Consider the following 72,089-nt stretch of genomic DNA (forward strand, 5'->3'; position numbering starts at 1 on the left):
CCTTAGGCCTTAGACTTCACTTCTTACTTGCTTTAGGTCTCAACCATAACCTTTTGGCCCAGGAAGCTTCAGATTTTTCCTTAGCCTTACATTCTTTTCAAGATATCAGTAGCTTTTCTGCCATAAGTGAGATCCAAGTTAAGTGAAACAGAGAAGAGTACCTTGGCTCAGACCATCAAGTGACACCAGACAGGTTAGAACAGGCAAACATAATAATTTGAGAATAAGTTCTGCTCTGCTCTCTCTTGGATTAAGGACCAGGGACCCACAATAGGAACAGCATCAAGATCACTGCTAAACCAGGAATGGAGTGGGGCAAGAGTTCCTAAAATTGTCACAAAAGTTTCCAACCATTTCAGAATTGCCCTTTTCTTGATTCAGTATTTTCTTGGTTGCTATAAAACTTTAACCACTTTCCAGTGTTCTGACAAAGTTGGTTCTAAGGGTTTCTATTTGTTTTGTGATGTTTCTTTAGAGGGATGGGCATCTGGAGCTCTTTACTCTGTCATTTTGCTGTCATCACTCCAACAAAATGACTTTGATTCCTAATGTCACAGAGTTGGACTTTTGGTGTAATCTTCCTTCTTATTCTCAGATATTAGTATGTGTCACATGGTTTAATTGCAATAATGTAGAATATTAAATAGTTTTCACGCACACATATGCTTAAGCTAAGTATTAGCAACACACTCTGGATGATTATTTTGTGCTTTAATATAACATTTTTATCCTTCATCCAGAGAAACTATGTGAGCCAAAATTCAACTAAATATAGTTACTTTTCTAACAGAACATGACATGGATTTCCCTAAGGCTTACAACATAATTTGGGGTTAAAAATATTGGTATCTTGGGAGTGCATGGGTAGTTCAGTGGTAGAATTCTTTCTTCCCATGTGGGAGACCCAGGTTTGATTCAGGTCCATGAACTCCCCACCCACCCCCGCTCCAAAAAAAAAAAAAAAAGCAAGCAAAACAAACAAACAAAAATTCAACAAAATGGCGCTGCAATAATGGGATACTCACATGGAAAAATAATGAAATGTGACCCCACCATACAGCATTATATCTTAATATCTTCAAGTTGTAAGAGCCTCAGTTTATAAATTCATTAGGTGATGACAGCTCTGACAATATTGGCCTATCAGCTCATCACTGAATAGGAAACTTAAGTTTGTTGATTATTGGGTCAGATTGACTAAGTGGGCTGATGTTGTATTCTGGCTCTCCAAAGCCTCTCAGTACTTATAGAAGTTTTTCATTGAAATTTTCCACCAAAGCACCAAATCAGTCCATAAGATCACAGAAAATACAGGACAATGAAGTCTACAATTCTAGTATTAAGTAAATATTTTCTGATACAAACACACATTTTTCTGTTTTAAAACAAGTTCATTTCAGTGAGGTATGCTTGAAAAGTTTAGTATGACAATAAATGAAATATGATATTTTCAAATGATCAGAGCCAAAAGAATAAATAATTAATGAAGACATCCTTTCAATATCTCTTCTGCAACTTTAACAATGCAATGTAAACATCAATGGATAATGAAAAAAATTTTATATTTGCCAAACATGAAATAGTTACATTCTAATTTTGCCCATCTTGATGTTCTCATATTTAAAAGGCATGTTGCTGTTAAATCTTATAAAATTTGATGGGAATAAAATATGAGAATCTGAAATAAATTCATCAGGGCACATTTTGAGCACATGCTAAAATCTGTGTCTTATGTCTATGGCAACCCCATCTACACTTCATCACCATTCTTATTTCTTCTCACATATGACTATTTTTCTTTTGCAGGCATTTGACTACCAAATGAGGCCCTACAGCCCCCTAAATGGGTCTTTCTTTCACTATGACACATTCTCAAACAAGTACCAGACTTGTATTGTTCCTTTCCCATTCATTCATATGCTGTTCTTCCTTCCATTTTGCCAACTCTTTTCTTAACAGTAGATTAACAGCTAATCTGATCAACATATCTGTTGATATGTATTGAGGAATTAGCATGTTACCTCTTAAAGTTGACTGACATTACATATAGAAATCCTGTGTGCAATATCAGAAAATAATGTTTCTGAATTTAGGCATTATTGCAGGCCAGTGAAGGAGATGACCAAGGGGAAAATGGGACCATTGTAACCCTTAATATACACCATATAGTTACCATAAATGCAGAAAATAATATGCTCCACACTTCATTTGTTAGTAATTCTACTTTAGTCCTGTTTTTTTTCTATATTGCAGGAGATTGAACTAGTGCTGGTTTTCCTTCTTTCTAAAGCCACCACTTTGCCTATGAAAACAAAAGACGCTTTAGTTTTTTCCATGAAATTGCCACAAAATAAGTATGAAATATTCTCTTTCTACAGATACAAAAATGAGATATGTCTGCATATTAAATCTTTCCTTGTGTTTCAGTTTGCTAGCTGCCAGAATGCAACACACCAGAGACGGACTGGCTTTTAATAAAAGGGGATTTATTTTGTTGGTTCTTCCGAGGAAAGGCAGCTAACTTTCCACTGAGGTTCTTTCTTACGTGGAAGGCACACGATGGTCTCTGCTGGTCTTCTCTCCAGGCCCCTGGGTTCCAACAACTTTCCCCATGGTAACTTCTTTCTGCATCTCCAAAGGCCTGGGCTGAGCTGCGAGTGCTGAGATGAGGAATGCCAAGCTGCTTAGCAGTGCTATGTTGCAATCTCTCATTTAAGCACCAGCCAATTAAGTCAAACGTCACTCATTGCAGCAGACACGCCTCCTAGCCGACTGCAGATGTAATTAGCAACAGATGAGGTTCACGTACAGTTGGCTTATGTCCGCAGCAACAAGATTAGGTATGCTCACCTGGCCAAGTTGACAACTGAATGTAAATACACCTTGTCAAGACCCTGATATTAGTGATGTTTGCTCTTGCCTGTAAAAGTACCCTTGAATCTTTAAAAAGTCTGTAATTTTGATCAGATATCTTAAGAACTGCAGCCTTGGTAATTCTGTTTGAATTGGCATCTCTGAAGTCTAAGAGCTATACCCTTGTTTTCTTTGCTAGGTCAGAAGAACATCATTCATATTTCATTTTTCTCTCACATTCATGGGTGTCTCTGTGGGTTTATTATTTTAAAAGAGTTTTTTTCCATTTAAATTAATAACAGTTATAGTTACATATTAATGCAGCTCACTGATATTTTCCTTCCAGGCATACTGAAGTATTAAATGTCCCCATACCCCTTGGAGGTGGCAGAGGCCATGTAACATACTTTGGCTAATAAAAAGTCAGTGAAAGTGGTATGCACCACTTCTGGATGAAAATAATTGACTCTCCAATCTATTTTACTCTCCAATCCACTTTTTTGCTTTTTCACAACATTCATGGAGGTGCCATAAAATTCATAGTTTCTGAAAAACTGAGCCAACACATGGAGGACAGCTGATAATAGACTGTCATCCGGACACGCCACAAATTTTGCCTGAGTGACACTTTTATTGGATGAAGCCACTAAAATTCTGAGGCTGCCTGTTAAAACAGCAAAACCTATCCTATGCTATCTATGTCTTCTACACTTATGGAATGTTTATGGTGATCTTTAGAATATGTTTGTAAGACATAATTTAATATACTGCATGTAGCTATAAAATACTATTATTCATAAAATACCATATATTATAATTAAGTGAAATAGGGAAATGTCTGAATAGTGTGAATTTTCAAATCAGCACAACTAACTGAAATGTTTAGAATAGTATATGAACATGGAAATGACATGAAACATAATTTAGGAAGCCTCCAAAAGTGTTTAAGTGCACCTATATAGTCTATTAGCCGGGAAGGCTCAGATCAATGAATACAATAACATTAGAAGAAAGAAAACAAGGTAATTGGATAAAATGCAGTTATTTATTTATCTCCTACTCATGTATTCATCACAAAGTTAGTTTCTTTCTGTGTTCTATTATTCCTAAATAGACAATTGGTAATAAAAAGGCATTAATTAATTAGGAATTAGGAATTAAATTCAAGTGATAAAATTCTGATCCACAATGAAGTTTAATTATAAATAATGATGAGACCGTTTTCTCTACCGAAGGACAGTTCTTTTGAGTTTCTAAATCCAAATGGTGTATCTTGATATTCACTCTTTGTAGAATTTTCATAAGTAAATGAAGGTAAAATAGTCAGCACACTGTAAGAAGGTATTGTGGGTTGTTTGAAATATTGGCTCCAATTATTCCTTTCCCTTTACCTATGCCCTTTTGAAAAGTGAATTTTTGGCTCATCCTTTCAAGAGAAAAGTCTATTTTCCATTATGTGGATGTAGGGTGGTCTCATAATATTCTTGACAAATAGAATGCAGCAAGAGTGACACCGCCAGTTTTGAGCTTAGGCTTCAAGAGGTCTTACAAGCTTCCACTCACTCTCTTGGCAATCTGCCATTATCAAGTGATCAAACATCCATTTAATGATGTGAGACATGTAGCCCACCTAGCCTTTTTGCTCCTGCCAACACTCATTCATCCAATTACTAGATATGTGAGACCATCCTGTAACAATTAACCTATGGCCAAGTCACCTGCTGAATACAGATACATGAGCACCCATTCCATATCAGTCAAACCTAGCCCAGATTAACAGAACTGCCCACTCAACAACAGACTCATAAGCAATGCTAGGTTGTATTATTTTAAGTCACTAAGTTTTGTTTTGTTTTAATGCAGAAATAGATTACTGATATAGAAGGTTAATTTTATTTAGTTATATTACTTTGTACTGTTTTGTTTTGTTGTTTTCAGATTTGGACCATTGGAATGATATGCAACAGTGTGTGAAAATTATGGAAACAACAAAAACTAAAATATGTGTACTGCTTGGGTATAAAATCATTAGCATAACAACTTGCTGACTGATGGCCAGCAAATGCATGGTAATTAAAACTGAACTGATACAGTATATAATATTAACAAAGATGTTCATGTTTAGAAATAGGGTCAAGAGTCATATCTTAATCCTTTAAAATGGCAAAATTTTAAACATATTCTTAGAAAAGAATATTTTGTATGAGCCCTGCTTTTTTTTCTCTCAGCAGAGGCTTACTGCCCAAACATTGACCCCAAAATACAAGGAATTCTATGATAAAACAACAATTTATTCTTTCTTTCTCTCATTATATGTAACTTTCCAGAAGAGATGAATCCAAAATAATAAGAATGCAGTAGCAGACTTAGCGCTTCAAGGAAATCTGTGGGCAGGAGTCACTATAGAAGATTTAAAACAAAATCCAAAGCTATGGACTTTCACAATAGTGATTTACTAAATAATCTACCTGTTACCTGAAAGAAAATATAGCGAAAAGGAATATTAACTACATCTTTGAAAGGTAACATAGTAAAAACCTCATTTAACAGTTTCAATTTAGTGATTTTTCCATGTAGTTGAAGCTTATGTCTTAAGTGAAAAGGTACATTTGATGTTTGCCACTCTTCATCGAACAAATTTTAATGTGTTAAATACATGCCAACCTTTTTGTTGTCATTTTTTCTAATTTTTTTTTTTTTTTTTCGCATGGGCAGGCACCGGGAATCGAACCCGGGTCTCTGGCATGGCAGGCGAGAACTCTGCCTGCTAAGCCACCATGGCCCACCCTAAAATAGTTTAATTTAGTTTATTTTAAACCAGCAGGAAAAAATGTTTTAACTTTTTTGTCAAATCCAATTAATTGGGAAATAATAACACTAAATAAGACTGACATTTTCATAGCTCTTGCTATCTCAACTCATTTAAGGGTCAAAAAAACCCTTTAATTTGGTACTATCATTATTTCCATTTCACAGAGTAGAATACTGAGTCACAGACATGTTAAGTGACAGTGCAACTAAGGGCTCAAACCAGAGACTGTAGTTCTAGACTCTGTGCTCTTAACATCAATATCCTAAAGCAGATGCATGGAACAGCATGTGGGAGAATGATTCTATGCCCTCATCTAGGCAAAATGTGGAATGTTGCCATATCAACCAGCTATGCATTTCATGGATGAAAAAGGGGGGAGTGGCAGTGCATGTACCTCATATTTTCCATCCCTTTATATAAAATAGTTTTGCCCTTATGAACATCTGTTCAATTCTCATGTGAATATGTGAGTCATAGTGCAGTTTTCCACTTGGTTTTGAGGGTTTTGTTATATTTTGGTCTTTCTTTTCCCTGGTTCTTATGTTATCAGTAGAAGAACATGTTGTCGGCTGTCCATGAAGCAGTCTTTAAAGATTTCTTCAATTTTTGCTGCACATAATCTAACCTTTAGCTGTCAGGCAAGTAATGATAATGGGAGCTTTTTGTGAATTACTTAAATATATTGTTAATAAAAGTGTGAGTTAATGCATGGGCATACTTTGAAATCAAGCTATTATTTGTTGCAATGCTTAATAGAAAGCATGTCAATTGAGAGTTAAATACAATGACTAAAAATATGTTCCTGCTACTTTGAGTGAATAACATCTATTTATTGTAAATAATTTGTCTTGGGTCACAACAATAATGCAAGGGAAGATGGTGATGCATGGTAAATAGAATTGAAATTGTTGAGGAACTTAAAACTTGCAAGGAAGTTTAATTTATTTAATTTGGCATGAAAATTGATTTAGCTACTTTACCATAGAGTTTGAAACTGCATAGGCCAGGATTTCAATACAGGTAGCCCAGCTCTTGATAAACGCATTATACTACCCTTCAAGGGACCTACAGTTTTCTTGTTAGAATATTACACAAATATTTTTGGTGACCAGAGACATTTTCTTCTCAATTCTTGGTGTGGGCACTCCATTTCAGTGTTTGTAGGTGCAGAAATCAGATTTCTGAAGAAATGGATTGTTGCTTTAATAACACTAGAGACAAAATAATGCATGAAGAAACCCCCCTTGCTCTGTTCCACTTTGCACTTTTTAGAAGAAAAATGGTGTTAAATAAAAATATTTGGACTCTATTTGTCAAGTATTTATAACCATGAAGGAAATACAACTTTGTATCTACCTCGTCCCTAAATACAATGCTTCACACATAATAGGAGCTCGATTTTGGTTGTATTCCAAATATGTAGAACGTACACACATATTAACTTATACCATTTGTTTCTTGTTGTATTTTGAATCTCTGGTATAAACAATAGGTTTTATGTGAAAATAAAAATACTCAAATTCATGATTTCTGGGTAAGGAGAAAGCGTATACAATGTTGAAGGAATTAAGAAATGCTTTGATTTCTGCTAAAAGAGCTACCATAGTCAGACTTACAGATAAGGTACATAACCTAATTCAACAGACTGCCTTATGTCATAGATTGCAAAAATAAATGGAATGACTTTTTAAAGACTTGAAGTAATCGGAGATGATAAAATTGCATGGGGAGTGTCACAATTGAAAACAAACTTTTTTTGTTAAAATGAACAAAGAAAATGTAATGAAATTAGATTACTGCTAGATTTTGGATCGTAATAAGCACTCTTTTCAGTGGAATCAATTGAGAAAACAATTATTGGAAACCTACTGTGTGTGTGAGATAATGGGCCAGTGCCAGGGAAAATTCATTATCCTTAGTTTTATTTTATAAAAAAATGAAATCTGGGTGGGCCACGGTGGCTCAGCAGGCAAGAATGCTCGCCTGCCATGCCAGAGGACCCGGGTTCGATTCCTGGTGCCTGCCCATGTTAAAAAAGAAAATGAAATTTTACTCTTCATATATGGCTGTAGATATGGAAAATTCTTATAAAATTAGAAGTTTGGGTTGATCCACACTCTCTAGGGAATGAGAATGCCCATGGATTCAGTCATATAGTTTAAATCTGGAGATGCATCTAATTGTAATCTGCAAAAATCTTTGCAGCCTTTGTCTGCATTGGCATCCAGCAGCGACTTATTCACACATCTAGTTAATCCTTTTGGCATTTACAGCTTTAAAATTGTACTAAAATGAGGATAATAATTTTCATGTTTAATCTAGTGTAGTATCTAATGAGTGTCATTTCTAATATTTGTAAAATACTTAGAATCCAATAAAATCTTAGATTTATGACAGAGTTCTCTGATAACATCAGTGCAACTTTTGTATATACACTAATGAAGTGTCAGATGTTAACGAATCCTTCTTTTTATACTGGATACATTGAAATGAAACCTGACCAGCTAAATTATACCGATTGGGGCAAACCCTTTTTTTTTTTCCCTACATGCCATTTATTTATGTACTTCTGTAGGCCTTAAACATGTTAGCTATGGATTTTCTAAGTACAAAAAAGAGATTAGAGTTTTATGATTTTGGTTTCTTAAACTAAATATCTGAAGACAAAAATCTCAAAACGAGTAGCTAAATTATTTTTCTATATAGCCAAACTGAAGTTCTTCCTTGCAAGTTTAATGTTTCTCAACCATTTCAATTCCATTTAGCAGGCACCCACACCTTTCCTGCATTTTAGCTACTGGTCTTCATTCAGTCATATCTAAAGTTATTCAACTGATACTTCTTCATGGAGCAAATTTATGAGAGAGATTCTGTCTGAGCCCTGTGAGTATCCTACTGTGGAGTGTGTTGCTATATAGTGCATTGTGGGAACTCAGGCACAGACACAGTAAAGACTTTCAGCAAATGACTATTTTATTACTTATGCAGCTCAAAGGGTCCACAAAAGCAGGGGAAGAGATCCCATCATGGCTGGTCCCCAAGGAAGCCAACTGCTCAGGTCAGGGATGGCAATTCCCCACACCCCGCTTCACATCAAAGATGAGGAACACTTGTGCTACTAAGGTGTTTGGGTTTTTATACACCACACGGGGAGCGAGTCCTGCTAATGAACAAAAAGCATTCAGCAAGCAATCCCTTTGCCCTGGCAAGCAGCTGGAGCTGGTTAAGATTTAACAACCTCCCCAGGCTGCCTGTGTTCTCTCGCAAAATAGAAAATACTGAACACCTGCATGCAAACAAGCAAGAGGGAGAAAGGAGAGAGTTAGGATTGGAAGATGGAGGCTGAGTGTGTTCTTGACTTCCCAGCAAACTGCCTAAGAATTTCTTTGTATGCCTAAGGCCTTGGGCCATGTCAAATAGTTTATGATAGTAATGTGATTTAAGGTGAAAACCTGTTTTTGTGTTCCTAAGGCTTTGAGTCAAGCTGCATCAGTTTGACTTCTGGGTTTGACAGTCTGAGTTGCTCAGATTAGTCATGCGAGCATTGCATGCCTATATAATTAACCCCCAATAATAGCCCTGGACACGAAGGCTTGTATAAGCTCCCCCGGCTGGGAACACTTTGCACGTGTTGTTAGACATTGTTGCTGGGAGAATTAAACACTATATATGCAAGTCCACTAAGACGGTATAATTGGATGTCCAATCATGGTTTTTCTTGGGCTCTACTTTATGTACCTTTTCTCTTTGCTGATTTTCATCTGAATAATTTTGCTGTTATAAACCATGACTATAACACGCCTTCTGAGTCCTGTGAGTCATTCTGGAGATTTGGTGAGCCTGGGTGTAGTCTTGGGGACCCCTGCGACAGTAAGTAAATAGTACACTATGTTTAAAATGAAAAACAAAACGTAGCATCATCTTGAAGGAACAAGAAGAGTCAAGGGACCCAATATCTACTGATTGTTTATTATATGTAAGGAGCTTTGTAATTCTATCTTTTTAATCTTCAGAGTAGCTATGGGAGATAAGTATCATTATCTCTATTTCAAAAGTAAGAAAAAGCACGCTAGGAAAAGTTAATACAAGTTAGCAATGGAGAACAAAGTTAAGCCTATTTCTTTTTCTGATTTCAAATTTAATCTTCTTTTCAATATTGCTTTAACTTTCCTTCTGTGGTTGACTGCTTGTTTTTCTATTTCAAATACATTGAAGGCAACCTAGTGTGGAATTCTGAAAGAAAATATTTTACCCCCAAAACCGAAATTAGGGTGCTTGTAAAATATTTTCATCAGATTATCTTGGGTCTTCTTACAATACATTTGCTATTTTGTATCTTGTACGTATGTAGGAAAGAGGTTTAGATAAGTAGAGAGAGAGATCATAAAATTAATTGACCATAGCAGCACGGTTTTGACCTCAAAAGGAAGTCTTAAAATACTGCAAATTATGCAAATTTATAAATAGTCATGATTACTTTTTGTGTATGGGTGCTTCAAAAATATTTCTTGTTGGGGATTGAATCATGTGCCACACAAAAGACACATTCACGTCTTAATCGGTCTTCTCTGGGTGTGAATGTGAATAGGACCTTTTGAAGAGGATACTATTAGTTAAGGTGTGGCCAAATTGAATCAGGATGGGTCTTGGTTCATATTGCTAGAGATCTTATAACCAGAGGAAATTTAGACACAGTCAATCAGAGATGTAGAAGCCAGAAATCAGGAGAAGACGCAGATGAGAAAGAGCTCACCATGTGGACGGGCATCACCAGAATGCCACCGACCCACGGAAAAAGCATGGCCTTGCCACATTTTGATTTTGGACTTCTAGCCTTTCAAGCTGTGAGACATTAAATTCTTGTTGGTTAAGCCAACTTATTGTGCGGTATTTGTACAGCAGCTCTGTCAAGCTCAGACAGTTCTATTCAAAAAGTATTTCCAAAAATAATTTTAAAATGAAATCACGGATATAAGCATAATCGAAGCATTTTATATTTGCTTTCTGTATCTTCATAATCTACGTGGAATAATTATTATTGGTCAAACTTGGACATTTTAATCAATCTCTTAGCTCCATTTATCTCTATTATCATTGCATTACTTTGTTCAATATAATGAGATCTAGATGTAAAAATTTAACAATAGTGGTACTAAAAGTAAACATGGTTCAATTCCTCTTTAACCTCAGCACAGGAAAAGGCTTTCTAACTATGACTCAAAATCCAGAGGCAATAAAAGAAATGATTGATACATTTGACTACAAAAAATTTTTGCATGGCACAAAGCACTATGAAAATACAATTGACACACCTAGGGAAAATAATTGTAATATATACTGCAAACAAGCATCTAATGTCCCCAATATATAAAGAACTTTTAAAAATTAAGGAAGAAAGGCTCAAAACCTGATAAAAATGGGAGAAAGGACAAGACTAGATACCATTTTTCAGTATCAAATTGGCAAGAACTAAAAGGTATGAAAACACATCTTGTTGCCGAGGCTGTAGGGAACAGGCACTCTCTTACATTGCTCCTGAGAATCAAAATTCGTTTAACTCTTCTGGAGCGGAATTTGTGAACATTTAACCAGATGACAGATGCACTAACTTTTGAACCAGCAATCTCAATTCTAGTTGTCTACCTTGAAGATAAACTTACAAAAACAGAAAACACATATGCCAAAGTTTATTCATTGCACATTTTTGTAACTGCAAAATACTGGAAACAATGCCCATGAGAACTGATTGAATAAATATAGTACACATGCATAAATTAGTATTACGAAACTGTAAAAATGAATTGTGTGGATCTCTATGAACTGATATGTATTAATTTCCAATGTACATTAGGAAGTGTGAAAATCAAAATGCATATATAGTTTGCTATCACACATAATAAAGGGGATTAAAAAACAAATATATATATGTTTGTTGTATTCATGCCCAAAATGCATAAATTTCAATCTAATAAAAATTTAAGAATATTGTACAATATAACTGAGTAGTTATCCTCAAAGCGTCAAAAGTTTGAAAGATTTAGGAACTGTCACAGATTAGAGAAGATTAATCATGCAGGATCCTGAATTAGAATCTAGACTAGAAAAGGGACACAAATGGAAAAATTGGTAAAATATTGAATATACTCCCTAGATTAATTAATACCATTGTATAAATGTTAACTTCCTGATACTGTAGTAATATAAGATTTGGGATTGCGGGGTGAGGGGCATTCAGATATTCTCTGTGCCAATTTTGCAACTTTTCTGTAAAACATAATATATTTAAAAAAAACATTAAAAATTGTACTTCGTTAAAAATGGAAACTTGATTTAAATGCTAAACTAGAGGAGCCTCAAGGACAAGAAACAGACATAAAAATTTTCTGGTTAAACTGAGGCATATCCTCTCTCTACATGATAAACTCTTAAAAATTTTAAATTACAAACATGAGAAATATTTCACAAAAATAAAAATTAGTAGAATAAAATTGTATATACAGTAAAATATTCATAACAACTTATTTGTATTCGGCAAAGGTGCAGTTCTATGAACTACTTTTATAATCTAATCCTTCAATATAATAAATATATATATAATAATCATATATAAACATAGCTGTAAATTACACTGTAATTGCAAGTCCACAAGAATATCAATTTAACATAAATGGAATAGATATGTTCTATTTAGAGAGAAAATACGAATTTTTACTTTTCAATAGAGAGATTTCAAATTTCACACTATGTACATTATCCTATAGAAGAGAGGAAATGTTTATATTTTATTTTCACAACTATAAAATATTTTATTTTCACAACTATAAAACTTGCAGACTGAGTATTTAATAACTTTTATTCTGGGATTTTGGATTTTGTTTTCTCTAAGTAGCTTATTCATTGAGAGTTTGACAGGAAATGCTAATTCTAAGTTCTATTCAGAAAAGCTCCCTCCTTCAAAAATAAATTTTTTCAAGTAATATTCTGCTTCATAACAAGAAATAAAATAAACTTATATAAGACGTTTCCTCCAGAGAGCTTAAAAAGTCTCCACAATTATTACACATTTCTCAAAGACTTACACATAAAAATAACCTGTTTGAATGTTTTCTCCTCATATATATCCTAACTTAAAAGTGCCTTCTCATTGGACTTATTTATCATCACTTTGACTACTATGCCTTTTTTTCTGTCATCTTTCAATATGTCAAACATATATCTCCTTCTTTTTTTCAGCCATACTCTGAACCATTCTCTTGGGTAGCAATGTTTGTTAGAAATAACTTATTATTTTACAAATCAAAAATCTACTTTCTTTGGATAGGACACATTTATTTTGGAACTGCTATTGAAAATTGGAAAAAGGCAACAATACATTTAATCACTGGACCCTTTCAGGACAATGTATTCATTCTATTTATAGTTTTCTTGTTTTTCTGTATGACACATTATGTGTAAGTTTATAAATCCATGCAATTTTGGAAACTGATGTTTCTGTTTAATCAAACAGTTGACTTTTTTTAATTCAGTGCTTTATACAAACTAAACTGTCAGAGGTCAAATCCTAGCTCTACACTGAATAGCTGTGTGGATGTGAGAAACTTATCTAAACATTGTATGCTTATTTTACTCATTGGTTGTTCTGGTTTAAATCTGTTGTGTACTCCAGAAAAGCCATGTCCTTTAATCCTCCTTCAGTATTGCTGGGTGGAATCTTTTTTGATTGTTTCCATGGAGATATGACCCACCCAATTGTGGGTGGCAACTTTTGATTAGATGGTTTCCATGGAGATGTGTCTCTACCCATTCAAGGTGGGGTTGCTTACTGGAGCCCTTCAAGAGAGAAACATTTTGGAAAAAGCTTAAGACCAACCAGAACCAACAGAATCCACACAGCAAGAGACCTTTGGAGATGCAGAAGGAAAACACCCCTGGGGGAGCTTCACAAAACAAGAAGCTGAGAGAGAAATCTAGCAGATGCCGCCATGTGACCTCCCAACTGAAAGGGAAACCCTGAACATCATCAGCCTTTCTTAAGTGAAGATAACCTCTTGTTGGTGTCTTAGTTTGGACATTTTCATAGCTTTAGAACTATAAACTTGCAAATTAATAAATTCCCCTTTTTAAAAGCTATTCCAGCTCTGGTATATCACATTCTGGCAGCTTTCAAACTAAAACATTGGTTAAAGAAGAAAATGGCAGTACCTACCTTGTGCATTATTAGGAATATTTATAAAAAAATAATTTAATATAGATTTAATATTTATATTTAATAATATTTAATATTTATAAAACAAAATACACAATTTCTTGAAAGTAAAGCAAAAAGAGTATCTGGCACATAATAAATGGTATGTGGGCAGGCCATCGTGGCTCAGCAAGCAAGAATGCTTGCCTGCCATGCCAGAGGACCTGGGTTCGATTCCTGGTGCCTGCCCATGTAAAAATAAAAATAATAATAGTAATAATAATAATAAATGATATGTAAATATTTGTTTAAAAATGAATGAAGACTTTAGGACAGAGAATTCCAGGGAAGATGGCAGAATAGAGAACTACAAGACTCAATCCTCCAAAAACATATAGTGGGCAGGCAGAGACTGTCTGAAACAACTGTTCTGGGGCACTCATTAATTGTAAAAAAGGTACCATACCAATGTTAAGTGTCAATAATAGGACGGTTTAAGGGGTATGTGGTTTTTCTTTTTGAGGTAATGAAATGTTCTAGAATTGACTGTGGTGATGAATGCACAACTCTGTGATTATACTGGGAACCACTGATTATATACCTTAGATGGATTGTATGGTGTGTGATTATATCACAATAACACTATTTAAAAATTATTAAGACCCATTTTTATCAATGGTGGAGTAACTTGTTTCATATTAATCCTGCCACAGATAACAACTATACACTCTGGGCAAAATAGTAGAGCAAACGAATAAATAAAAACAAAATAAAACAAACAAATGAAAAAACTAGTCAAAGGTACTAGAAAGCAATCAAAGTCAAGCGGAAATTCAGAAACTCAAGAGACATTCACACCTGAAAGAAGGGATTTATGCTGAGTAGGATTTGCCTTTACAGAGCTTTACACAAAAGGGACATTGCAGAACATGGACACCAGAGCGTCAGTAGAACTCAAAAAGAAAGCTGCAATCTTATTGTCATGAAGAGTCAGAGAATGGAGGTCAGGGCTGCCAGAGCATCTAGGAAGTGATGGGGACAAACACCAAAATGTGTATAGGATTCTCGAGGAAAACAAGAAATAGAAGGCTCAAAAATTGAATGGACATTTCAACTTCTGCCCACCACAGAGAAGAAATAGTCAATAGCCTGTTAAAAGAAATGTCAAAATCAACACTCTTCAGCAGAAGATAAGAGAATTAGAGACTTTACAATGAAACACCCAGAAGTCAAGTAAAGACATGGGAAAATGTGGCCCATACTGAAGAGTAAAAGCAGTTAAGAGACAGATTCTAAGATGACTCAGATGTTTGAATAAGTAGACTAGGACTTTAATACAAATATTATAAATATGCTTAGGTATTATAAGGAAAAATAGTTAAGATGAGTGAATGGGTGGAGAGTCTCTCAAGAGAAATTAAAACTACAAAAGTAAATAGCAATTCTAGAACTAAATTTTTTATTTTTAAAATCACTGGATGGGAAAATTGCAGTCCAGATTGTAAGCTCTTATAGCAGCCACACTTAGTCTGAATTTCTAAGTGTATTTCTAGATGCTGAGACACTGAGCTATATGTGTTTCAGCTTGTATTTTCCTGGAACTTTGAGTAACACTGTGACACCTAAGACCCAGAAATGGAGTGCTGCAGCCCTGAAAGTTAGCATAGCTACATACAATAGCAGTTAAAGTAACCAAAAAAGAGATCAGCCTTCAATGAGAGATAAAAATGAAGCCAATCTGGCTGGGCCCAAGATTTTAGAAGACAGGGTAAAAGATAATAGTGTCTGTACTCTAGAGCTTCACCTACTGTATGAGACCAAAGGCAGAGAGGTTTATTCCATCTAAAACTTAAATTTTCTGTAACACACAATCTAAATCAATCAGTCTGGATACCCATTTAAACAACCCAAGCTGCTGGAGTCCAGAATGGGAACAAGGTCTTGTACTTCTGTATAGCTTAATATAAAACCCGGATACCTCTCAGACTATCGTGGGCTGATAATAAATATTGGTAGAGTCCCTTGAGGATCTGAAGGGAAAAAAATGGAACTATTAAACTTTCCCATCAGGGAAACTCCTGGTACCCTCTTAACCACTGTGGACTCAAAAGGAATTAGGTCAAGCCCTTGGGAAACTTTTTTCTGTAATGGAAAATCTAAGAATACCTAAAACGAGGCCTAAGAGTTCCTTCCAAGAAACCTCTTTTCTGGCTCAGATGTGGCTCATCTTTCTCCAAACCCAACTCTGCAAGGAAAATCGTTACCACCACCACCCCCCCATGAGGGACATGACATTCAGGGATGAGTGTCTCTCTGACAACCTGAGACATGACTTGTGTGGATGAGTCTGGCCCTGGCACCATGGTATCAACAAACACCTTCCTGACCAAAAGGGGGGAAAGAAGTGTAATAAAATAAGGCGTCAATGGCTAACAGAGAACCAACAGAATCAAGAGGCTATTATGAAAGCTACTCTTTTGCAAGTTTCAATCAGTACTACTATATAAAACTGCCATGGCTTGCTAAACCCTAACCAACATCACTCTTGTTAACTCTTAAGAACACTTAGGGCTCAAATTGAGACTTAATAAGTTTTATAAACTAAGTTTGCTTTCCTGGAATCTATAATTTCCACAAGATTCTTAGGCCAGATAAATCCTGAAACCCAGAGGGACCAGCCTCTCCAGGATTATCAACTGATTACATCCACCTATCCTTTAGTGTCAACACCTTCTCAAAATGAAAATGTCAGAATGGGCATTGTCTAAGGATCCCTATAGATAGGGAGAAGGATCACAGGAGAAGGAGGAGGTATAACACAGAAAATAGGATTTAACAAATGAGTACAACTACTGGGACACTATACTGATATTTCTTCTGGCCTCCAGTGTTTTGGAGGAGCTAGAAGGAAAAATTTGAAATAGTGGAATGGTATCACATAACAAACTTTGAAGTCCATTCTGTATCTACTTGTTGAAGTGTACTTTGAAAATTATTGCTTTTTCTTTGTATATATGTTATATTTCACAATGAATAATGCTTTAAAAATCACTTGATGTGATTAACAGGAAAAAAAAGACAGAAAAAAAGGTCAGTGAATGTGAAGATTGATTGATTTAAAGGATAAAATATGATGTGGAGGAAAGATAAAAGATTGAAAAAATATGTACACTCCCTCAGTGATGTATAGGTATATCAAACATTTTAACATACATGTAATTGCAGTCGCCAAAGAAGAGAAGAAAGAAACCGGCAGATAAGTAATTAGAATTAATGGGTAAAATTTAACAAATTTTTTTAAAAACATACTTATAAATCCAAAAGTCTCATCAAACCTAAGAGTGATATAAGAAAAGAAAACCAGAACTAGGTACAGCATAGCCAAATGCTGATACTAAATAACAATGATAAAATCTTGAATAAAACCAGAGAAAGTAAATATATTGCACACAAAGGAAAAAAGAATCATGGTATTTCTGACTTCTCAACCAAAATAACAGAGACCCGAAAATGAAGGAATGACATATTATTTAACATATGAAAGAAAAAAAAGTCATTCTATAATTCTACACTTAGTGAAAATATCCACCAATAAACACATTTTCAGATAAATGAAACTGAGAAAATTGATTGTTAGGAGCTGCAATATGAGAGTTTCAAAGGAAGTTCTTTAGGTTACCAGATGCAAATATAATATACAAGAAGGATAAAGAGCACAAGAAATAGGTAAATATATGGAGCACTGTACAATTACATTTAGTTTATCCTCTTTTCAATTTCATTGAAAGTTCTGTGACTGCTTCCAGGTGGAAAAACACAATATTGTGGAGTTTTAAATATATGTAGATGTAATATATACTATAATAATAACATAACAAATAAGGGGTAAATGGTCTTGAATTTTATGTGAAGTGATAGACTTTTGGCTTTGAGAGAATGGTTATAACTTAAGGATGAATATTTCAATCCATAGAGAAAAAACAATAAAAATACTAATGCAAATGTATTTTTGCTAAAATTGCTAAAAGGCCAATAAATGAATTTTAATGGCATGTGGACAAATAATCAAATAATCAAAAAAGAGGGCAGTTAAGTGGGAAAAGAAAAACAGAACTGATAAGGTAAATAGGAAACAAATAACATAATGATAGACAATTCCAAATACATTAATAATTACATAAAATGGAAATGGACTAAATGCTCTAATTAAAAGGCAAGAATTGGTAGCATAAATAAAAAGGCCAGGATCAATTAAAGGTGATTAATTTAAACATAAACAAATGGATTAAGACAGAAATTATGGAAAAATATATGTGGCATATAAGCCATAAATTTAAGAAAGCATCAGCAGCTAAATACATATCAGACAAAATATAGTTTGACAGGAGTCATACTAGAAATAGAGCAAGTTATTTCATAATGTTCAAAGTCAATTCATGAGGAAAATATAAAAACGAAAAAATTTTACATATTTGCACATGCATACTCCTAATGAAAGTGCTTCAAAATACATGGAGTAAATGAGTGGCAGAATCAAAAGGACCAGTTGACACACACACCATCAAATTTAGAGTTTAGCTTGCCTTGATCAGCAACTGATAAAACAACCAGACAAAAAAAAGTCAGTAAGGATATAAATGAGCTAAACAATACTGTCAGCCAACTTGACCATTTGACATTAATACTCCATCACTCTCAGTAATTTCAGAATACACATTCTTTTAAGGTTTCCATGGAAAATTCAATAACTTGCATAATTTTGAAAGATTATAGAGTACGATCCCTGGACACAAAGAAATTAAATTCAGAGAAATAAGAAAAAGATAAATGTAAAAGCTCCAAATATTTTGAAATTGATCAAGACATTTTTAAATTACCCATGGGAAAAAGAAGAAATCAGAAAAGAAATAAAATATTGCAAGCTGAGTGACAATAAAAAATATAACATATTTGCTTTTTTTAAAAAAAAACTTTTCATTGCAGTAGCATGAGATACAGTTAAAGTTGAGAGTACAGAAAAATTTGAAGCTTTAAATGCTTACAAAATATTAAAACCAGTAATTTATTACCAATTTATGAAGCTAGAAAAAGGACAGCAAATTAAACTTAAAAGAAATAAAATGGAAGAAATTATTAAGGAGTGAAAATGAATGAAATGCAACACTGACAAAAATAGAAGGAATACAATAAAATCAAATGTTGGTACTTCTAAAAGATTAATCAACTTATTAAATTGCTAGCAAGAATGATCGAGAGAAAAAAAAAGACAACACAATCTGCCAATAGCAGAAATACAAGAGGTGGTATTACTACAGAGGCATTAAAAGGATAATAAGGAAATCTTATGAAAAACTTTATGATAATAAATTTGATAGCTTAGATTAAAAAGACAAGTTTCTCAAAGTCAGAATTGATTAAAAGTAATATAATAATTAGGAGAAAATATGCATAACTATATTTGTTAAATAAATTTAACTGCTTTTCAAACATAAGAAAAATAAATAAGAAATGTGAATATTTGTATATTTATTAAATAAATAGAACTTATTATGAAAAACAAAATATTCTAGGTCCAGATATTTTGATGGAGAATTCTACCAATCATTTTTAAAAGAAATAATAGTAATCATATATAACTATTTTTTTAGAAATAGAAAAAGCAGGAACACAACTCATTTTATGAGACCAGCATAACTATTTAGAAAACCGGACAAAGATGCTACAAGAAAAAATAATATAGGATTATCCCTCACTAGCCTAAGGCAAAAATCCTTTAAAAATAAGGAAATCAATCTAGTATTGTATGCTAAGGACTATATTTCATAACCAAGTGAGATTTATCCCAGGATAGCAATATTTGTTTAACATTTGAAAATCAAGAAATAATATTTCACAATACAATTAGGAAAACATCTTGATCATTTCATAGACATAGAAAACAATTTTAAAAAACACTCATAATAAAACTTAGAGAAAACTAAGAACAGATGAGAACTTCCTCACTCTGATATAAGATATCTATGAAAATTCTTCATCTAAAATTATATTGGGTCATGAAATATTGACAAACATTCCTCCTAAGGTCTGAAATAAAGCAGGGGTATTCAATTTACCCTCTTCTTTTTTTGGGGGGGGGTCAGGGTGCATGGTTAAGGAATTGAACCTGGGTCTCCCCCATGGAAAGCAAGCATTCTACCACTTCAATCTACCCACTTCTATTTAACACTCTTCTGGAGGTTTATGCCAGCACATAAAGGCAAGGACAAACAAGTAAACATCTGAGACCTCAACTGGACGATGTAAAACTGACTATTAACAATGTGATTATCTACATTTAAAAAAAAAAAAAGGAACGACTAGAACAAAGTGAACTTAGCAATGATAGCTACAAATAGATGGCTATACCAAAAACTAAAAAGAAACTGACTTTGCTGAAAACTGTTGAAGTTTTAAATATATGGAGTACTGGATCATGTTAAAAATTTGGAAAACATTATTTTTAAGGTGTCAATTTCTATGAAATTGATGCATGGGATATAATTCAATGTCAATAACAATACTATGTGGAAAGCCTCATAGTAAATGAAGAAATTGACACATTTATGTTGTAATTTAAATGGAAATTCTAGTATTAGAATTGCCAAAACAAGTTTGAAATAAAGAAAAATTTAGATGCCTGAAACTACTTGATTCTAAGTTTTAATGTAAAGCCACAGTAAAAAAGAAAGTGTGGTATTGGCATGATGGAATAGAATTAAGAATCTAGGAAATGGTCATTAATTTGCAACAAAATTTCCAAAGCAATTCAATTCAATGAGGGAAAGGAATATCTTTTCAACCAATAGTATTGGAATAGATGACAATATGAAAAAACATAGACCCCACCCCATATCACACCATACATAAAAATGAATTTCAAACAGATCCTAAGCGTAAACATAAAGGATACACTATAATGTTTTTAGAAGAAGACACAAGAGAATATTTCCATTACCCAGGTGTCAGGCAAAGACGTCTTAGAAAGGATAAAGAAAACAATAGCCAAAAAATGAAAAACAAGTTAAATTAGATTTCATCACAATTAAAAACTTCTACTCAAAAGATGTCTTTAGATATATAGAATGAAAAAAAAAAACATTTGCAAATATATATCTGGTAAGAGGCTTGAATTCTATCAAGGACCACTATATCTCAATAAAAAAATAAAACACTCACATATGAGTAAAATCTTTGAACAAACACTTCACAAAGAAGAAACCAAACTGCCAATAAGCACACGAAAAAGAACGAAAAATCATTCACCTTCAGGGAAATAAAAATTAAATAACACTGAGATCTCAATACAATATAAATAAAATCACTAAAATTGAAAAGACTGACAACAAATGTTGGCAAGTATGAAACAACCAGAATTTTTATATGTTAAAAATGTGAGTGTAGAATAGCACAACTACTTTGGTAAACTGTTTAAGAGTTTCTTATAAAACTGAACATATGCCTATCCTATGCACCAGCAATTTCAATTTACGTATTTACCCAAGAGTGTAGAGAATACATATCCACCAAAGAATTGTACATGAAAGTGCATCACACTTTTATTCCTAATTACCAAAATCTTTAAAACAATCCAATTGTCCATCAACATGAGAATGGATAAATTAATTGTAGTATATTGATACAAAGAAATAAGATTCAGCAATAAAAAGGAACAAATTACTGTTTCCTATAGCCATAGGTACAGACATCATGCTGCAAAAGAGAAGACAGTTTTAAAATAGTACATACTGTATTATTCCATTTATATGAAGTTCTAGTATCTAATCCACATTGAAAGTAATCATTAAGTGAGTCCTTTCTGGGGAGGGGCAGCTGTTGAAGGGGAATGAAGTGATGGGGTGATAGGAATTCTGGGGTGATAAATATTCTCTTATCTTAATAGATTTCTAGGTATATAATTGTATGCATTTGCCAAAACTAGTTACTTTACACAGTGAAGATTTATGCATTTCACTGCATTTACATTTAACTAAAAATAAGTCAAACAAATATTGAACTATAATTAACAGGTTACTTTTTACAGTGGCATGAGTTTAACAATTCTGAAACTACTTTTGTGTATTCCAGACTTGAGTAAATACATTGAAGATAAAAGAGCACAGGTTTTTTGCTATAGAGAATGGGGTTACAGGTATGAAAAGGTTAAGACTAGAATGGACCTTGCAGAACGGAGCTGAAATTGGAAGTATAGATTTAAACTTAAACTGTCTGCTGAGAAGACCAATAATCAACGACATACCAGTAGCAAGGAGCATATCTAGCAAATAGACCTTATTTTCCAAATAACATTCTTCACCAAAAGAACCAGAGCTCCTTGTAGAAATTTGCTGATTCTTCAGGCTGGGGTAGAAAATACAGCCCTGTACTTCCTGGAACATCTTTCTGCACCAGAAACTAGAAAATACTCAAGGAAGCATGGGTATATCCAAAAGACATCGAGTCCAAGTCTGGGAATGAGTAAATATCAAAATAAATAAGAATAGTTATGGGTTATAATTTACAGAAAGAGTCCATCAGTCCTCACTGCTGAATAAATAAACTAATTAGGACTAATAATGATCAGTTATTGAACATAAATGCCCAGAATCATAGGCATTATTTCATCTTCTCTTTTAAATCATGTTGGAAGTTTGGCTTAATTATTCTCATTTTAGATATGAAAAATGGACACAGATATTCTGGGTAAATTGTTTAATAATACATATCTAATACTGGGTAATCCAGGTTTTACATCTTGCCCTGATTTCTTCAGGACCATGAGACTTGCTGAGTTACGAGGTGGGCATATGGGGTATTTAAGCCCATACACCCCTCCTCCCACAACTCCCAATTACTAAGTGATGGGAATAAGTGAATAAATGCCTGAGCTACCCTCATTGCCCTAGCTTCCAGTGAAACAATCCCAAGACAAATTGTACATGATATCTCTTCTTCAGTTAAGTCGCCGTGACTCACAGCAGAGAGACACACATTACCATGCCATTTTCCAATTCTTTGCTATGGGTTCATCCCTGATTTTGCTTCCTTAGATTACCTCCCAAATAAATTACTTATATTCAAGTCTTTGTCTCAGAATTTGCTTCTGGAAGTACCCAAACTAACAAAATTTTTACACAATTTAATTAAGAGAGACAAGTTAATTGTATCGAAAATGATTCCTTGGTAAAAAATTAAGTAAGAAAATTTTAAAAGGTTTCACGATTTTATCTGTAATGAAACATAAATCAACACTACCAACTTTTAGCTCCCATAGATGACATTTCCTTTTAGACTTGCTGTGCAAAATAGATCCATTGCTTATCTGTGATGTTTGATCCAAATCTTCAAAACTGCTATGATATACTCTTCTATAGTAATGCTGAATGTGTGTTGAAAATATTAAACATTCCCATCAACTAAAGAGAAATCTTTGTAGCAAGTTTTCTCAAAGATTAATAGTTTAGAGCCTTGAGAAATTTGTTTAAGTGATACTAAACTAGCTTGCATCATGAAATAATAGAACAGTAAAGACCTAATAAAGGATGCACATTAGAAGGCTGTAAGTGGTATTTGTAACTACACAACTGAGCTTGGATTTATGTGCATCATCAAATTTCTTCATGACTTGACATTTAGCCATTTATAAAAAGCCAATCACTTAACAGGGGAATAAATCTTAATAAAGGGGAAGTTAAATTTATCTAAAATCTCTTCAGTCTTTTGACTACACAGAAGCCTTCCAAAAAAGAATCAAATTATTTGTCAGTGGTCACTTCCCATGGAATACAAACCTCCATCTCCTCCACAAGTGACTGGATTATTTCATTTAGTGATAAAATTTATAATGTAACTTTCACTGCCTGCTTGACTTTTGAGAAATGCTGATTTGATAACCCTCTTCCAATAGAGCAAGGGAATCTCCAGCCACTGTCACGTTTTCTGAATTCTTCCTGTTTATCTCCATTTGCTAGCCATTAATATTGTATTTCTGGCAGCAGACTGTGGAGCCTGCCCCAGGACTTCCTTTCGAGCATCACAATATTCTGCTCTCCACAGCAAGAGTTTTAAGATCTTACTCAAGAGATAGCTGATTCCATTCTCCATGTCACCCTTATCCAGGCTAACATATTGAAAGAAAGCCTCATCTTTCAGACCTCGCCTATCAGGTATTTCAAAACTTGAACGTTTTGCTGCTCCAGCAGACATTTAAGACTGTCATTTTAAGACCGAAGTCATGTTTTATGAACACTGATACATCAAGTATCTTTTATATTGAATATTATTTTCCGTATTTCCTACATGCCAGTCAATCATGTCTGGTCCTTTGACCATTCTAAACTCCTTGCCAATCAGTCATGCCAAGAAGGTTTTACCAAAACCTGAGGGTCTGTGCGACAGTATGTTTCTAACATGTTTGGCAGTAAACAGTTGGCTCTACATCTCTGAAGGAAATAGAGGCACAGTCTGCAGAATTGCCCCCCAGCCCCCGCCACACACACACACGCAATAACATGGTGTTAAAACTGTTCTTTCTTTTTAATAATCCAAATTGATAGAATCGTATTTTTCAAATACGTCAGCTGATGCTTATATAAGAAGCTGTCCCCTTTACAACTAAAAGCGTTTGAAGAAAAATGAGAAATTCTTGAATTACAGTCCCATTTCAGTTGGTATAGCATAAGAATCATGGGGAAACATTTTGAAATGCATACCAACTATCAACAAGAGTAAGGGCCTGTCTTGTTCACTATAACTGGATCGCCAGGCTCAGATTAAGGAAGGTATCTAGAAATGCTTTCAAATTAATTAATTTTAAATTGCCTATTCATCTGAAAACCATTAATGTCCTATTCAGCCTGAAAAAGTCAATTATTTCAATATTGCTTATGATTTAGATTGATCATTTCATTTCTACTTAGATCCTCCCTTCCTCCTAAGGTGGCATGGCTGACATGACTGCTGCAGTACAGCTCTGAACCTAATCTGCAGGTCACCTGGCTAGTACATGCATGATGAAATGGCCATTCATGGCGTTAGATCATTCAAGAGAAAATCTTAAATGAAGGGAGAGTCCAGAAAAGAGAACTGAATATTTTAAATAATACTGAACATTTAACTTACCAATTCTGAAAGTGTAATACGTTTCATTTTATGTGGAATTCAAAAAGGATCTTTTGCATTTCATCATCAGAAAATATGACTGGGAAACTTTTGTACAAAGATATTTTATCTAATCAACAAGGATAACAGATGCACTCATAGTTTATTGGCAGATTTACAGTATCTGAAATTCTTTGAGATATTAAAAGGACAGGACATTGAGTCAGAGAGTATTTATTCATAATCATCCTTTATGATATTTGTCCCTACTCCAAATCACAATAGAAAAATCATGCATTAAAGCTGAAATGGTCCAATTACCATGGTCGCTCTTTAGTGAAAAATGTAGCTCTTGAATTTTAATATCCTGAAGTGGGATAGTGGACTCTCAAGCACTATCTAAGCAGCTGGCAATAGTGCATCATTAGCATTTTAGTTTAAAGGAGTCTATAACATGATGCCCTTCAGGACAGGTCTATCCTCTTTCTCATTTATCTTAATACTACAGAACCTTGCCCCTCCAATTGTCAAATGAATGAATAAATCCTTTTAAAATGACCTAATTTTCATATCTATGAGCTTGTGCTTATTTTTATTAGCAACCATTTATTATTCTCTCATTTTGGCAACCTTGCTTGGTTTCTTTACATTATTTTTTGTCCTCATCAGTTTTCCACACAGTTTCTCAATTGCCTATCACCACAAAGTCTGATTAAATTAATTAAATGTTGTTATTCCCTATTCCAGACTGTTAATGAAAATATTACATAATATCAGGTGGAAGAACATTTCATCAGGACCCCTAAATGCAAACCCTCCTGAGTGAGCTGCTGCTAGTTGACAGGGGACATGTTGATTTAGATCATTTTGTAACTTTTCCTTTCAACTAACCATCAATGTATTCAGTGTAAATTTTTCATTTCAGACCAAGTTGTTGATCCAATTATCATGCTAACATATTACTCTAAGCATTTATTTCACATCATAATTTGGCAGTATTTAAGTGCCATAATTAAGGACTATAAAATTACCATGACAATATTTGTCATGCTAGTTATCATCAATAATGGCAGAATTTGGAGTTGGAAATAGATCCTGTACAGGATGATAAGGAGAAAGTAGAGTAAAATACATAAGGTAGGCAAAAGATACACAGTATATAACAGATCATTTATGAAGAATAATTCATTGCCACAGTAATGGTAAAAGAACAGAATGGAAAGAACCTAAAGCTGTAGAAATTCAGCTTAAAATGTTTGCCTTTGAAAGCATTACTAATGAGAGTGAAATGGTTTAGTTAGGGGGGTGATCAGGAGGGAGGGAAACAGGGATTGTGGAGACAAATATGTTGAGTAATAGAAGTGTGGATGCAGACAGGGGCCATAAAATAAACTCCATGGAAGGAAGAAACATTTTGCAGAAAACCCATTGGGAATAAGAAAGAAGAAACAATTCGAGACTTAAGTATGCTCTAGGGATATCAGGATTGGTGCGCTGCTTAAAAAAATCTACACCAAAGTAGATGTGCCTGCGGCAAGAAAAAAAGGAAGACAGGAAATAATCTGGAGGCTATTTACTCAGCAATACTAAATTGTGCTTTTGTGTTTGCTGATGTGTGTGTGTGTTTGTTGTCTATGTGTCAACAACAGATGCTTGTATATTTAGGTACTGAACCAGAAAGAAATTTGAGTTAGGACATTGGTGTTGTATTCTTTGCTTAAGAAATGGAATGGAATGAAAGATAGATACCATGCTAGTTATTTAAGTTTTAATTAGATAACATAAAATAGGGAAAATTAATGTTACAACTAATGAGGAACAATATACAGGGAAGAATGTACCTCATAAATAAATTCATATTAACCTGGTCAAAAATGATCTTTTCTATAAGGCTAGGGATGGGAATTCAGAAATCAACTGGATGCACAGTAGCACATGTATTAGTAGCCCATAAAGAAAGATCTTTATGAAAATGGAAGAAAGATTATAAAAACAAAACTAAAGGAAAATATAGCATGAATTATTTCAGGATCCCCTAAAACACCTAATGAACTGAAGTTTGTGATAAATACTATGAAAACAGAAGAGTTATTTCAGTTATGTTTATAGACTTAGGTTTAGTTATGTTTATAGAAAAAAAAAGCACTATTTGAAGACGAATTAGGTTTATTGTCTGAGGGAATAAAAAAGAGATTAAAATACAGAGTTCTTATTTGTTCCAATCTTATCTTTAAAAGAATACCTAGGATACCAGTAAGAGGGCATTGATTTCCAAGATAATCAATGTGATTGTAAATATATGTGACTGCATTAAATGAATCTCTCCTGTGCCACTAAAGATCAGAAGTGTAGAGATGGCCAAAAGCTATTCAAGCTTTTTAACTGCAAAATAATATAATAGCTGACAAGCTAGATATCAACCTAAGGTGTAAATTTGCAGATAATTAAACAGATTGTCAATATTTAAAGAATAATTACAATGAGCATAAAAACATTTTGCTTATTTTTAAATGTTTTGTATATCAAGGGAAATCAACTAGACAAGTGTGCTGGGTTGAAACTGTCAGGTACCCCAGAAAAGCCTTGTTCTTGCAATCCTGATTCAATATTATAGGGTAGGACTTTTTGATTAGGTTGCTTCCGTGGAGACATGACACACCCAAATGTGGGTGCAAACTTTTAATTAATGGAGATGTGACTCTGCCCAATCAAGGTGAGTTTTGATCAGTTTACTAGAGTCTTTCAAAGAACAGACATAGGGAAACAGGTAGAAGAAAGATTAGACACTGACATTTGGAGATGCTTGGAGAAGCTCAGACAAGAGATCACTATAACTAGGAGCTGAAAGCAGTGAAACCTGGGAGCAAAGGGCCAGCAGACACTGCATGTGTCTTCCCATGAGATACTAAGCAAGCCAGAACCCAGAGTTTTGCCCTGGAGAAGCTAAGTAAGGACCTCAGATGCCAGCCACATACCTTCCCAGGTGACAGAGAAACCCTGGATTCCATTCAGCCTTTCTTCAGAGTCAAGGTATCTATTTCTGGATGCTTCAGTTTGGACATTTTTAAGGCCTTAGAGTATAAACTCGTGTCTTAATAAATCCCTTTTATAAAAACCATTCCATTTCTGGTATATTGCATTCCAGCAGCGTTAACAATCTAAACAAATGCCACTGAAATTCAAAGATGCTTTTAATACATTTTTAAATGAACTTATATTAGTTGTAGATAAACTAGATACATTCAAAATTAAATGTAATATATTATTGGTACATGACAGTAGAATTATGATACCTCAGAATCTGAATAGAGGATTTCTCACTTACTCTTATGGGTTGAATCATGTCTCCCACCAAGACATGTTAAAGTTCTAACTCCAGATCTAGTGGAGGTGAACCCATCTGTAAACAGAATCTTTGAAGATGTAATTGATTAGGGTGTGGCCAGCCTGAGTCAGGATGACACTTAATCCAAGATGACTGGAGCCCTTATAAGCAGAGGAAAATTGGAAATAGAGTAGAAGTGAGTAGGAGACAAAGGACACATATGACCATGGGAGGTAGAGATTGAGTTTTAGATGGCTGACAAGCCACCACAAGAATTTTACAGACTTCAGTGAAAGCATGCTGACACCTCGATTTGGGACTTCTATCTTACAAAACCGAGACAATAAATTCTTTTTGTTTAAGCCAAATAGTATCTGTTAAGTTGTTAGAGCAGCTCCAGCAAATTAAGACACTTACCATAAAAAAATATGGGTAATATAAATATAAAAGCAACGTGTAATGGGTAAGATTTTCCATTCGTAGAAGCACTTCAAAGTTTGAAAATAATCTTCAAACTAATTATTTTAGTGTAGCAGTGTATTAGTGATCTAGAATTGTGTAACTCCACAATTTAGGGGCTCTAAACAACTAACATTTATTATCTCAGTTTGTTTGTTTTTTTGGTCAGGAATCTGGGCATGGTTTAGCTCGATACATCTGCCTCAAGATCTTTCATAAAGTTACAGTAAAGATATTGGCCAGGAATTAAGTTACATCTGAACACATTACTAGGAGATGATCGTTCACTCACATGGCTTTTGGCAGGTCTCAGGTCCTGTATGACAGCTGGTTAGAGAAAGTTAGAAAATGAGAGACCTCTCAGTCTTCTAACTAATCTGCTATCCAAGAGAGAGGAGGAATTGCCATGTCACTGATCAGAATCCAGGACATTGATTACACTCTGTTTACTAAGGAATAGAGTCACTGTGTCCAAAAGCATTCCACATTCAAGTTCTATGATGAAATTAAAATAAGTAGTATGGCAAAGAGTGACTGGGATGCTATACTGGGCTGAACAGTAGCCCACAAAAAGATACATCCATGTCCTAAGTCCCAGAATCTGTGAATGTTACCTTATTTAGAAATAGGGTCTGTGCTGCTTTGAAATGATGCATGTACCCTAGAAAAGCCATGTGTTAATCCTAATACCATGTTGTAAAGGCAGCCACTTCTTCTAATCCCTGTTCAGCACTGTGTTTTGGAAACTGCAATTAGATCATCTTCCTGGAGATGAGATTTAATCAGGAGTGATTGTTAAGCTGGATAAGCGGAGGCGTGTCTCCATCTATTTGGGTGGGTCTTGATTAGTTTCTGAAGCCTTATAAAAGAGGAAACATTTTGGAGAATGAGAGCAATTCTGAGAGAGCAGAGAATGACATAACCACGAGAGGCAGAGAGTCCACAAGCCTCTCGGTCGTTGGAGATGAAGAAGGAAAATGCCTCCCGGGGAGCTTCATGAAACAAGAAGCCAGGAGAAGAAGCTAGCAGATGACACTATTCACCATGTGCCCTTCCAGATGAGAAAGGAACCCTGACTGTGTTCACCATGTGCCTTTCCAGATGAGAGAGAAACTGACTGTGTTCACCATGTGCCCTTCCACTTGAGAGAGAAATCCTGAACTTCATCGGCCTTCTTGAACCAAGGTATTTTTCCCTGGATGCCTTAGATTGGACATTTCTATAGATTTGTTTTAACTGGGACATTTTCTCAGCCTTAGAGCTGCAAACTAGCAACTTATTAAATTCCCCTTTTTAAAAGCCTTTTTATTTGTGGTATATTGAATTCTGGCAGCTAGCAAACTAGAATAGGGTCTTTGCAGATTAATTCAGTATCTTGATCCTAACTGGATTCATACTGGATTATCAGGGTGGGCCCTTAATCCAGTGACAAGTGTCCTTATAAGAGACACAAGAGAAGATATACACACAGAGGAGAAGATGATATGAAGATGGAAGCAGATATTGGAGTGATGCAGCCACAAGCCCAGAAATGCCAAGGCAACCACCTGAGCCTGGAGAAGGCAAGGAATGGATTCTCTCATAGAGCCCCAGGAAGGGCTGCATCCCAGGTTAGATTTAGGACTTTTAGACTCCAGAACTGCACAAGAATACATTTCTCTTTTAAGCCAAAGTTTGTGGTAATTCACTGTAATAGCTTAAGCAAATGAAAGCAGAGGTGAATGGTACCTAATAGTAATCTATCAAATTTCACCAATATCTCTACTGGTGGTACTTAGTCTTTTCTTATCCAATATTCTTCTCAAAGGTATATAGAGGATAAGATTTAAGTTTTTAAATCATGAAAGCTGGGAGGGTTTTGCAAAAACTTTAGATAATAGAACTAGCATATCAACCTCATCCCACTAGCTGTTGTTGTTATTTCAATAGAACTACTAGCCAATGAACAACAGAGTTTATATCCAAATAACTTGATTGATGTTGTTTGTTCCAGAAGAACTTAAGTCACAAATTTATGGTAATGTTCTGTCCTTAGATCCAAAACTCAACTAAAAATGACACATATAAAAAACATGACCTAATAAAAGAGGTAAAATTATTCAGTTTTTTAATGGACTCACACCAAGTATGAGTCACTGCTGTGACTGAATTAAATAACAGTGGTGGTGAAAAGGGATAAAGTTTACATTTCAGTGACTGGAATGCTTACATTTTCTATGAAGGGCTTCTCCTTTCCAGTAAAAGGGACCTTGAGAAATATAACAAATAAGTAGAAAGTGTCTTTGTGAGTGTCAAATCAGGAAAAGAAGAGGACAGATAAGAGACATTTCATCTAGGACATTTGCACAGTGTTCCTGAACCCCACATCCAATGTCTGAATAAAAAGTGGCGAATTGCTTACTTTCTTTTTGGAATTCCATAAAGACTATTACCCTCAATAATACAATCTTTACCCACTTAGTGTACAATATAATTGTTTTTATTTTCATTTTTCTTAGCGACAGTGACATTCTTGTCCCGATTTACTGAGAATTCATGGATAAAATGTTAAAGAGAGATTCAGAGGCTCATATCATCTCCTTTTGCCTCAAATTTCCTGATAAATTCATAAGTGTGGTGCTAGTAATACTTACTGTGTTTGATTCTTAATAATGTTATCCCCAAGAATTGGAGTTTCAGGGAGAATGTGCCTAATATCACCCTCTGATGTTTTGACCCCATACAGTAAGGGAAAACGGGCTCTTATTTGATCAGACAATATGTGCCCCAATCTTTGACTGTCATATTTTAAGGAGGACATTCCAAATTGGAGTCCAACCAGACAAGAGCAATCTGGACTCTGAGGGGCCTCAAAACCAGGTTTTAAGAGACTGATTGAAGGTTTGGGGGACATTTGGCCTGAAAAGAAGAAATTTTAAAAGGCAATTATAGCTTTATTTTATATATCAAGGTTATTAGATGAAAAGGGATTTACTTTTGCAGCTAAAGAATTCAGAACTAAGGTTAAATAGAATTTAAAAAGAATTAGAGTTCAGTTTTAATATGAGGCAGGACTTTTTTGTGAACAACTGTAGCTAACCAAAAATCAAACATTGTATAAAGTAGTAACTTTCCTGGTACTAGAGGTGTTCATGAAAGATCAGATCATCACTTATATAGATTACAAAGACAATAAATGTATTTAATAAAAGGTAGGAACTGGCTATATGTAAGGCAGGGACTTTTAACCTGGGATATAAGATCTCTAAGAGATCTTCAGAATTCCTATGAACTATCTGCAATTTTAAGCAAAAGTTTTATGAGTATTTAATTTAGACATTTTTCTAAAGAAAAGGTTCATAGCATTTATTAGAAGTTCAAAAGAGTCTTCAATCTTGAAGAGGTTAGAGCACCTTTGCTGTAACTTTCCTTCTAACTCTAAGGTTCCAAGACTCAACTCAAAGTAAATAGTGTGCTTTTAGGTATACAGCTCTCTGGTAATTATTTTTTTTCTTTGATCTTTTATGAGTTTAGAAAAATTCTAACTACTTCCACCCACATTGTTGTCAATTTAATAACGCTTTTTTTTTTTTGGCCTCTGCCCAGTAAGTATTTTTGTGGAGTTAATTGGTTTATTTGGCACAGAAAAGTTTAAGCATTATAATTACTTTAAGAACATAGGCTGGGTATTTTTGAGGTTAGGAAGAGTCTATTGTAACAGAAATATATATTAAATGAGTCCACTTAATATACTTAGTATCTCAGAGGCTTTGAAATTGCTAAATAATGAGTAATGATTGTCACGATTATTCCAGATCAGGGGAAATAAATTCCTAGGCTTTTGGAATATAGCTGAAAGACTATTTAAAAATGGCAACTCAAATGAGTTCAAATCAATTGAAAAAGTCTTTTTTGAACTCATGTATGGAATAAAATGGGTCTCTGAGGGCAAAATTTTTTCCCTACAGTGCCCAATATGAAGAACTTTAGTGCACTTTGTCCTTCTTTCTAAGTATTGCTGAGATTTGAAGGGCTCTGTTTCCTGTTAGCCATTGGGGAAATGAAATGAAAATGACCTTTAAATAAATAATTATAAACTGGTTTCAATGCAACCTTCAATCACATCTCTCTTTTTTGAATACACTTTTAATATGTTTCTGATTATTCTGAAGAGTATATTTCTGAATAAATTTGGGCTTTGAAGTACTTTAGAAAGATTTCTATCTAGATTCCACAAATCTGCAAAGAGAGAGGAATATAAACTGATGCAGCAACTTAAGTACATCTGGAAAAACCAAGAAAGAAACACATCAAAGTTAATTAGTACAAAAAAAGCAGCTTTTATTCCATATTTATATGAAAGAAAAATGACTCTAAATTATAACTTCTTTAGCTAAATTGGCCAGTGCAAATCCAGGGAGATCTAGTTTTACAGCCTGATATTTCTAGAATACTTGCCTAGTTATTTTACTTCTATCAAGATAAGCAGGTGTACTGGGACTTACAGCTAACTGTGTTTTTGCTTCTTTCCCCTTTCATCAAAACTAAGAAGATCTGTAATCATCACAGCAGGATGCTGGCCTGTGCCTCTTGGATAGTATGCAGCACAGACCTCTGTTGGGCTGAGTTTGGCTAGCCCCACATGAGAAGAATGTACAATTACTGAGGAATGGCTTGGAGGGAGAAAAATCTGAGTTTTGTCAAACAAAAATAGCTCACACTGTAAAATAAAATGTGCATCATGAAGTGCAGCATAGAAATTGGATATGCACAAATTTAAGAATATATACTATGAGAGACCAATTTAAGAAGTGCGGGAACTCTTATTATTATTATATAATGATAAAATTGTACTAAATAAGAATGTTTAGGCTGATGTTGTAGCTTATTCTCAGGACACACGGGAATGCATTTTTAGAAGGGAAGGAGGATGTGGGGGTGGGTTTACAGCATATTCCCCTCTTAAGATAAAGTGATAGGGATTAAGTGACTGCATTTGTAGATAAAACAGACAATATTGTTAGGTAACACAGAATAGAACAAAAGGCAAACCCAGGAAAAGAGAGAAAAAGAAAAAAGAGGAGGCAGATTATGGGAGAAAATGTGACTAAAAAGACATTTTTAAAAAGAGAAGAGAGAGAAGAAAGCATGCTTTATACTGGTTTTGCATCTGCATCAACACACGTTGCTCACATTACACCTGCAGTCTGAATTTTCTTATTAGATTATCTACAGTGTAGTGAACTATACTTTTATAGTGAACTCTTCTTTGTGAAGAAAATAGAAAAAATGACTTTTTCAAAGATAACCCCAGCTAGGTTTCCACAAGTCTCTCAAGTTACAATAAACTATAATTTAGATCAGATAAAATATATATTTACTTTAAAGTTCCAACACAGGAAACCTGCCAAAAGAAAAATACATATTGTTCAAAAATAGCTACATTCCACCTTTCCTGGAGATTCGACAGCAATGCTCACTCTTTTTGGAGCGTGCTTGAAATGCGAGAGTGAATGATCCCTGAATCACTGCCTAGATCCCTTACCCCAAATATTTTTTCCACTTCAGTATGTCTACCTGGAGTCACAAAATACATAGTTAAGATATGTTCTTTCATTCTTTGTCCAATACTCCAGATTCTGAGCTTCACTAAATTATATTTTGCTTACATTATGCCATAGTTGTGGTGGTAGATTGTGTTAGTATCCCAGAAAAAAACATAATACTAATCCACATTCCTGTGGGTGTGAACTTATTGTAAGTAGAGCCTCTTGAAGACATTGTTTTTAGTAGAGGTGGGCCTCAAATTGAATGAAGATGGGTCTTAATCCAGATTTTACTGGAGGCTTTATAAAGAGGACCCAGAAGTCACAGAAGTCACAAAGAACAAGGGCAAAATTAAAAGCCAAGGAACCCCAAGGATTGCCAGCAGCCAGCACCAGAATGATACTGTCTTCAGGGGAGAAAACAAGCCTTGTCAATATCTTGATTTTTGACATCTTCTAGCATCAAAACCATGAACTAATTAACTCCTGTTGTTGAAGCCAACCAATTGTCTGGTACTTATGATAGAAGCTCAAGCAACCAAGACATGATTATGACCTCAAGCTTTGAAATTAAAAAAATAAGTTCTGAATATGAATACAGTTCTGCCTCTCATTAGCTCTATGACTAGGGAAATTTATTAATTACCCTGTAAAATGGCAATAATAATATCTTCCTAATGGTGCTGTTACAAAGATTAAAAGAGTTAAAGAACATACAATAAGTACAGAGCCTGACACATGATAAGTGTTCAATATCTAAGGGCCAATTCTGCTTTTGTTCTTAAAGACCCTGCATTCTCTACCACACTTTAATAGGTTGCTCTGCAAATTCTGCTTTCTAATCAAAGTCATCAGACTTTCTCAAAGTCAGTGATCATCTTCAATTTCTTGTAGAGAAGGTGGCAGAAGATAGGAAGTTGTCTGCTTTGTTGAATATTTTGTAGAAATAGGCAAGAAATAAGGAAGCCTTCTAGATAGTGCTGGGATACTTCTAATGTTACTAATCTTGACTCATATCTAAATTCTTACAGCGAGCAATAATCTGAGTTCTCAAGAGGACTCTACCACTTAAAGTACCCACTGATAACCCATTCATATATTTTTTTTTATTTTAAGTGGAAAGTTTACTTGATAGCACTGTAAATTTACATGCAGTTGTAAGAAGTAATGCAAAGTCATTCCATGTACACTTTACCCAATTTCAACCATGCTGACATTTTCTAAAACAGTAGTACAATATCACAACTTGGATATTGGTGTTGATACAATCCACCCATCTTAACCAATAGAGTTCCTCAGTTTTATTTACACTCATGTGTATGTTTGTGCACAGGTATGTGTGTATTTCGTGCTATAAAACTTTTTCATGCATGTAGGTTTTTGTATCTGCTGCCACAGTCAAGATACTAAAGCTTCCATCAGCACAATAATCCTTCATATTTTGCTCTTTGATCACCACCTGGTGACTCTTCCATCCCGGGCAACCACTAATTTGGTCTTCATTTCTAAAACGTTTCCATTATCTCCACTTCACAAATTAGTCAGAGTTTTTACAGCATTGGAGAAACTGGGTATATATAGGTAAAACAAGACTCTAGAATATCAGTTTGTCATTATTCAAGGGTACAATTTATATCCTAGCTGTTAGACGTGCTCTTGGAGCTCAACTCCTTTCTCATTTAATAGATGCCACTGAGATCTCCTCTTCACTGATTTAAGCTTATTCTCAAGGACAGTTGCAGCTCCAGAGATCTCTTCAGGATGAGCTGAGGCCATTGATGCAACTGCGTCACAGTTAAGCTTCATTCACCCTCTTCCCCATTTGCTTTCTTCACTTACCCAGATGCCACTCCCCAATAAACTTAATTCACCAAATATGAATTTTACAGTCTGCCACCCAGGAACCCAATTTACAAAAAGCATTCTCTACCACATTAAGGTGTTTTACCTCTGTGCTTTAAAATATCCCTGTGAAAACATTTGTAGGATTTGGTTTCCATCACAATGAATACCTTCTCCAGACTAGTAAGCTAGTCATGTTTGCTTTGTCTTCAAAATTTTTGCTCAGACAACATTCATTCATTCACTCAACAGAGATATATTGAGACATTATTATGTACCAGGCACTGTAATTAAATCCTGTGGAAACTGTGGTTAAAAAAAAAAAAAAACAATGTTATCCCTATTTTCACAGAGTTGATTTTCCCAGCTGGAGAAACAGACATTTTAAAAGTAAAATACACATACGACCTTGTTTTCCATTTGTATTCTTTTTCTAAATTGGCTAGTTTGAACTGCAATTCTTGGCCTTTCTTCCCTGCCTAGCAGGAAGGCTTGCTGTATCCAAAGGTGGAATTTAGAGTTTTCTGAACTAAAACAAGGCAGGAGATTCACCTAGCCAAAATTTGATAAATAATCTATATCATTCATTTGGATCATATCATACCCTTATATGTAATGAATCACTTTCTTCTTGCTGCTTATAGGATTCTCTCCTTATTTTTTGGCATTTGACATTCTGATTGGTATTTGTCTCAGAGTGGGTCTACTAGGGTTTAGTATGTTTGGAGGCTGTTGCATTTATTGAACATGTATATTTCTGTCCTTCATAAGAGTTGGGAAATTTTTGACCATTATTTCCTCAAATTCTTTCTGCCCCCTTTTCCTTCTCTTTTCTTTCTGGGACACCCATGATGTATATGTTTGTGCACTCTGTACTGTCATTCAAATCTCTGAGGCCCTGCTCAATTTTTTTCCATTATTTTCTCCATCTGTTCTTCTGTCTGTAAGGTTTCAATTGTTCTGTATTCTAGTTCTTTGAATGTTTCTTCTGCCTGTTTAAATCTGCTGTTAAATGCCTCTAGTATATTTTAAATGTCTTCTATTGTGTCTCTTCATTCCCATAATTTATGTTCCTTTTTATATTTTCAAATTCTTCTTTGTGCTCACACACAGTCTTCTTAATATACTGTACCTATTTAGCCATATTTTCCTTCATCTCTTGAACCAAGTTAGGAGATTTGTTTGAACATCTTTGATTAGTTGTTTCCAAATTCTGTGATTCCTCTGAAGTTCCGATTTATTCCTTTGACTGGGTCATATATTCTTGTTTCTTAGTATGGCTTGTAAGGTTTTGTTGTGTATAGAAATCTGATTATCTTGATGAACTTACTAGGGAGTTCAGTTTCTCTCTGTTGCCTAGAGTTTTCTTGTTGCTTGGCTTCATGCTAAGGCTCTTCTTAGAAATTTGGTTCTACTTATTCTATATATATCGCGTGTTTAAGTGATCATATTTTTCCATGTTTTATTCATCTGATTCTTGCCCTGGATATACAGTACAATTTTTGAGATTGTACTATTTGTGCAATTGTTTCACCCCTAGGAGAAAACTTCCTTTTCCTTATTTATTCCCCGAGAATGTTGATCAGTTCTGTGTGTTTTTGACCTGCATCTACAGTTTTTTAACACTCCTCTTATTGTCTCTAGCTGCTTTTGCCTGGAGGGCAAATTCTGAGAGGAGGATCACCCTGGAAATAACTTTCCTAAGTTAGTATTTTCCAGTCAAAACAGGGCCAGAGACCCACAAAGGGGACATAGAGCGGTTCCAAAGTGCCCTGGGGAAGAGCCCCCGGAAGAACGCCAAACTTTTCTTTGATGGCTCCCCAATTGTGTTCTTTCCTGACCTGCCCAGAAGATGGTGACCTTCAGCAAACTGTTCCCCACAGCCCTAAGGTGGTTGTTTCAACTGACTTCGCCGCTATCTGGGCATAGATGAAACAAAAGCTGCCAGCCAGGCAGTGGGTTGAAACCTGTAACTCAGAGCCAAGGCCCAGGGACCTGAATTTGCTACTCAAAAGCCAGAATTCGTGCTCAGCCATGCCCCCACCTTCATTCTTGGGGAAGAGTTATACCTTAGCACATTATTCCCTGCAGCCCCAAGAAGGCATTGTGTCTCTAAATCACCCCTGATTTCACCCCGTCAGTGATGGGGTTGAAACTATTGCTGCCCTCAAGAGCTGGGTCCCAGTGAAATGATTTCACCAAACAAAAGCCATGATCCATGTTTGGTTGTTCTTGGGGAAGGGGACTTATATTTCCAGCCAGGGACTGGATCTCATAGTGGCCTACCATGAGAATAGAGAAAAGCACCAGTCTCTACAGCATGGGAAGCTCTATTCACAAATCTTCACCACAATTTATCAGTCTTTTTCTTCTGCTCTTCCCTGGATGGTGTATACTGTTCTTCTGCTCTCTGAAGCCCCCTAAGAAGTGTTTCAGATAGTTCTTGGCTGTTTACTAGCTGCTGAAAGATAAACTGAATCTTGAAACTCCCCATTCTGCCATATTACCTGGAAACCCCTCCTAAACATATATTTCTTAGTATCCATTTGAATATGGTATATAGAAATGGAATAAATGGATACATTTCCTTACTGATAGACTCCAAAGTGACTTAAGTATTTACTGCCAAGGTGCCCTGTGTCCCTTAGCCTGCTAAAGTCACCTTGAACTTTATGACTGAAGTAAAACCTGTAACATTTCATACAGTATAAAATCAAGTGTCCATATCAGCTTTGAGGGTGCTTGGGGAGCTCCATTGCTCTTCCTCATCTCTGGCACCATGTTCTTGCTCACTTGATCCTCAATCTCTCCTTTGTATCTCACCTTTGATGTAAGCCATCCTCCTACACATGGAAGACCAACTTTATCTACTTCATGGCAATTTTGACAGCTCAAAATTGATGCTTTATTATACAGGTAGAAATCAGTTATCTTTATGGCTTCCTGGGATTACCCTAAAGATTTCCTCCATTGTGTTACAGCAGGCTATCATGATATTTTCTTTAACCAACAGCCATATACCTGAGAGTAAGATTATACCAAGCTCTTAGCACACAAACATGTCTGTGGTAATCTGTGAGTTCAAATGCATTGTCCAAAGTTGCTATATATCATAATTCCTTAATTCTATGCCACCTGTGTTGGTAGAAGATGTCACAGAAATAATGACAGCTTTTATTGGGCAAAAGACCAAAGGCCTGATACAAGAATTACTTTTCAAAAATTGATTATAAAACATATCTTGATTGCAGAAGTATTTATAACTGAAAAATGTTATGTTTATATCCTCTTAGTATATATTAACAATGCAATTTACTTATATGTATGAAGTCGCATTAAAATGCCATAACACTTTTGTGAAGTAGATACCATCTTCATTTTATGAATGAGGATACCAAAACTCTTAGTATAAGTGAATTTCCTATGTTCTCTCAAACCCTAGCAAGGGCAGAAAATGGCATGTATATTCTCACTCTAATCCCAGCAATCTTTCTACTATACTATTTAACAATTTAGAAAACATCAGATGGGTAAAACCTAAAAGAAAATATTTATGTTAGCTTAACACTAAAGGGTAAAGGCAGTTATAGAGTGGTTGGGAAATGTAATGTCAAGAAGATGTGTGTTCATGTGGCATAGAAACTTGACAATGTTGTCATTTCTGGTAATTATTAAGGACATATTTTCTTGAGAGTGAACTACATAAAATGGTTAACTAGGAAAGGCAAAGGCTGAGGTGAGCATATGGGAGGGCTGATTATATCTAAAATTTATAACACACTGCATTTTATAATATTCTTAATTCAAATTGTGTATTCATATGTAGATCTTATTCAGCATCATATAGATTTTCACACTGATGTTATGCTATGTAAACCAATCATTAGTGAAGTAATGAAATTGGTTCTATTTTATTTGCCATTTTTCATATAGCATCACTTAAGAATGTTGTAAGAGGAAACACATTTATAGACTCTGCTTTCAGTCCTCAGGGAGAAAAATCTACTAGTGTAATAAGCCGCAAGAGACATTAGATGGGTTTCCATATGCTGTTGTTGAGAAAGATTGTGACTCTCTCTAAAACTTTTTTTGATATAATTATGGTTTGAAATTATGTTTGGATACTTACAAAAAGAAAAGTGGTTGTTTAAAAAATCCTCTATTGGTGATTACTAATGTACTTTCAGTACTGTAGTTCAGTGTTTCTAAATTGGGTTCCATTTGAAGGCAAAAATTCTGAGAACACAGAGTAGACTCTTCAACATTTATTGAGTATTATAAAACCAGAACCAAATAACAAAAATTGTTCAAGTGACCATGGCTAAAAGGCCTAGAGGAGGTTAGCTTCTGGCCCTTTGCATGAGGAGTCAATTGTGAGAGAGGTTTTCAATGGCTAGGACAAGGTATAAGGGCTTCACAATTGGCCAATTACTCAAGTCTTTACGAAGGACTGAAATAATGGATGGTTACCCTGGGTCTTCTGGCTTCTAGACTGAGGACTCTATACTAGTATTATCAGTCATCATAAAACTCCTTGTGAACTTCATCCAGGCTACTCATAAAATTTACAAAATATTCATGCAGATTTTCAAATTAATCCATTTAGTCTTTTCAATAAATGGGAATGGGAGACTTAGATATCAATAACTGAAAAAATGAAAGATGGTCCTTACCACCTTACACCTTACACTACAATTAACTCAAAATGGATCAAACACCTACATATGAGAACAAGTTCCATAAAGCTCATAGAAGAAAATGTAGGGAACATCTTCAATACCTAGTAGTAGGAAGTAGCTTCCTTAAACTTTACACCCAAAACACAAGAAACAAAAGAAAAAATAGATAAATGGGAGCTCCTCAAAATCAAATGCTTTTGTGCCTCAAAAGACTTTGTCAAAAAGGTGAAGAGGCAGCCAACTCAATGGGAGGAAATATTTGGAAATCAATATCAGACAAAGGTTTGATATCTGTGTATACAAAGAAATCATACAACTCAAAAACAGAAAAACAAGCAACCCAATTTTAAACTGGGTTAAAAATATGGCTAGACATTCTTCTGAAGAGCAAATACAGATGGCTAAAAAGCACATGGAGAGATGCTCATTCTCATTAGCTATAAGGGAAATGCAGATCAAGACTACAATGAGATACCACCTCACACCTATAAGAATGGCTGCTATTAAACAAACAGGAAGCTACAAATGTTGGAGAGGATGTGGAGAAATTGGGAGACTTATGCACTGCTGGTGGAAATGTATAATGGTATAGCTACTATGGAAGACATTTTGGCAGTTCATCAGATAACTAAATATTGAGTTGCTCTATGACCCAGTAATATCACTATTTGGTATATACCCAGAAAAGCTAAAAGCAGTGATGCAAGATTTGCACACTGATGGTCATAGAAGCATTATTCACAATTGCCCAAAGATGGAAACAATTCATGTGCCCATGAACAGATGAGTGGATTAAAAAATGTGGTATATACATATGATTGAATATTATAAAGCTGTAAAATGATATGACATACTGAATCACATGACAAGATGGATGAACCCTGAGGACATAATAGTGAATGAAATAAGTTAGACATGAAAGGATAGATTCTGTATGATTTCACTTTTATGACTATGGTAAAGGTAAAATCAGAGGCTTATAATAGAGAAAATAGGGGATCTAGAGATATACAGAAGCTTAAGATGGGTGAACAGTTAGCTAATGAGGTTGAACGTAATAGTAAGTAAATAGAAGCGAAGGCAGTTCACTAGTGAGTCTATAAGTAATATTACCATATTAAAGGTGAACATGATTGAAAGGGGTTGTATAGACTCATGTGTCCCACTGATTAACACTACAAATATAAATAAGTTCTTACATGAACTACTACCAAGGCATGAATCTTGTACAAAGAATGTATAATTTAGAGGTATAAAGGGAAAAATGCTATTGCATGCTATGGGCTATGTTTAACAGGAAAACATCAACAATACTGCAGCAATACCAGGGTTACATAATGGGGGGAGGGCCAAGAGTTATCAAGACGTTTGGATTTTCTATTTGGTGAGGGTGTGTTTATTGGCTATCTTTCTCTTGGGAACAATGAAATCATCTAAAATTGATGGACTATTGAATTTGGACATTATACATGAGGCCCAGCAGATGGAGGTGGCTGAAAGACACACTGACTGAGAATTAGATTGATGAAGGATGGTGTACACATATGATTGAACATTGTGCTGCTACAAAAAAGAATGAAGTTTTGAGGCATGCAATGATGTGAATGAACATGTGGGATACTTGGTGCGGCAAAATAAGCCAAAACCAAATGAGCAAACATTGTATGGTCTCATTCAGAAAATACTTATAAGAAAACGGGGGCCTTGACTGTAAGCTCTTATAGCAGTTGCATTTAATCTGGAGCGGTAAATGTTATTTCTGGATTTTGAGGGTCTGTTTTGTGTATGTAAAACCTGGTATTGAGAGATAAGAACAAAGTCTATCAGGTCAGAATTAAGGTAATTCAGAATACAGGGGTAAGGAAGAAATTGCCTGTATTTTAGAACTTCACCTACTCTTTGAGACCAAAGGAAGAAAGGTTTATTTTGTACAGAACATAAATTTTCTGAAGCACTTAATCTAACTCAACCTGTCTGGATAGATCATTTAAACCATCCAAACACAGGAGCCCAGAATAAGAATGAGACTCTTTAATCCTGTATAGCTTAATATAATGCTTGGTTACATCCCAAAGTATATTACGCAGATAATCAAAAAGCATTGGCAAAGTCCCTTGAAGGATGGGAGAAACAATATGGAGCTATTAAACTTTACCAGTGGGGAAACCCTGGATCCCATGTCAAACATTAGGGACACCCAAATCAATAAGCCAAGCCCTTGATTTTGAGGCTTGCTCTTGTTATATTGTCTTTTATGTTCAAACAGTGTTATTATAATAAAAAGTTTTCTGATGATTTATGAAATATAACTTATAAAAAAGACTTTTATGATTGTTATAATTCAAAATTTGGAATCTGCTAAACTTACAACTTGTAACTTCTTGGGGAGGAACTTTGTCCCAACACAAAATCTAACCTTTTGTAATGACTAAAAATGTCTGTCTGGTAATTGTGATTCTTCACAGAGACTTCCTTAGGGCTTTTGTATTTAGTGGAGAAGCTTAACCTACCTATAGGTACGCCTAAGAATCACCTCAGAGGACCTCTTTCGTTGCTCAGATGTGGCCTCTCTCTCTAAGCTGAACTCTGCAAGTGAAATCATTGCCCTCCCCCCTACATGAGACATGACATCCAGGGATGAAAGCCTCCCTAACAACGTGGAGATGACCCCCAGGAATGAGATTGGCCCTGGCACCATGGGATCAACAATACTGTCCTGACCAAAGAGGTAAAAGATGTGTAACTAACAAGATATCAGTGACTGAGAGGGTTCAAATAGAGTTGAGAGGCTACTCTGGAGGTAACTCTTACACAAGCTTTAGTTAGACATTGCTACTATCATAACTTGCCAAATCTCAACCAAAACCATTCCTGCCAATCTTAAAGAATACCTAAGGCACTATTTAAAATTCTAAAGGTTTCATGTAATAGGGTAACTTTCCAGAAACCTACAACCTCCAGATGGGTCCCTGGACCAGATTAGTCCCGAAATGCAGAGGGGCCAGCCTTTCAGGAACATCAACTAGTTTTATCCCCCTATCCCATATTATTGACGGCCCCTTCCAACATGAAAAAGTTAGAATAGCCATAGCTCAAATACCCCTAAACAGTAACAGAATGATCAGAGGTGATGGTGGAGTTATACAGAGAAGGTCAGGTTTAACAAATGAGTATGAGTGTTGAATCAATATATTGATATTTATTTTAGTCTCTAGTACCTTAGAGCAGCTAGAAATTAAAACCTAAAATTGTGGAATTGAAACCCATACCAAACTCTAAAATCTGTTCTACAACTCATTGTTGCAATGTACTTTGAAATTCATTGTTTTTTTTTTTTTTGTATATATGTTATTTTTCACAAAAGGGAGAAAAATGAGAGAAGGAAGAGTATAATAGAGCAGATAGGATTTAATAAAGAATATGAGTGCTGAATCAATATATTGGTATTTCTTTTGGTCTCCAGTGTCTTGGAGCAACTAGAAGAAAAAATGAAAAATCGTGGAACTGTAACCCATATCATACTTTAAAATCTGTTGCATAACCACTTGTTAAAATGTACTTGGAAATTTATTGCTTCTTGTATATATGTTATTTTCCACAATAAAAAATGTTTAAAAAATCAATCCAGTTATACAGAGAGTAGTTTGAAATTAATCTGCACCATATCATCCACCTAAATTCATTTTAAAGTAAATTCTTCCCTTGAATTCAACAGATTTGATAACACATTAACAAATAGTGAATAAGAGAGCAGATCCATCATAATGAATGACAGTATAGAAAGGATAGATTCTGAAATGCTTTTCAGAAGCCCTATGTGCTGGTTTGAGACGTAGTTTAAATACTACCTGTGGCACTCAAAGGTAGGCTGGCTTGAAGGTGTTACATGCCACAGAAAATGCTATGTTATATTAATTCATTTGTATAGCTACAGACCTATTGTGGATGGGACCTTTGGTTAGGTTGTTTCAATTGAGCTGTGACCCGCCCAATTCAAGGTGGGTTTTAAACCTTTACTGGAGTTCTTCATGAGGATAAAAAAAGAAAAACGCCAGAGCTCAAAGAGAAATACCCAGACTGAGCTTACAAGAGAGAAAAATCCTGAGGAAGCATGCAATGACCCACAGAAGCTGAAAGAGTTATTGAAGCCAGAACCTGAGAGCAACAAAATCGGGGAGAGAAGGAACAGCAGATGCTGGCCTTGTGCTTTCCCATGTGATGGAGGTGTCCTGGAAGTTAGGAATCTGTCTTCAGATTCCAGACAGCAGCCTGTTGATGCCTTAATTTGAACATTTTCAAAGCCTACGAACTGTAGTTTGTAAGTTAATAAATCCCCATTGCAAAAGCCAACCCACTTCCAATATACCATATTCTGGTAGTTTTAGCAAACCAAAACACTATATTTCAAAAGCCCTAAGAAAGTCTCTGTGAAGAATCACAATTACCAGACAGACATTTTTAGTCATTTCAGAAGGTTAGATTTTGTTTTGGGACAAAGTTCCTCCCCCAAAAGTTACAAGTTGTAAGTTTAGCAGATTCTAAATTTTGAATTATAACAATCATAAAAGTCTTTTTTATAAGTTATATTTCATAAATCATCAGAAAGCTTTTTATTATAATAACACTGTTTGAACATAAAAGACAATATACAGTACCATAAAATAAAACAGTCTTTTAAAGTACAGAGCTCAAGTTTTTCACCACATAGATGTTGAACATAAAGGGAAGACATAAGCACAGTAATGTTCAATTTTTTCTCAATTCCAGTTAAGAAATTAAAAACTAATCAGTTAACTGAAAAATAATTTTGACCCTTTGAGAAAATAAATAACAAAATCCATCTCAATAGGGGTATAATTTATTGACTTTTAAATAAATACTTCAAAGCAATTTATGAAATAAAAATGTTTCATGATTTTAAAAATACCTTTAATCTTTGAGAGTATATCTTTTGTTAACAAACTTCTGTGCCTTTTCATCTGATATGGGTATGTTGTTTTGACACATTCCTGGATTTTAGACTCAGAAATAATCACCACAACATTTCTTTATGAAAGGTAGCATGGTGTGTGCAATAACTACCCTGTTCACTGCCTGACCACTGTCTTAGATCCACTGTTCACTCTTCCATTTTCAATGTATTGATAGCTACTCTGAGGGGAGTAATATTATTCTTTCCTCAAAGCTCTTTTGTTTTGTTTCTGGATGATGCCAAAGTAAATGGAGATTGAAATTAATCCTCTGCCCTCTGGTCTGTATATATGTTTCAGATGCAAAAGGAGTTGCTCCCAAGTCTAGTTTGTAGCAGTTCAAAGAAGTTCAGGCCAAGATATGTTGTCCTTTCAAGCAACTATACTTAAATATCTTGATCATTTTGTTTAGAGAGCCTAAATGATCTTTTGAAAAGCACTGACAAGAAGGACTACTAGAGAAATACACTCCACCCTGCCCCAATGCTTGCAGACACTGTCCAATATAATGAATACATGAAATGAACAGGACCTGCCTGCTTACTACTGACCCCACAGAAGTAAAAAGGATTGTTAAGAGGATACTATAAACAACTGTATGCCAACGAATTAGACAACTTAGAAGATATGGACAAATTTCTAGAAACACATGAACAAGCACGCACTGACTTGAGCAGAAGTTGAGGACCTCAGTACACCAATTACGTGTAGAGATTGAATCAGTCATCAAAAACCTCTCAACAAGGAAAATCTCAGGATCAGATGTTTTCATAAGTGAATTCTTCCAATCATTCCAAGATGAATTAATACCAATTTTGCTCGAACTCTTCCAAAAAAATGAAGAGGAAAAGAACACTAGTTAACTCGTTCCATAAAGCCAACATCGTCCTAATACCAAAGCCAGATAATACATCTACATTTTTTACATATGCTATGCTGCATGCAATGAAAAATTACCAGACATAAAAAAATGTATGAAAAAATTAAAAGAAAATAGTGACATTAGAAGCTGAACCACAAGATAATCATTTATTAACAATCTTGAGTAGCTGACAGTTTGAAATTTGCCCACTGAGCTTGGATGATTTCAAGAAATTAAATAAGTATAGAATTTTAGGAAAGAACTGAAAACTAAATTAAAAACATGGAAATTTTAGAACTGAAATATCTAATAATTTTATGGAAGACCTCAGAGAATTGATTTAATAACAGATTAGACAGCTAAAGATAAAATTGTAGCCTGGAGGTTGAGTCAAAATAAAATCTCTAAACTCAGCACTAAGAGAAAAATGGTATAGATAAGAGACACATCAATGGAGGAGAGATTTAGGATATGACAAAAAGGTATGATAAATGTGGACTGAGAGTTCCAGAGGGATAGAATCGAAAGAGAGTGCAGCAGAAGTATTTGATGAACTGATGACTGAGAAACTTTCAAAGCTGGAAAACATTAATGACAGATTCAAGAACTGCCACAATCCACAAAAAGGGCAAATTTAAAGATAAGCACATCCTATTAGAACTGTTAAAAACCAAACATAAAAGAAGCCCACTCAACCCTCCCTGTTCTCTCAATCCGTTTCCAGATCTGCTCAGGAGCATGCCATGATCTCCCCAGAAATCTTCATTACATGAGTAATAAACTCTTTTAATACCCTCGGGTTACATTTGTGGCATCATCAGTCTCAACATCAGAAACAAGTTTGTTTGTTTGTTTTGGTGGGGGGGGGAGCAACTGCTTTTGCATAGTGACAACAACAGTTACATAAATGGAAACATACAGTACGTGGCCTTTTGAGATTAGCTTTTTCTCCCCAAGCATGATGCGTTTGTGATTGCTCCATATGAATTTTTACCTGTAACAATAGTTTATTCCTTTATATTAATGAGTTATTCCATGTTACAGATATACCATAGTATGTTTAACCATTCACTCCTTGACATGCATCTGGATTGTTTCTAGTCTCTGACTATTACAAATAAAGCTGCTATGAACTTGCTAAAGGGGTAGCATGAAACTGATTTGGCTTTTGTTGTGGTTAATTGGCAGGATTGAGGTGAGTATTCCTGCATGTGGGCTGGAGTTTGCATGGTTTGAACTCTCTGTTGTTGCCAAACAGGTAGTTCCTGGGCTTTCTTATTTGTCTTAACCAGACATGGGGCAAGAAGGTTGGAGTTTGAAAATTCTCAACAAACATAAAAAATGAAGTTAGACTCTATTAAAGCAATATTCTAGAGATGACACCATTATAGATATGGAGAAAATATTAGTGGTTGCCATGTGTAAGGAAAGTGGTGGTAAAGGAGGTGAGTGTGACTCTAAAGGGGTAGCATGAAGAAAATCCCTGTGGTGAGGGAGCAGTGCTGTATCTTGACTGTGGTGTAGTTGACACTAATCTACAACTGTGATAAAATGGCATAGGTAAAATGTCATTACTATACACACACAGTGTATCAATATAAATTTGCTAGTTTTGATACTTTACTGTAGTTATGTAAAATATTCCATTGGGGGAAGAGTCCATGGGATCTCTGTAGTTTTCTACCATCTCCTTTGAATCTATCATTATTGTACTGTCTTACCATTGCCTCTTATTTTTTCTAGTTTCACTCAAGCAACAATCCATAATGACTTTCAAGCAATTAATATGAACACATTTTTACAATTTTGCAGACTTACACCCTCCACATGCCTTGCTTGCCTCTACTCATTTAAAATTCCACGGCATATCATAATTGCATCTTTGCATACATCTCTAACCTTTCTGCACTCTTCATATTTTATGATACTTACTTTGAAATAACCCAATCCTGGATAAAGCTAAGCTTGTACCTTCTCTAGATTACTAATCTTACAGTTGAACATGAATGAGGAAAAAACTAAAACCATGAGAAGCGAATTTTAGGCTCATGACTAGAAACCTCAAGTGAAACATTAACATTGTCCCCCAAATCACACTGCTTTACCCAAATCAATTTATTCTTCCACTTTACTAGATAAATACTTTATGACTTCTGTCTTCAAATGTCCAACACCATTTCTAACTTCATTCTGAGCTGATGGCCTTGCTTCCTTTTCTACCGAGAACATAGATTTAATCAGATGATAAATTCCACAGTCTCCACTTACCCCTTCTACCAACTAAACTGCACTTCCATATATACTCTCTTCTCTGTTGTGTGTTTTATGAATTCTACATGATCCTATCCAGGTTTAACCCTTTCTGCGCACTAGATCTATTCATTTTCTTTTACTCAAGGATATTACTCCACAATGTGTCCTGCGTCATCATTTTGTCTTTCAATTTGGTTCTTTTCACATATTAACAATCTCTAATTCCTCCCATTAAAATAAATGACCTCATTTCCCATTGTAGCTACGTTGCAATTTTTCTGTTCTACTTTGACACAAAATTACTTGAAAGAGTTAGTTATTGGCTCCTGTACACTTACACAAATTTCTAATGAATCCACTCCAATTTTTCATTTGACCCCATTACTCCAACAAAATATTCATCAAGATTACCTGTGCCTTGCCAAGAGCAATGACATTCTTTGTCTTCTTATTTGGTCCAGATATTCAATCCCTCATAGATGAAGCACTTTCTTCACTTGGTTTCCATGACACCATGCTCTCCTGACTTTTCTCTTAATGTATTGGTTGTTTCTTCTTAATCTTTTATCCTGGTTTTCCCGTATTTTCCTACATCTTAACTTCAGAGTGTCTCAGATTTTCTTGTACTTCTTTTGTCCATCTATACTCACTTCCTTGCTGAACTCATTGTTCTTATGGTTTATAAAAAAATATCCAGTTATTGATATCTCCAAAGTATCCAGAAGGACCTTTTACTTGGACTTCAGATTTGAAGTAATAGTCACTTGGAGATCTGGAAGGTATTTCAAATTCAACATATCTGTGCTGGATTTTTCTATAGTTAAACTGGTTAAGCTTGGTACTATAGGCCTGAGGTCCTTTTTTCTCTATGGCTCCAGATCAGAGTTGGTCAAAAGATAAACTTTCTGAAAATTAAGGAAACCAAAGGGAAGAAGCAATTATTACTCTGAAGATCATCAAGGTTCAATATGGTAATAGATGGATGCAGAAGTTCCTAGATGCAGAAGTTTCCAGTTTGCTCTTAGTCTCCTCTGCTCCATGCCCAGTTCTTCCTTATTGCTTGTCCTTGTACTTTGTTGTACTGGGTAATCCATTAGTCCCTCCAGATGTACTCTCCACCATACTCATTGCACCCTTACAAATAACATTGATGGTTTCCCTTGTCCTCTATCTTCCACTTGGTTTCAGTCAATCAAAGGTCTTGGCAGAAAATTGGTGTGTGGTAAGTCAATGTGTCCATAGTATTTATTCCTCTGATGCTCACTCTTTTGGTGTGCCAATGGCTTTTAAGAAGGTCACAGCTGATTTTTGGTGGATGATTTCTAAAGCTGCAGCTACAGATGCAACCACAATTCTTTCTGATGATCAATGCTTCTTTTATCCCCTTCTGGCCTAGGTTGTTTGTATTTTTCCAGTGTTCCTACTGCCAGGATTCTTCACCACCTCTTTTTTTTTCCTGTTGCAATTTCCATTAACAAAGGGAAAATAGTTAAGTACAGAGTGAGTATGATATAGTTGATAAAAGGTACTCTCCTGAACATAATTCTAGTCACAGTTCTGCCATTATTAATTCTATGGCCTTTAGTAACTTATTTAATCTCCTTGGAATTCAATTTTATCATCTGTAAAATGAGATTTGAACTAGTTGATCTTTAGAGCCTCCCAGCTCTTACATCTATTAGTGTAAGAATTTTCACATTTTATATACTGAGATGGTGAATGGTAAATGGAAATGGATAATGGATAATCAAACATTCAATAGAATTGCTTTTTATTTTAATAGAAACTATGCTGTGCTACCTGCATTCCCAAACACTTAAGTTTTAAAAAATCATAAAAGCTGACAACACAAAACTCCAAGTCACTGCCCTTCCATAACTAACCGCTTGCTCCTGAGGTAATAATACCATTTCAAAAATGTCTTGATTCTTTTTATGTAAAGCTTATTTTTAATAAGAAAAAGAAAGCATTAACTGCATGACATTTGAGAAATACAGAAGTATATATGTGGAAGGGAATTAAAATAAACTGTAACCTGACCACTTAGAGATAATTTGTCATACTTTAATGGAGTTTATTTCAAAATTCCTTTTATTTGCATAAACTTTTCATTATTTACAAACTCAGGTGATAAACTTTTTAATTTCAATATTTATTTATCATTAATTCATGCATACAGAAAATAGCCTGGCAGAACTTCAAGCACCTACTGGCCAGATTTAAGAGATGCTACTATTTCATATATTCATTTCAGATCATCTTTTCACACACAAACATGAGCCATTCCATATAAATGAAAAAGAAACTTCATCCTTTCCCTTATATCTTGTCATATAGGTAATCACTGTTCTGAATTTGGTGACTATCATTTTTATGCATTATTTGGAACTTTTATCACATAAGCATCTGTTCTGTGTATATATACATATATATTTATATAATCTACCTACCTATATATATATTCATCCCATCTATCTATCTATCTATCTATCTATCTATCTATCTATCTATCTATCTATCTATCTACCTACCTACCTACCTGCCTGCCTACCTATCTAATCTATCATCTATCACAGTGATTCTCAACTGGGGCTGATCTGAATTTTGGACATTTAGCAATGTTTGGAGTCATTCTTGCCTGTCCTAATTAGCACTCAGGGAAGTAGGTGCCCTCATATTTGTGGCTGCACATGACTGGTGTGCACTTGGGGAGAAATTTCAATAAAATGGGTAGTAACTCAAATGCCCCAGAATCTCATTGTTCCAAACCGAGACTTAGTAGATTTCCTCGACTGACTGTTTCTCCATTTTCTGCATACGCTTGGTATAATATCTAGATACTTAAAATATTGTGTTTTTTAATATCTGAATGTTTTACCAGTTAAATTGTTGTTCTACCAAGGGTGAGATTTGCCAAACTCCTTATTTGTGATTCTGGAGGTCATGTTACATTTAAAGTCAATTTCATCTTATACTAATATAGCTACAAGTAGATTCTTAATGTTAATATTCATTTGGTATGTAATTATCAGAAACTATACTTTCTGTGAAACCATATAGTAGGTCTACTTTTATTAAAAAGAGAGTAGATTTGGATTTCTTAAAAATCCAATACAAGAATCTTAGCTGATTTACTGGTGGATAATGTATACACTGTGATTACTAATGTACTTGCAATTAATTGTACTATTTCTTAATAATATGTCTCCTAATTAGAAAAGTTAAGATGCTTCCTTTTTTTCCTTTTCTGCTTGTAATTGGATTGGTCTAAGATTTTTGTTTCTCAAAGATTTTTTTTTGCATGGGTAGGCACTGGGAATCAAACCCAGGTTTCCAGCTCTCAAAGATTTTTAAATACACGTTTAATGAAATTACAGTTTACTGATATTTCTACACTTCTCTAAAATTATAAAAATGTTTTAAATATTTTAGTTCTTATTAAATCCATCCAAATTTATATGCTGTTTTCCCCAGGAATTTGGTTCAATATAGTTTCATCTCTGAGAACCTATGCTCGATTACATTTCACACACTTACCCACATCTCAAGTCATCATTTCTTCTAGTATCCACTCCAACTCCTTCAGAATCCAACTTTCCTTGTCAAGTAAAGGTTTAAGTGGTTTCTTTTAGCAAGTATCTGTGACAATTTCTCTTGGATTTTGTATTAAAATACCTTTATTGTACACCACTTTTGAATGTTAATTCATGCCTAGTATAGAATCCAAGTGAAGAAATTATTTTTCCTCAACAGATTGAAAAAAACAAAGCAACAAATCATTGTCTTTTGGTATCCCTTGGTGATTTTGAGAATTTACTGTTTCTTTTGAACCTAACTGTTGTTCTTTCATGGAAATCTATCTGGTTCTTTTAGAGATCTCTTTGTCTTTGTCTTTGATTTCCTACTGTTTTTGTTGGTATCACTATACTTCCTAAATCAGAGCTTTCGTTCTCTTAAATAATTCTGAAAATTTCCTTCATTACCTTTTTGAATACATATTCTTCCCCATTTTTTCTCTCTTATGACTCTCTGCAACTAATATTAGATATATGTCAAACATTTTCACTCATGTCATTTTAACACCTAGGAGGATGGAATTATTTGATATTGTTGGAGAGGTTGGCCCCTCTGGGTTTCAGGACTTCTCTGGCCTAGAAACCTTCTGGAGTTTATAGGTTTCAGGAAAGTAAACTTAGTCCCTGGAGGGACTGGAGAAAAAATTTGGAAATATTAAATTTTCCCATCTAGGAAACCCCCAGTACTCTCTCAAACATTAGCAATTCCCAAGAAAATAAGCCAAGCCCTTCATTTTGAGGCTTGCCCTAATGAAATTTTTATCTGGAGCGGAGAAGCTAAGACTTTGTATAATTATACCTAATTATTGGAGGTATGCCTCCAGGAAACCTCTTTTGTGGCTTTGATGTGGCCTCTCTCTCTCTAAGCTCAACTCTGCAAGGAAAATTATTACTCTCCCCACTACATGAGATATGACAGTCAGGGGTGAAAGTCTCCCTGACAACAGGGGACATGACTCACAGCCTTGAGCTTGGCCCTGAAACCAGGGTATGCACAAGGCCTTCCTGAACAAAAGACGGCAAAGAAGTGCAACGAAATAAGATATCAGTAGCTAAGAGAGTTCAAATGGATTTGGGGACTATTCTAGAAGCTACTCTTATGCAAGCTTCAGCTAGATATTACTAATTGCCATGGCTTACCACATCCCATTCAACATTTCTGTTAACCCTAAAGAACACTTATGGCTCTAACTGAGACTCTACAAAAGTTTCATGTACTATTTTTGCTTTCCTGAAGTTAGATATCTTTTTTGTGTACTCATTGGTACATATATGCATATGAATACACATAATTTCCTTTTAAAATATCTTTTTAAGATTTTCCAATTTTATATCAGATTGTTTTTAGTTTATTGGATTTTAGGAATTCTTAATACATTTGGATACAAGTCCCATTGTCAGAACCATATATTACAATTTTTCTCTATCACTTTAAGGATTGCCTTTTTTATTATTAATAGTGTTTTTCATGGCAGAAATTCAAAATTTTGATGAAATATAATTTATTGCATTTTTTAAATTCTAGAGTTAGTATGCTAAGAAATCTTTGCCTACCTCAACATTGTGAAGATATTTTCCTATGATTTAACATAGAAATTAAATATTATTAGCATTTAAATTTAGGTCCATTAGAAATATGGAATTAATTTTGCATATAGTATATAAACCAAATTTATTTTTATTCCTCATATATTTCTACAGTTCTTCCTTTACCATTTGTTGAAAAGAGTTTCTTTTCTGCATTAATATTTCTGAGTATTTTAAAGACATCATAATGTCTTGATTACTTTGGCTTTGGAGTAAGCCTTAAAATAAACTAGTGTAAGTTGTCCAACTTGGTTCTAATTTTTCAAGATTGTTTTAACTATGCTAGGTTCTATTACTTCCCATAGAAAACATTTTATTCAACTTGCTATTTTACAAAAAAATCCTACAGAGGTTTGGATTGTGCTTATATTGAATCTACAGATTCAAGGGAAAATTAAACTCTAAAATTACTGAATCCTCCTATTCATTGTCATGGTATAACTCTCCATTTCTAGATATATTTAATTTATCATAGAAACACTTATAATTTCCAGTATGGAGTATCTACATGTCTTTTCTTAAATTTATTCAAAGCATTTTATATTTTTGATACTATAGAAATGGTACTTCTAAAGTTAAATTTTTATTAATTTTTAATAGTACATTTAAATACAACTAAAAGTTTAGCCCATTGATCTTTTAGTCTATGTTTTTGCTGAATTCACTTATTCCAGAATTTTTTTTCTAGGTTTCTTAGTGGTTTCCATATCCACAATAATGTGCTCTGTAATAAAAAGAGTTTTCTTTTTATCCCCATTTTACACCATTCATGTCTCTCTCTTTTCTTTTGCATTGGCTAGGATTTCCAACATAACCTTGAATAAAGGTAGTTTGAGCAGATATCCTTAGCATATTCAAATTTTAGGGAGGAATTGTTCAATTTTTCACCATAGGCATAATATCAGCTGGAGGTATTATTGTAGGTGCCCTTTATTAAATTGAGGAAGGTCTTTCTCTTGCTAGCTTTCTAAGAATTTTAATCATGAATGAATGCCAAATTTTGACAAATGCTTTTCTTAGTATCATACCAATTTTCTACTTTATTCTATTAATGTGGTGAATTAGCAATGATTTATTTTTGCATGAAAAAAATTATACATTACTGGCATGAACCCAATTGTTCATAATATATCATCCTTTATGTATTTTGCAGATTTGATAGTGTAATATTTTAAGAGTTTTGCATCTATGTTGATAATGTACATTGATATGTAGACCTCTTTTCTTTTATTAATCTTTTGATAATTTCTATTGCTGCAATTTCAAGTTCTCTGACCCTTTATTCTATAGTGTCCAAAGCACTGTTAAGCCCATACCATGATGCTTCATTTCTGATACTTTTTCAATTTCATTTGGTTAATTTTCCAAATTTCATCCATTTGGTTATTTTTCATAGTTTCTACTTTTCTGCTGAGATTTCCCACTAATGCATTCATTGTATTCATCTGCCCACTTAAATTGTTGAAACTGTATTCACCAGTTTTTAAAGTATTGTCTGGATCATATCCGCTTCAATTTCTGTTGATGCTTTATCTTTAGCCTATAGATTGTACTTTGTTACTGCTTCTCATGTCTAGTATTTTTATTCCTGGACATTTTTAATGATACATTAATGTAGGCCTGGATTATATATTTTTCCTTTAAAGGTGTTGATTTTATATTTGACAGGCATTTAAGTTACCAACAGATTGTTCTGATCTTTTCAGGCTTGTTTTTATGCTTTGCTAGAATAGGCTATTTTAGTTTTGTTCTTAGTCTTAGGGCTTGTTCCTTAATGTATGACGTATCAGCCGGTTCTAAACTGAATATGCAAGTTGTTGATTCGAAATGTCTCTCCACCCTAGCTGTATAGGAATTCTGTTATCTCACAGTACTTTTTGAGCTCTAATGTATTGGTTTTCAGTCATGTAACAGTAACCATCTGCTAAAAATCTCTGAGTTTTGCCCTGCATGCGTACAACTTAGCACTTGATCTTGGACATGAGGGTCACACCTACATAGATATTTCAGTCTTTCCTATCTGCATAGCTACCTTTTCTCCACCAAATATTTTTGAAAAATGGCATTATCAATAAATATTTCCAGAATCACTGATAAGAGTTCTCACTTTTCCAAGCATTTCCCAACAATTGCCAATGTCTGGTGTTTTGAAATTTTTGCTGTATATGGGGTTGGCATTGTACCTTTTTGATATTTTAATTGACATTTCTTTGATGATTAATCAGACTGAACATCTAGACTTCTGTCTGCATCATATATGCTTTATTTTTCCATTGTATGGCAATACACATGGTGTTATCCCCTCCTTTATCTTCTAGGTTCTTTATCTTCCAACTGCTCCCTGTGGCTTCTCTATGTCTGAACTTCTTTCTGCTTATAAAGGACTCCAGTAATTCAGACTAAAACCTGAAATGATTCAGTGGGCCACACCTTAACTAAAAATATCGACTTCAGAGGTTCTATTTACAATGTGTCCATACCCACAGGAATGGATTAAGATTAAAAACATATTTTTCTGGGGGTACATAATTCAATCTCCAATGCAATGCATGTGTCATTTCCAACAATTTCTATGTCTGGATACTTTTAGGATCCTCTCTTCATCCTTTCTTCTAAAATTTCACAATAATGAACCTTATGTTTTGTTTTTCTCCATCAATTATTCTGGGTACCATATACACCGATTCAATTTGGAGACTGTCTCATTAAAGTCTGCAATATTTTCTCTTAGTTCTTGGACATTTGAAAATGATATATCCTTTATTTTCTGTTTTTTTTTTTCCCTCTCTGAAACTCCCATTTTCCTGTTTTGACCCTCTGTGGTTGAAATTTTAAATTTCATAACATTTAGTTTCTATTGTCCATCTTTCTGTCTTGTTTTGATTGTTATTTCCCTAAAACCTTCTATCACTTATTTATTTATTTATTTATTTATTTATTTATATTTAAGAAACAACCTTTTTAAAATTCCATCACTTCTTAAACTCCAATAATTATTTCATGTTCACTGAATTTGTCCTTTCAATGGTTTTCTGTTATTATTTCACAGATATATCGTGTTTTATTTTTTGAGAATAGTTTTAGTTGTTATTATTATTGTATTTTCTTCTTCTACCACAGGTTTTCTCAACCATGGCCTATAGATATTCTGGGTTGGACAGATAGATAGCGATATAGATATAGATATAGATATAGATATAGATATAGATATAGATATAGATATAGATATAGATATAGATATAGATATAGATATAGATATAGATACAGATACAGATATAGATGATATAGATATTTGTTGTCGGGAGATGGCCTATGATTTGTAAATATTTAGCAGCGTCCCTGACCTCTATCCACTAGATGCCAGTAGCACTTCCTTAATTGTGATATCAAAAATGCCTCTAGATATTGCCAAATATTCCTGGGAAGCAAAATCACTCCCAGTTGAGAGTCACTGTTCTGTCTGCATTGACTCCCTTTTCTCTGATTCTTTTCTTCAGATATCTCTCTTTTCTCACATATTGAAGTATTTCCTAAGAGTGTTTGAAGGTTTAAAAGAATGAGGCATTGAAAAGCCAATTGAAGCCTTAAACATATGAATAGGGCTTACTGGGCAGGATGCTTTAGTGTTACCACAAGTGATTACCCATTCATCAGTCTTTTTTCTGGGCCCAATACATTTTTCCAAAGGTAATATTTCTATTTTCGTTTTTGGTTGTATGCACTGTAGGAACTATTACTTGGGAAAGGGGTCTGGGCATCTTACCATTCGATATGCAGATTTTAACAACATTTTCCTTACCAAATTCTATCGCAAAACTAAAAGCCTTCAGTTCAGAGAACTTTGGTTTCAATTTCTCCCCAAATAAATATTCTTTGTAATAAGCAAAGGGGTAGTTCCATGGCTTTACTGGCTGTTGGTGATGACTTGGATTTTTAGCTGTTTTGATAATAGTTCCCATCCAATACCCCTATTTCAGCCACACTTATCATTCTCACATCCCCAGGTCTCTGGAGTCTTCGATCTCTGAGCCTTCACACGTTCGCTCATCATATCTTTCTAGGCAATCACTTGGGTTTCAGATTTCTGCAGAATGGTAGGTTAGCTATAGTTCATTCATATTCAATCATCAAAAATGTACTGTTAACTCACATCCGCTTTATCATAGTTTAACGTGTTTTTAAAATTGTCATAACTTTACTTTTTCCCATATGAAAGTTAATTGTGTCGTGATCATTTGCAGTTTATTTCATTTTACTTCTCAGACTTGTAAGAACGCAATTACTATTTCATATCATGTAATATATATATTTTATGTATATATACATAATCATATATAAACCCAAAATAGTAGCAAAGGCCTTTCATATGCTTATAAGTTACATGTGTGTACCTGGTCATGGCATTCCTTAGTAAACTAAGACATTACTCATTTTCTTTTTCTGTATGATTTTCCAGAATGTGCCCTTATTTGGAACAAGAGTGACTATAAATGGAAATTAAAATGAGGTCATACTGGAGTAGGGTGGGTTCTTAATTCAATATGATTCATGTCCTTATAAAAAGAGGAGAATTGGACACAGAGGGAGAAACACAAGGGAGAATGTTCCATGATGACTGAGAAATAGATTTGAAGCCCAAGAATTGCCAGGAAACAACCAGAAGCTAGGGAAAGGTAAGAGAGAATTCTCCCCAAAGATTTCTCACTTCTAGCTGCCAGAACTATGAACAATAAATTTCTGTTGCTTTAAGCCTTCCAGTTATGGTACTTAGTTGCAGCAGTCCTTAGGAAACCAAGACATTACTAATTTTCTTTTTTTGTATGATTTTCCATTACATTTATGCTTAGAGTTTCACGCCTCACTTTGTTATACATTTAACAATATTTGCACAGATCATTTTCTAGTTCTTCTGAAATGTATTTCATTATACATTGATATAATAAAAATTCATTACCCCTCCCCTGAAATTTTTTTTATCAATAATGCTAGCATGGCTTTTATATTTTTCGGGCAACTTGTGATACAAGTCTTAATTGTACAGGCACTATTCCTGTTCTGTTTTCGTGCATTAATGTCATCATTTATTCTCTTACCAATATCACTCTACAGTTAAATGTGTTGTTTTTAATTGTATTAGTATCTGATAGAAAAGTTTGTCATCTTCAAAATTTTTAAGATTTTATGTAATAATTTCCCATTATTTCTTTTCTCAATAGATTTTAGAACCTTTAAAAAAAAACTCACCCCACTGGGTTTTTTATTGTAGCTGCACTATATCAATAAATTACTGTGAAAAAAAGAATGTATACATATTTTAAATGACCTGCAAATCTGCAACATTTGCATCTAAGTTTTGAGTGGCCAGTAGTTGGAAGATACACAAATAATAATTCAAAAAACAACAACAAACACTCTACTCATTGCTTAAGAGAAGCCATTTGTGCCATTTTGAAACTGTTATGTATCACAAAATCCATGCTCTTTTCCTAATCCAATCTTGTGGGGGCACATCTATTGTTTAGGGTGGGTACTTTTGATTAGCTTTTTTCCAAGGAGATGTGACCCACTCATTTGTGGGTGGGACTTTTTAATGAGGTGGTTTTCATGGAGATGCATCTCCACCCATTCATGGTGGGTCTTAATCCACTTACTGAAGTCTTTTAGGAAGGCACTATTTTGAGGAAAGGATAGTGGCTTCAGAGACAACACAGTAAGAGATGTTTGGAGATGCAGAAAGAAAATGCCCCTGGAGAAGCTGTTTGAAACCAGAAGCTAAAGGACCAGTAAATGCAAGCCATGTGCCTTCACAGCTGACAGAGGTGTTCCAGATGCCATTAGCCTTTCTTGAATCAAGGTATCTTTTTCTGGATGCCTTAGTTTGAACATTTTTATAGCCTTAGAACTACAAACTTTTAACTTAATAAACCCACTTTATAAAAGCTAACTCATTTCTGGTAAATGGCATTCCAGCAGCATTAGTAAACTAAAACACCATTGTGCTATACATCCATATATTCCTAAGTAATGTCATAATGACAACAAAATCCCTAAATAAATAATGTTTCCTCTTCTTTAAATGTATGTCTGGAGCACAACATTAGGGTATGATTCAAGGTAATTCTATTTAATTTGAGTATGATGTTTTCCAGTGATTTAGAATTGATCCATATACAAAATTTTGAACATCTATTGGAGATGAATCTTGGAGACAACAAGCAACACAGACCAATGTGGAGATTTCTGGTATAGATTTGATATGCAAGAGTATTTCATCAAACTTAAAACAACTGAGCTGAGCTCATTATGTTATACTTAAGATAGCATTTCCTCACATTCTCATGTTCTGCATATTATGAGAGGCTTAAATATCTGATGTCTATCACTCCTTTATCTAAATCACCCTTATTGTTCTCTCTGTTCCTACCATATCACACTAATTTAGGTTGTCCTATTTTCTTTCCTGGGCTAATCATTGTAAAAGCTATTTATCCCCTCTATTTCCAGCCTTTCTCTTTTGCATTTCATCCTCAAAACTTTCTTTCGCAGTACTCTTTAAAAACCACAGCCCTGATCAAGTATGCCCCTTATTCAAACCTTCAAAGACTCCTCACTACTAGAGAAATAAGAAGAGTGCGTTAAATTGACTTTCAGGCCAGTACTCTGTATGACACTTCATCCTGTTCTGCACATTTGTACCCCACTGTTTTCTGTATACTAAATACGCCCTGTGCTTTTCATGCCTCCGGAGCTTTTTTTCCTATTGTTTCATACTAGTAGAGCTACTTCTCTCTGTTTCATGTGACGAAAATACTAACCTTTCCTTTGAAAACCATTTCAAATGCCATGTTTAAATGCCATGGTCTTGCAGAATCTTTATCTTTACATATCATAACTCATTCTCTGAACTTTGAAACATGTTTACTATTTACAATGTTTCATGTGGAACATAAATAGTATGCCTTTTGTCACAGGCTCCTGTGAACTTGTCTTATTATCTCCTTGGGGAATAAAATCTTTGAGGACAATGTTCAATAATTTGTTATATGTTCTGCGCCTCATCACACAAGGTCTTACATGCTGATGGTGTGAATAGAGTTGCTTTAAAATTTACATCAGTGACAAGAAAAATACCATCCTCCTTCCTGAAGACTTCTTGATCAGTCTTTTTTTATTTCTCTCTAGCCTGAAATTCTACTGTACCCACTCTCTGCACCAGTTGTTTTAGCAGTTAGTTAATTACTTATTTAATGGTGCCATGTGTCATGCCCAGTAGTTTAAAAGTTCCTTGAGGGCTGGGGCAGTTTTCATTGTCTCTTCTGTATTCTTTACAGTGCCTTGAATATATAAGTGGTTCAATGAATACCGTTGAATTGGATTGAATATAGTACTCTTTCATACTACTTCTAAAATGCCATGCATTTGGCATGCAAATTGAGCATAAATAAAGTAGGGACATTTGTGAAAATATTAAAGTTGCATATAAAATTCAGCTTTTTGAGAGGAATATCTTTCTGTGTTCATCCATATAATTTGCCAAACTCGCTCCAGCTTTATTTACCCTAAAATTATCCAATATGAGGTTACAGTTTGGTGTATAACTATTATTCTGAATAACTCTCTATTTGTTTATCATTTCAATTTCCAAAGGACTTTCCTTTATTGCTCATTTATTTGTACTGTGTAAAATATATACCTTGTATCTGCTATCTTGCCTTCACTTTCGTTTTTGACAGGATTCCATTCACAGAGAGACATCCTCAAAATAATAAGTATATTTGTTAATTAAGTAAGAAATTGACCATAAATGTCTTTCTTTATGTTTCTCTTATTTCCTAGTGTGGAAAATACATTCCCATGAAGCAACATGGAGAATGATTAAAAAGAAAAATATGAGCCCCTTCTTTAAGCCTTCATCTGCCATTTTTATACATCCTTTCAGGTTTATACACCATGTGGTTTAGCAGAGTTGATAAGTCCAATGCTATTCCCTTCCACTAGAAGCCTATGTTTTTGGAAGCATTACGATTAAAATAATTCTACAGTATTTTCTTGCAGAAAATTAGCAATTTGTTCAAACAGCTCCTCCCCGTAATTTAAGTGTATGTTTTTGTGCATTGATATTGTTAAAATTATTAAATTATTACAGTGTATGAATCAGAATTTTAAACTTACTACTTCCCAATTTGATATGTCTTGGGAGATAAATATCTTGCCTGGACCATAATAAAAATTCTGATATATATCCATTAGAAAGTCACTGATCACACATAACAATATTAGTTTGTACATACTTGCCACATTTATAAATCATATTGGTATACATATCAGTACAAATCAATAGGGTCAAAATTGCTCAAAATCATTATTCATCAATTTAAATTAATCAATATACTAAGTGCTTTTACTGACATATACACAGACACAAACTCACATAGAAAAATTGCTTCAAAAACATTTTTTTCAAAGATTTCAAGAATAAGCAGGAGAGAAATTTGCCAAAAGTAATTGAAAATAACACGGTGGAATTTTCAAGTTTAAAGTAAAGAATGTAAATATTCATTGTATTGTTTTCTAGTGATGACCAGGATGTTGAAATACAAATTCTTCATTAAAAATGGACCTCATTTCCATTATCATTTTAATGTGCTTTTAGACATATGCAATAATCTTGCTATATTACTAATGGTGTTCTTTCAGGCTTGCCTTCACACCCAGTGCCTTTAAACTGCTTTTATAATGTTTTCTATAACAATTTCTATTTAAATGCAAAGTCCTATGGGGCTAGGCTTTACTAGGCTTTTCTTTTTATGTGCATTTGTAGACTACATTTCAATTTAGGGTTTCCTTCATTTACTGACTTTATAATGAAAATAAAATGTTTTAACATATTTTTTAAATAATATTACTTTTGTTTATTACAGAATATCAGAATGGAAAATTAACATAGAAATAACAAAATTCAATTATCAAAACTTTTTAAAGATTATTACTCACTTACTTTTTCTTACTGTTCTATGCAAAACCTCTATTTCACAATAACATCTAAAATGTATCTCTTTGTTGAATATATGCTATGCACACTGCTTTAAATTACCATACTCTTTTTGGCGACTATGCCATGATTTGTTATACAAAGCTAAGATTTCCACCGTATGAATTCCTTCTTGCTGGTAAATTTTAAGGAGCTGCCAGGCTAGGCCAAAATACTAATAAAAATTTCAAAGTAAGAATAAAAGTGGTTACTACTCTGGTGTTTTTAAATTTAAAATGTTTTACCCTGTCCCTTCCTCTTCTGTTTTTGATTCTACAAGGCATTGCAACATTACAGTTTGTGTCCCTTCCTTATCACTGCCCAGTTTCACTGCTAGTCTATGTATCAGTCTTTTTCTTTCAAATTATGGAGAAATGGGAAGAGAAGTTTTACAGGGGAAAGTGGGAAGGAGAGAAAATGGGAAAAGCATAGTGAGAATCATAGAATGCCTGAAATAAAAGAGACCCTAAGAACTCCCAATTCTGGATAAGATGCAGTAAACACATTCCATCGTGTTTCTCACACTGCACATACCTGTAAAACTTGGAAAGAATGAACAGGACAGCTGTTTGAGTTCTCAAAAAGTATATCATAGCAGGCAGACCAGGGAAGAAGATCTGAATTTGTAATGCCCCCAAATTGGCGATGAGGATTACATTACTCAATTTTAAAATGACTATAAAGCTACATTAAGCAAGAGAGTGTGTCAATGGTGAAAAGTTAGGCACATAGATAAATGGAACAGAATAGAGTCCAGAAATATATCCACACAGATATGCTCAATTGATTTTGACAAGAATGCAAAAGCAGTTCAGCGTAAGAAGGATAGCACATTCAGAATAAATGGTGCTAGAGCAATTGGACATCCATATGCAAATGAAAATGACCTTGACATCAACATATAACCACATACAAATATTAACCCAAAATGGATCATAGATTTAAATGTAAAATTATAAAACTTCTCTGCAAAACAGTTTTTCAGTTTCTTATAGAGTTAAACATACACTTACCATATGACCTAAGAATCCTATTCTTGGGTTTTTACCCTACAGAAATGAAAATGTGGTCACAGAAAAATATGTACATGTATGATTATAGAAGTTCTGTAATTATTGCCAAAATCATAAAACAATTCAAGTGTTCTTCAGTGAATTAATGTATTTTAAAACTTTGGTACAGCCATACAGTGGGATACTATTCAGGAATAAAAACAACAAACTTCTGATACACACAGCAACTTATATAAATCTCAAAGACATCATTCTGAGTGAAAGAAGATAGTCTCAAAATGTTCCATACTAAGTTATTCCAATTATATGTCGTTCTCTAAATGCAAGCTGTAGTTATGGAGAACAGATCAGAGGTTGCCAGAGGTGGGAGGATATGTGTGTGTGACTATAAAGAATAACATGAGTTGGTTTTAGGGGGTGATGGAACTGTTTGTATCTTGCTCGTTGCAGTATTTACAGAAATGTATACACATGTTAAAATTCATAGAAAACATTAAAAGGTCAATTTTACCATATGTGGTAGTTAGATTCAGTTGTCAACTTGGCTAGGTGACGGTGCCTAGTTCTGTTGCTGTGGACATGAGCCAATGGTAGGTGAACCTCATCTGTTGCTGATTACATCTGCAGTCGTCTAGGAGGCGTGCCTGCTGCAATGAATGATGTTTGATTTAATTGGCTGGTGCTTAAAGGAGAGAGCACAATGTAGCACAGCCCAAGCAGCTCCGCATACCTCATCTCAGCACTCACAGCTCAGCCCAGGCCTTTGGAGATGCAGAAAGGAATCACCCCGGGGAAAGTTGTTGGAACCCAGAGGCCTGGAGAGAAGGTCAGCAGAGATCGCCCTGTGTCTTCCCACATAAGAACCTCAGTGGAAAGTTAGCTGCCTTTCCTTTGAAGAACTAAGGAAATAAATCCCCTTTTATTAAAAGCCAATCCATCTCTGGTGTGTTGCATTCTGGTAGCTAGCAAACTAGAACACCATATTAAAAAATCTCTTAAAAAAATGGGAACCTTAGGAGTCATATAGCTTAAACCCATATCTTATTACAGAGTATGTGACTCTTCAGCCTATGAAGCAATTATGAGTCTATTTGTCTGGGAACACAGTGTTTGTCAGTTATGGTCCAGAACTTCAGAATTAAATAGCCTTATTCTTGGAGCAGAGAACCAGTGTGCTTGTATATGAATATAAGTGAATATGTTTATATATGAAAAATATCTTTATCTGTACATATGAATAATATACATATGAATGTAAGTGAATATATATGAAAAAGATATCTAGCTGTACATACATATCTTTATTTTTATTCATATTCATATACAAGTCTACTGCCTATTAATCTACCCATACCATACAGCCTCCCACATGCAGACAATACAGATATCTTTACCTTTCTGTGAGAAATCTGTATTTCTATATCTATATCTGCACAAAGATGAACAGAGAAAAGACAGAGGGAGAATGGGATAATAACACATTAGAAAATGAATTAGGAAAACAAATTACGGGAAAACTAAAAGAAAGAAGTAGAAATGAGATTCACAACTGAATTTTTCTTACTCATGTCTTATTTGTTAAACTTCTTAACTGGATTTGTGTGACAAAGCAACAACTTCATAAAGGATTTCTGCCCCATGTCATGGGAAGCGATAAAATATTAGCAATGTAAAAATTTACTATTTCTTTACACAGTTTAAGACTTCTCCTTCTTTAAAAATCCAACCACAGGAATCATCCCACTCAAAACTTTCTACCATGCCTTATGAAACCTCCATCCTATAGCTAATCAATTCCCATAAATCTCTAGTCTTCACCAAAGCTTACTTTACTTGCTCGCCATAGCTAATACTTTACTATTCCATGGATACCGACTTTTCCAGCAACATTTTAAAGTAGAAATTACATATTCACCCACAAATCATAGTGTCAAGGAAGTAGGGTTGTGTTCTCTGCTCATCTTCCTGGTGCTGTTTTCAAAAAGGTATTGTTTAAATTTCTAAACTCCTGGAATGCAATACCAAAAATGGAATAGCATTTCAAAAGGGAATTTATTAAGTTGCAAATTTACAATTCTAAGGCCATGAAAAATACCCAAATTAAGGCAAGGCTATAAAAGTGTCCAAACTAATGCATCCAGGGAAAGATACTTTGGCTCAATAAGGCTGATGGCATTTGGGGTTTTCTCTCAGCTGGAAAGACGCATGGTTACTTCTGTTAGCTTTCTCTCCCAGCTTCTTATTTCATGAAGCTCCCTCAGGGGTGTTTTCCTTTTTCACCTCCAAAGGTTGGCTGTGTGGGCTCTGTTGACACTGTGGACTCTGTTGGTTCTGAGCTTTTTCCAAAATGGTTCCCTCTTAAAGGGTTTCAGTAAGCAACCCCACCTTGAATGGGTGGAGACACAGCTCCATGGAAGCTACCTAATCAAATATTACCGCCCACAATTGGGTGGGTCACAAATCCATGGAAACAATAAAAAAGATCCCACCTAGCAATATCAAATGAAGACTAAAGGGCTTTTGTGGGGTACAGGACAGATTCAAACTGACACAGATATGCTTTTCACATTTAAAAAATCTGCAGTGCTTTTCTAACAAGTTATTGTTAGAATAACTCCATTACAGTTATTAACTGATATCACATCTATTTCCTTCAATATTCTAAGACCTCAGTACCACCCCAAATCTCACCATCACTCTGACTTCAGAATCCACATGGACTGGCCACCAATTGTAGTTTCCTCTATAATTATTGACCACCACCTGTCCAGTGACATTCTATGTCTTTCCATCCAAATTACTTTCTCCTAAGACTGCACTCTAGACATACTAATATTCTGGAATTCTTTACTCTCTGAAGCATTAACTTTAAAACTAACACTGTCTAACACATTGTTATTTCGCAGTTACTCTCACACAACCCTCTTATTAAACTTCAGCATGATTTCCAAGCCCTTGATGCCTCTATGTTCTCTTTACTCTTTTTCCCTTTCTTTCCTATTATGTTTTGACTAGACAGAATCTCTTTTCAAACATATCTCAATACAGTCAAATCCCTTGTTTCAATATCCTTAAAACATCATTTAGAAAACTAAACTGTCCATTTTCTGCTCCTGTTAATATCATAGAGGTCATTCCAAATCAACCTTCTCACCAAGTACGATATGGAAAGCAAGAAAAAATCACAGGACTTGAGGAACCCAGATTCCAGAAAGAAAGGGAGCACATTCAGATGAGACTGATATCTGTGCTGTTTCAAACTGCCTCAAATTTAAATTAGATTAAAGTGATATGCACCATTCTAATTACCTGCTGGAAAGCAAAAGCAAATTATGTCTGGAGGGGTAATAACATCAACAAGAGACTCACGTTATCTCAATAGTTTTCATAAACACTGTCCTCATTTTATAAAACAGTACTAGGCATGCCAATGGCAGGATCAAATGACTGAAATCCAAAATGAAAGCAAACAAAAGAAACAGACCTGTGAGGGATTCAGTTACTGAATTATCAGATATGGATTATAAAAATTATTATGACAGATATAGGAAAGTACAAGAGAAAAGTTATTTTCATTTAAAATAATCCAATAATCAATTATTTGATTTAAAATATAATAATTATAATTAAGAACTCAATAGATGACCAGAAGAGCAGATTAGGCATAACAGAAGGATGAAATACTGATACACACTAAATCTGGATGGACTTCGAAACATTATGCTAAATGAAAGATGCCAGGCTAAATATTGTAGGATTCTACTTAAGCAAAATTTCCAGAATAAGTATGTCAATATATACAGTGGAGACTGATGGCTTCTAGAGGCTGGGGAGAGAGGAGAATTGGTAGTAACTGCTTAATGGATATGGGTTTATTTGGGGAGTTATGAGAATATTTTAGAATTAGATAGAGATGATGGTTGTACAATATTGCAAATGGACTAAATGCCACAAAATTGTAAAATATACAAAAAAGAGGTCTCTATTAAATATGCACACTGCAAGATGGGAAACACAGAAGAGAGGATAGTAAGCCACAGCGAAGAATAGTAACATATACAAAATAGAGTACTAGGAGAGAAGAGAAAGATCAAGGGATAAGCAGTATTTGAAAAGCTATGAGTGATGAGGGAATGCATCAAGTCACTGATTCAACAATATGAAAACGATAAGGAAAACAGGCACAAGGATTCTAAACCTAAACACATTATAATAAAGCCAAAGAAAACCAAAGATGAATAAAAACTCTTATAAGAGGCAGAGAAAACCAACACATGACCAGCTAAGAAGAAAAGTTCATAGGCGCAAGAATAGGACTCGATCATATCTGATTATCTAAAAAAAAGAAAGGAAGAGAGAAAATAAATTGGCATCTTATGAATAATTTCCAAATTAGAATATAAAGCAAATAAAAATGCCCCCCAAAATGAAGGTGAAATGAAGATGCTTACACGTCAATAGGAAAAAAAATACTAAGTGAAGGTTCTCCAGTAATTATCATATAAAAGCAATTACAAAGGAACATCATCAGACAATAACCAATCAAGAATTATGCCAGATTAAAGCACAGAAATGCAGGAACGAATAGTCATAAAAGGATAAATATGTGGATAAACCTAAAAGTATATTAACTATATAAAACAATAGTAAGAATGTCATACAAGGTTTTAAAATATGTAGAATTAATATTCAGAAATAATACCGCAAATGTGAAAGGTGACTAAATGATACTTTAGTGTTCTAATTTACTTGCCTTACCTGGGAATTATTAAAATAAAAAAAAAGTTTGATTTTAATTAATCAATAAAGCCTAGTATAATATTAACATAACATTAAAAGAATAGTAAAATGATGAAAAATAACAATCAATTATAGATAGAATGGAATGATTAAATAATGATTAAATAAAGAAGTCAAGAAAATAACAAAAAGGAACACAGAAAACATGAGACAAATAAAAAACAGCTGTTTTCCAAATTTAAGCACAAATAAATCAGTAAATATGTTAAATACAAAAGGTCTAAATCCTCCAAGCCTGTCAGATATATAAAATTTTAATTGTATGCTGCACTTAAAGGAGAAAAACCTTAAGTACAAGGAAAAGAAAATTTCAAAATAAAATGATAGTAAAATTATATGATGAAGACAGTATACAATAAAGAAAATTGTGAGGCTACATAAATTTCAGACAAATTTCTCCAAATTTCTCCATCTCTTTACCTATTGTTTTATCAAGAGGAGGGAGAATTGGAAATGCATGAGAAACTTTGCTTTGAAACACTTAAAATGGATTTATTGTTATTTTCCTTTTTAAAAAAAGGAAAAATGTTTTTCCTTTAAAAAAAAACTTTTTATTGTAGGAACAAATATACATCTCAAAATTTCCCATTTAAACCACATTCAAGTGTAGAATTCAATAATATTAATTACATTCATACTATGGTGCTCCCATCATTGATATCCATTATGGCTACATTTTCATCCCCCTCAAACAGAAACTTTTCACTCATTAAGCTACAACTCTTTCTTTCTGCCCCACCCCCTCACCCCATCCCTGGTAAACTATATCTACCATCTGTCTCTATGAAGTTTGCTTCTTCTAGGTCTTTCATATAATTGAGATCATATATATATTTTTACTTTTGTGTCTGGCTTATATCACACAACATGTTCTCTTCAGGGTACATCCATGTTTTTGCATTCATCAGAACTTCATTCCTTTCTATGGCAGAATATTCCCATCATATCTATATACCACATTTTGTTTATCCATTCATCTTTCTATGAACACTTGGTTTGCTTCTACTTTTTGGCTATTGCTATGCACATTGTTGTACAAATATCTGTTTGAGTCCCTGCTTTCAATTCTTTGGGGTATATACCTAGAGGTGGGATGTCCAGATCATACAGTAATTCTATCTTCAATATTCTGAGAAACCTCCAAATTGACTTCCATAGTGGCTGCATCATTCTACATTGCCACGAGCAATGTATATTTTCTATTTCTCTACATCTTCACCAGCACTTCTTATTTTGTTTTTGCTTTATAATAATAGCATTTTAGTGCATGTGAAGTGGTATCTCATTGTGATTTTTATTTGAATTTTCTTGATCTTGTGCATATTTTCATGTGCTTATTTCCCATTTGACTATCTTCTTTAGATAAATATCTATTCAAGACCTTGTTCATTTTTAAATTGGGATATTTGTCATTACATTTTCTAGATATTCAACTGTTTTCAGATAAATACGTTTCAGAATTATTTTCACCCATTCTGTAGGTCATCTTTTCATTATCTTGACAGTGTCCTTTGAAGAACAAAAGTTTCTAATTTTGATTAAAAATTTGATAAAATTTTATCTATTTTTTCTTTTGTTGCTCATGCTTTTTGTGTAATATCTACGAAGTCACGACCAGGCCCAAAGTTATGAAGGTTCCCCTATGTTTTCTTCTAGAGGTTTTATGATTTTAGCTCTTATATTTAGGTCCTTGATTCATTTACAGTTAATTTTTGTATATGGTATGAGGTAGGGTCTAACTTGCAAGTGAATATGCAGTTTTCCCAGCATCATTTGTTGAAAGAATATTCTCTGTCCCATTAATGTACTTGTCACCCTTGCAAAAATCAATTCACCAGAAATGTGTGGATTTACTTCTGAATTCTCAAATCTATTCCATTGGTCTATCTTTCTATAATTATTCTTGTATCAATTTTTTTATTACTTTAACTTTGTAGTAAATTTTGAAATTGGAAGTGGGAGACCTCCAACTTTGTTCTTCTTTGCAACATTGATTTGTTTCTTCGGAATCTCTTGCAATTCTATATGAATTTGAGGATTGGCTTTCCATTTTTGCAAAAAAGGATTAGTGGATTCAGATAGGTATTGCATTGAATCTACCATTTGGGGTAATACTGACATTGTATTATATTAAGTCTTCTGCAAGAACACAGGATGTTCTTGCCATATATTTAGGTCTTATTTAATTCTTCCAGCAATGCTTTGTAATTTTCAGTACATAATTCTTTTACTTCTGTGGATAAATTTATTCTTTAGCATGTTATTCTATTAGGAGCTATTGCGAATGGGATTTTTTAAAATTTCCATTTTAGAATACTCTTCGCTGATGTATACTAAAGCAACTTATTTTTGCTTGTTCATCTTGTATCCTGCAATTTTGCTGAATTAATGTTTCTTTTGAATACTTTGTGGTTTGCTATATAAATGATCATGTCATCTGTAAATAGAGATAATTTTACTTCCTCCTTTTACATCCTCCAATTAGGATGCATTTTTGTTTGTTTGTTTATTTGTTTGTGCATAATTGCTCTGGTAAGGATTTCCAGTACAATGTTGAATAGCAACAGTGAGAGCAGGCATCCTTGTCTTGTTTCCGACCTAAAGGAAAGGTTTTCAGTCTTTTACCATGGAGTATAAAGTTAGCTGTGCGTTTCTCATATATGTCCACTATCATGTTAATTTGTGAGTGTTTTTATCATGAAAGGGGGATAAATTTTGTTAAATGCATTTTCTGCAACAATTGAGATGATCATGTGATTTTTCCCCTTCATTATGTTAATGTGGTTTATGTCATGGTCAGGTTCATGTGTCAACTTGGCCAAGTGGTGGTACCTGTTTGTCTGGTTGGGCAAGTGCTGGCCTGTCGGTTGCAATGAGGACATTTCATAGAATTGAATCACGATCACGTCAGCTGCGTCTACAGCTGATTCCATTTGTAATAGGCCCAGGGGAGTGTCTTCTGCAATGAGTGGTGCTTAATCTAATCACTGGAAGCCTTTTAAGGAGGATTCAGAAGAGACAGGCTCTCTTCCTGCGTGGGCTGATGAGCCTCTCCTGTGGAGTTTGTCCAGACTCTCCATCGGAATTGTCGGCTTCACAGCCTGCCCTGCAGATTTTGGAATCTGCGTTCCCGCGGTCACATCAGACACTTTTATAAAATTTTTATTTGTGACTGTTCCCTG

The sequence above is a fragment of the Tamandua tetradactyla genome, chromosome X (assembly GCF_023851605.1).
Source record: "Tamandua tetradactyla isolate mTamTet1 chromosome X, mTamTet1.pri, whole genome shotgun sequence".
NCBI classification, from domain to species: domain Eukaryota; kingdom Metazoa; phylum Chordata; class Mammalia; order Pilosa; family Myrmecophagidae; genus Tamandua; species Tamandua tetradactyla.